This window comes from Ranitomeya imitator, chromosome 1 (assembly GCF_032444005.1).
Source record: "Ranitomeya imitator isolate aRanImi1 chromosome 1, aRanImi1.pri, whole genome shotgun sequence".
NCBI lineage: Eukaryota > Metazoa > Chordata > Amphibia > Anura > Dendrobatidae > Ranitomeya > Ranitomeya imitator.
In genome coordinates this window covers 212,472,812-212,544,900 of record NC_091282.1, presented here as the reverse complement: position 1 = coordinate 212,544,900, position 72,089 = coordinate 212,472,812, and positions in this window count along the sequence as shown.

The following is a 72,089-nucleotide window of genomic DNA, read 5'->3' as shown; positions in this document are numbered from 1 at the left end:
TACAAAAAATATTAATAGGCTTTCTATGGCCCACTGAGTGAGAGATGGCACACACAGGAGTCAGGAGTGGCACACAAGCCCAGAGGCCAATATTTATCTCCCACTGATTGATTTATTGATTTTTTTCAGGTAGAATTTAGAAACCAAATCAACAAAAAAAATAAATAGGCTTTCTATGGCCCACTGAGTGAGAGATGGCACACACAGGAGTCAGGAGTGGCACACAAGCCCAGAGGCCAATATTTATCTCCCACTGATTGATTTATTGATTTTTTCAGGTAGAATTTAGAAACCAAATCAACAAAAAAATAAATAGCCTTTCTATGGCCCACTGAGTGAGAGATGGCACACACAGGAGTCAGGAGTGGCACACGAGCCCAGAGGCCAATATTTATCTCCCACTGATTGATTTATTGATTTTTTCAGGTAGAATTTAGAAACCAAATCAACAAAAAAAATTAATAGGCTTTCTATGGCTCACTGAGTGAGAGATGGCACACACAGGAGTCAGGAGTGGCACACAAGCCCAAAGGCCAATATTTATCTCCCACTGATTGATTTATTGATTTTTTCAGGTAGAATTTAGAAACCAAATCAACAAAAAAAATAAATAGGCTTTCTATGGCCCACTGAGTGAGAGATGGCACACACAGGAGTCAGGAGTGGCACACAAGCCCAGAGGCCAATATTTATCTCCCACTGATTGATTTATTGATTTTTTCAGGTAGAATTTAGAAACCAAATCAACAAAAAAATTAATAGGCTTTCTATGGCCCACTGAGTGAGAGATGGCACACACAGGAGTCAGGAGTGGCACACAAGCCCAGAGGCCAATATTTATCTCCCACTGATTGATTTATTGATTTTTTCAGGTAGAATTTAGAAACCAAATCAACAAAAAAAAAATAGGCTTTCTATGGCCCACTGAGTGAGAGATGGCACACACAGGAGTCAGGAGTGGCACACAAGCCCAGAGGCCAATATTTATCTCCCACTGATTGATTTATTGATTTTTTCAGGTAGAATTTAGAAACCAAATCTACAAAAAAAATTAATAGGCTTTCTATGGCCCACTGAGTGAGAGATGGCACACACAGGAGTCAGGAGTGGCACACAAGCCCAGAGGCCAATATTTATCTCCCACTGATTGATTTATTGATTTTTTCAGGTAGAATTTAGAAATCAAATCAACAAAAAAAATAAATAGGCTTTCTATGGCCCACTGAGTGAGAGATGGCACACACAGGAGTCAGGAGTGGCACACAAGCCCAGAGGCCAATATTTATCTCCCACTGATTGATTTATTGATTTTTTCAGGTAGAATTTAGAAACCAAATCAACAAAAAAAATAAATAGGCTTTCTATGGCCCACTGAGTGAGAGATGGCACACACAGGAGTCAGGAGTGGCACACAAGCCGAGGCCAATATTTATCTCCCACTGATTGATTTATTGATTTTTTCAGGTAGAATTTAGAAACCAAATCAACAAAAAAAAAAAAGGCTTTCTATGGCCCACTATGTGAGAGAGATGGCACACACTTGGATGGCACTCTAGCAGAAATGCCAATCTTAATCTCCCACAACTTATTTTTTGCAGGGAGAATTAAAAAAAATAAATAAATAAAAGGGACTGTCCTACAATTACTATCTCCCTGCAGTAATCTCAGCCAGGTATGGCAGGCAGCAATAAGGAGTGGACTGAGGCACAAATTAAATAAAAAGTGTAGACAAACAAAAAAGATAGCTGTGCAGAAAGGAAGGAACAAGAGGATTTGTGCTTTGAAAAAAGTTTGCACAGCGGCGTACACACAGCAATGCAGCTATCAGGGAGCTTTCTAGGGCAGCCCAATGAGCTACAGCGCTGAGAAAAAAAAAATGTAGCTTCCACTATCCCTGCAAACCGAAGGTGGTGTTGGACAGTGGAAATCGCTACAGCACAAGCGGTTTGGTGGTTAATGGACCCTGCCTAACGCTATCACTGCTTCTGACGAAGCGGCAGCAACCTCTCCCTATGCTCAGATCAGCAGCAGTAAGATGGCGGACGGCGGGAACACCTCTTTATAGCCCCTGTGACGCCGCAGACAGCAAGCCAATCACTGCAATGCCCTTCTCTAAGATGGTGGGGACCAGGACCTATGTCATCACGCTGCCCACTCTCTGCGTTCACCTTCATTGGCTGAGAAATGGCGCTTTTCACGTCATTGAAACGCGACTTTGGCGCGAAAGTCGCGTACCGCATGGCCGACCCCACACAGGGGTCGGGTCGGGTTTCATGAAACCCGACTTTGCCAAAAGTCGGCGACTTTTGAAAATGAACGACCCGTTTCGCTCAACCCTAGTGGCAGCTGCTACTGTATGAGGGCACAAAACAGGATGCAACTACTAAAGCTAGGCTCAAAAGTGGACACTACTAATTTATAGCAGCACAAAAGAGGATTTTACCCATATATAGGAGAACAAAGAGGATATTACTGCTTTTTTGCAATAAAGAAGGATATTACTACAGTACGGGGCATGCAAAGTGATATTAATGCTGTATGGCAGTCACAATAAGGGACATCACTACTGTAAGGAGGCACAAAGTAGGATATTTAAACTGTGTGATGGTGTGGCGCCCCAGGGTCCTAGTCGTCATAGTGGTATTGCTTTCCTCTCGGGGAGAGTGATGCTACGTTTGGAGGCAAGGAAGGATAGCTGCATCCAGGCATCACAAACATGCAACACATTTCACACTCCAGGCCACCAGGGGGAGCTTCTGCTCCTATTTATTAGGTCACTCCCCATATAAATATATAACTGGTAGTCTGTAGGGAAAGTTAGTCAGTTCCTGACAGGAGTCAGTTCCTAACAGAGCTCCAGTCAGGAGTTCTGTTAGAAAGTTCCAGACCAGAGTCTGAGGAGGACCGAAGGTTAACGGAGCTGTGCATGCACTCAGAGCTGCAGCTCCCAGAAAAAGACATTGAAAGGCAGAATTGTATTGCAGCGAGAGTGAAGGAAGTTGAAGCAAAGGAGAGGATACCAGAAGGGGACCAGTCCCGCTCAGGCTGCCTCCTTCTAAGGTGCAAAATCCCGGTAGCCGGAAGACGGAAGGAGTAAGGACCTCTACGCCTTATTTCAGAAACCAACAGGACAGCTAATTGCAGGTTACCTGTCCGCACCTACACCCAGGAGACACGTTGACACCTACACAGCTGGGTTATCTAAGAGACCCAATAAAGAGGCTCAAGTCACCAGTCATATGGGTTTTGTCCTATCCTTTATGGGGGACAGAGAGCGAAATACCACATCTGTGTGTTAGGACTGGCGGAACGCACCAAGACAGATGATATAGATGCGTTCGCAGTCCGGGGTCCACCGTGCAGGTGAAAACCTGCTGCTAGCAATTTGCAGACTATATGGCGGTACACTAAAGTATACACGCGTGGGTTAACCTCACCCAGCGTGAAAGAAGCAATCCTGTTGAGTCACAGGACCGTGGTACCACACCTAAAGCGCGAGCAAGTAGTCAGCGAACTCAACCCCAACTGGGATTGAAGTCCGATTAGACCCTTGCTGGCACAACACTGCAAGTGTGTGTAAGGAAACTGAACAACAATATTAAGGCACAAGAGTGCATGCGGTGCCGCACTGACGAACGCCACTAACCACCCAGGCTTGGGTAAGGAAAGCACAGAGGAAGTGCACAGCGCCGTACTGGCGGTCACAGCAACTGGACGCTGTAATGTGTGATTAGTGCTGTAGGATAAGTCGGGCGCTAGATAGCAACCATACACCTTCCGCGAACAGACATTCAATAGGGAAGGAGTATCCAAAGACGACTTGCACTCACAACAAACATACATATGCAAATGTACACTAGCGCATGGCCATGCGGTCATGCGCAGTTTATATAGTTGCAGCACAGGAAGTGGCCACAGCACCTTTGCCCTTCCAAGACCTGCCAAGAGGACCAATGGAATGTGCTGCAGAGCCTGAGCGCATGACCCTTGATCTCCAACGGGAGATCTTACCCTGGGCATGCTCAGTACGTGCAGACAAGGACTTAATCCCAGAGAAGTCCGCTCGCTGCTGACCAGCACTGACTTTAATGGCAGAGACTGGAGAAGCAGCAGTAACTCTCTGTACAGAGTGAGACTGAGCAAGACGCTGGGACCGACGTCTTTGCTGAGCAGACTCCACTGCGGCTGGACAAGAATGGGAGACCGCAGCAGAGGTCGCTCGAGATTCCCCCTGTGCAGAAGCGGGAACTCGACCCCTAACATTACCCCCCCTCCTTGGGCATCGCTACTTTCGAAGGCAGCAATGAGCTGCGGAGCCCGAATGTGCTCAGCAGGCTCCCAGGATCTATCCTCAGGACCGTAAGTCCACCAAATGAAATTTTTTGCCACGAACCACCTTGTACCCCAAGATAGCGTTCACCTCGTAATCATCCGTAGACGAACCCAACGTCCCAGTAGATGACTCAGAAAACCGGGACATGTAGACGGGCTTAAGGAGGGACACATTAAAGGTGTCGGTGATACCTAGGCGTGGAGGAAGGGCCAGACGCTAAACCACAGGATTAACCTGTTCGAGGACCTTAAAAGGACCTAAGTAGCGAGGTGCAAACTTGGTAGACTCAACTCGCAGCCTGATGTTACGGGCGGAGAGCCACACCAAGTCGCCAGGAGCAAAGGTCGGAGCGGGGCGCCGATGTGTGTCGGCGGAGGACCTCATTCTCTCCTTGGAAGCCTGAATGGCATCCTGAGTGCGATCGCAAATGTCCCGTGCCTCCACAGCCCAGTCTGCCACCCTGGAATCAGCGGAAGACACGGGCATGGGCACAGGTACCCGCGGATGCTGACCATAGTTAAGGAGGAATGGAGTCTGTCCAGTGGAATCAGCGACAGCATTGTTAAGAGCAAACTCCGCCCACGGTAGCAAAGATGCCCAGTCATCCTGCTTAGCAGAAACAAAATGTCGCAGATATGTGACCAAGGTCTGGTTGGCTCTCTCTACCAACCCATTCGTCTCGGGATGATAAGCCGAAGAGAGATTCAACTCGATACTGAGAAGACGACAAAGCTCTCTCCAGAACCGAGACGCAAACTGGGGACCTCGGTCACTGACAATTTTGTCTGGCATACCGTGAAGACGAAAGATGTGTTTGACAAACAACGCTGCCAAGGCCCGTGCAGAAGGTAACTGGGGAAGCGGCACCAAATGCACCATTTTAGAAAAATGGTCGGTGATTACCCAAATAATGGTACAGCCACGAGACTTGGGCAGACCCACAACAAAATCCATCCCGACCATCTCCCAGGGCCTGTCTGCCACCGGCAGAGGGTATAACAAACCAGCTGGCCGTTGTCGGGAAGACTTATTCTTGGCACAAGAGACACATGCCTGAACGTAGTCTCCGACGTCACGAACCATATGTGGTCACCAGTACATTCTCGCCAGTAACTCAGATGTCCTTTTTGCCCCAAAGTGTCCACCCACTCTGGACGAATGAGCCCAAGAGAGAACCTCCGGACGCAAATTGATGGGAACAAAAGTCTTGCCCGGGGGCACAGACTCTAGCGAAACCGGAGCTACAGTTCTCAGATTCTCCGAAGGGACAATGAGCCGAGGCTCGTCCTCCTCCTCCTCAGCTGACACGAAGGAGCGAGAGAGAGCGTCAGCACGAATGTTCTTCTTCCCGGCGAGATAATGTAGGGTAAAGTGGAACCGGGAGAAAAACAAGGACCATCTGGCCTGACGAGAATTCAGCCGCTGGGCTGTTTGTAAATAGACCAAATTCTTGTGATCCGTGAAAACTTGGAATGGGAACCGAGCACCCTCCAAGAGATGTCTCCACTCCGAAAAGGCCAACTTCATTGCCAGCAACTCTCTATCCCCGATGGAGTAATTTCTCTCCGCTGGTGTGAAGGTCTTTGAGAAAAAGAAGCATGGGTGCTTCCGACCCTGAGCATCCTTTTGATAGAGGACTGCTCCAGCACCAACGGATGAGGCATCCACCTCCAAAAGGAATGGCTTACCCACATCGGGACGATGTAAGATGGGAGCGCTAGCAAAATGGGACTTTATAGAAGTGAAGGCCTTGGAGACCCCTTCGGACCACGATTTGGTATTCGCTCCCTTCTTGGTGAGGGATACCAAGGGAGCTACCAAAGTTGAGAAGTGGGGAATGAACTGGCGATAGTAATTTATGAACCCCATAGAGCGCTGCACCGCTTTAAGAGAATGGGGTTCCTGCCAGTCCATCACTGCTTGTAGTTTGGCAGGATCCATAGCCAATCCCTGGGCCGAGATGATATAGCCCAGGAAAGGCAAGGACTCCTGTTCAAACACACACTTCTCCAACTTTGCATATAAGGAATTCGCCCGTAAGAGTTCGAAGACTCTGCCAACATCTCTCCGGTGGGAGTCAATATCTGGAGAGAAGATGAGAATATCGTCCAGATAGACTACGACCGAGGTAGAAAGCATATCCCGGAAGATATCGTTGACAAAGTCCTGAAAAACGGCTGGGGCATTACAGAGCCCGAAAGGCATCACCAGGTACTCATAGTGCCCATCCCTGGTATTGAAAGCCGTTTTCCACTCGTCCCCCTCACGGATGCGAATCAGATTGTAGGCACCCCGCAGATCTAATTTGGTGAATATTTTAGCTCCCCTCAATCTGTCAAAGAGCTCCGATATCAGGGGCAACGGGTATTTGTTCTTAATAGTGATAGCATTGAGACCCCTGTAATCGATGCAAGGACGTAACTCCCCGTTCTTCTTTTGCACGAAGAAGAATCCCGCCCCTGCCGGAGACACTGACTTCCTTATAAACCCTCTTGCCAAATTCTCATGAATGTATTGAGACATAGCCTCCGTCTCAGGGAGAGAGAGGGGATATACCCTTCCCCGAGGAGGTTCGGCTCCAGGCAAGAGGTCGATAGGACAGTCGTAAGGGCGATGGGGCGGTAGAGTCTCAGCAGCCTTTTTAGAGAACACGTCTGCATAACACCAATAATACCTGGGAAGTGATGAAAGATCTGCGGGTACCTCGGTAGTAGAGACCTGTACACACTCACTCACACACCTGCCCAAACAAGACTTACTCCAACCCAATATTCTCCCTGAGGACCACTCAATATGTGGGGAGTGGAAACGGAGCCAGGGTATTCCCAGCAAAATCTCATCCATTCCCTCAGGAAGGACAAGAAGGGAAATAATCTCCTGGTGGGAAGGAGATATGGACAGCGAGAACGGAACTGTCTGGTGTGTGATTTGCAGTGGGAGTGTCGCCCCATTCACAACTCTAACCGTTATTGGTTTGGCGAGCATGACTAGTGGTATAGCATGACGTGTAGCAAAAGCAGAGGACATGAAGTTTCCCTCTGCTCCTGAATCCACACAAAGCTCGACTGTTAGAGTGGAGAAGCCCAACAGGATTGTCCCTTTAAAGGACAGTTTGGAGGAGAATGCTGCTGTGTCTAGTGAACCTCCCCCAATGGTTACTAGACGCGATCGTTTCCCGACCGCCGCGGACATTTATTGGCGTAATGTCCATGTTGTTGACAGTTATTACAAACCACGGGTACTCGAGCGGCTAGAGATTTAGGTCCAGCTCGAGAAACCTCCATGGCCTCATGGGAATCTGACGCCAAGACAGGGGATTCCAGAGGTCTGGCGAAACCTCTGCCTACACTGGGTCCGCTCCAACCTCCGCTCGTGAAATCGGAGGTCGATGCGGGTAGACACAGAAATAAGTTCCTCCAGTGTGGCCGGTATCTCCCTAGTGGCCAAGGCGTCCTTCACATGGTCTGCCAGTCCCCTCCAGAACAGCGGAATAAGAACTTTGTCTGGCCACTCTAACTCTGAAGCTAGAGTCCGGAACTGGATGGCAAACTGGCTGACCACGGACGTACCCTGTGTAATAGACAACAATTGGAGTGTGGTGTCGTGGGTAACCCGAGGCCCTAAAAAGACCTGCTTCAGAGTGTCCAAGAAGAGAGGAGCACTCTGTACCACACGATCATCTCGCTCCCAGAGTGGCGTTGCCCACTCCAACGCCCTGCCCGACAAGAGAGATAGGATAAATTCCACTCTCGCCCGCTCCGTAGGAAAACGTGACGCCAGGAGCTCAAGATGTATAGAGCACTGGCTCACGAATCCGCGACAATGTTTACTGTCGCCAGCAAACTTGTCAGGAAGCAGGAGACGGGATAAAGTAGGAGCAGGGGTGGCAGCGGACAAACTGGCTGCGGCTACACTTGCAGCCTGCACAGCTACAGCAGTGACATCCACAGCTGAGGTTGTACGCTCAAGAGACGCCAACCTTCCCTCCAGCTGCTGGATGTACCGCTGTAAACGCTGGTCGTCCGCCATTTTACTAGCCAGACCCTGGCGCTAGTATTCTGTTAGGACTGGCGGAACGCACCAAGACAGATGATATAGATGCGTTCGCAGTCCGGGGTCCACCGTGCAGGTGAAAACCTGCTGCTAGCAATTTGCAGACTATATGGCGGTACACTAAAGTATACACGCGTGGGTTAACCTCACCCAGCGTGAAAGAAGCAATCCTGTTGAGTCACAGGATCGCGGTACCGCACCTAAAGCGCGAGCAAGTAGTCAGCGAACTCAACCCCAACTGGGATTGAAGTCCGATTAGACCCTTGCTGGCACAACACCGCAACTGGGTGTGTAAGGAAACTGAACAGCAATACACAAGAGTGCATGCGGTGCCGCACTGACGAACGCTACTAACCACCCAGGCTTGGGTAAGGAAAGCACAGAGGAAGTGCACGGCGCCGTACTGGCGGTCACAGCAACTGGACGCTGTAATGTGTGATTAGTGCTGTAGGATAAGTCGGGCGCTAGATAGCAACCATACACCTTCCGCGAACAGACATTCAATAGGGTAGGGGTATCCAAGGATGACTTGCACTCACAACATACACACATTAACAATTGTAAGACAATACTAGCGCATGGCCGTGCGGTCATGCGCAGTTTATATAGCTGCAGCACAGGAAGTGGCCACAGCACCTTTGCCCTTCCAAGACCTGCCAAGAGGACCAATGGAATGTGCTGCAGAGCCTGAGCACATGACCCTTGATCTCCAACGAGAGATCTTACCCTGGGCATGCTCAGTACGTGCAGACAAGGACTTAGTCCCAGAGAAGTCCGCTCGCTGCTGACCAGCACTGACTTTAATGGCAGAGACTGGAGAAGCAGCAGTAACTCTCAGAACAGAGTGAGAATGAGCAAGACGCTGGGACCGACGTCTTTGCTGAGCAGACTCCACTGCGGCTGGACAAGAATGGGAGACTGCAGCGGAGGTGGCTCGAGATTCCCCCTGTGCAGAAGCGGGAACTCGACCCCTAACATGTGAGACCCATATGTGAAGCCAGAGGCAGTAAGGGACTACACCACTGCAGCGCAAAGGAAGGCTACTGATTTCCACCTGGACAAGGGAACTCTGGACTTGCCTGCCCTGTGATCTGGTGCCCTGGACTGTGGACGCTGAAGCCTACAGTAAAGGTGAAGTGACTGCAACCTTGTGTCCTTGTTCTTCTTTGCGCCTCTCACCATACCACCATCTACACACCGGGAAGCCCTGGGGACATGCTTCACCTGTGGGAAGGTATATCATCTAGCTGCCATAACATCACCCCAGCGGACCCCTTAAAGCAGCGTCGGTCACCCTGACCGAATACCATAGGTGGCGTCATGAACATAAACTCTATCCCTTTAAAGACTTTTCCCTTTTACATGGGCGCCCTGTGCCACGGACCGGGTTGCAGCCACCGTGACATCCCCTGTGAAACAGCAGGACCTGGTACCGAGTACCCCTAGCCCACGGGGCGACTCAATGGCACAAAAGAGCATGTTACTAATAAATGGGGAAACAAAGGTTGATGCTACTGCTGTATGGTGTCAAAAAAGGGGATGCTACTAATAAATTTGGGCAAAAAGATACTTCTACTGTTTGGGGGCACAAAAGATGACATTACTACAATATGTGGGCACAAGGAGGACATTACAAATTTATGTGCAATTAAGGCCAGTACAACTACAATGTGGGATGCAAAGAGGGATACTGTTACTGCATGTGGGTCAAAATGAGACCACTACTGTATGTGGATACAAGGTAGTATGCTAATCCTGTTTGAGGGCACACTTTTACTACTATACATGGAAAAATTACTAATATGCAAATAGAGACATCAATATTATAATGTCCTTATTTTGGTGGATAATGTTACTGTTGTAAGTACTAATGTATTTGAATAAAAGGGTTTTGTGCAATAGTGGTGACAATATTTGTTATTTTTTGGCTATAGGACAGTATTATTTAAGAAATAATATAATACCTTTAAAATTATATTGTAGCTACAGTGGGGGTAATCAATGAGTGGAAAAGGCTTCCATGAGAGGTGGTGAGTTCTCCTTCAATGGAAATCTTCAAACAGAGGCTGGACAAATAGACCCAGGAGGTCCCTTCCATCCCTAATATTCTATTATTCTATTTGTTACCAAATATTTTCTTTTGAGGAAGACAACTATATATCTTTATAGAAATTATCAATGCCACTAGGATTCACTTAACTGAGATCATCTGAGCAACATGCAGGTGATAGTGGGGGCAAAGGTCCAAGATCTCCCCAGGAGCCATAGGACTCTACTTACACCCTTAAATTTAGATGTAACACTTTATTTTTTCATATATTTTTTTATAAAAAAAATTATAGATGTATTTGTAGATACAGTTTGCCAATAAATATTTATATTATTGTGTTGCATATAATCTATTAATATTTTCAAAGAATTTAGAAATAATGTATATAATGTGCTATAGCTAAGAAAAAAGTTCTGTACATTCACAGCCAAAGAGACATCAACTAAATAATAGTAAAGCTGCCTCACGTACAGTAGGTACAGAAAGTATTCAGACTCCTTTAAATTATTCACTCTTTGTTTCATTTCAGCCATTTGGTAAATTCCAAAAAGTTCATTTTTTCCCATTAATGTACACTCTGCACCCCATCTTGAAAGAAAAAAAACAGAAATGTAGTAATATTTCCAAAAAAAAAAAAAAAAAAGAAAAGCTGAAATATCACATGGTCATACGTATTCAGACCCTTTGCTCAGTATTGAGTAGAAGCACTTTTTGAGCTAGTACAGCCATGAGTCTTCTTGGGAATGATGCAGCAAGTTTTTCACACCTGGATTTGGGGATCCTCTGCCATTCTTCCTTGCAGATCCTCTCCAGTTCTGTCAGGTTGGATGGTGAACGTTGGTGGACAGCCATTTTCTGGTCTCTCCAGAGATGCTCAATTGAGTTTAGATCAGGGTTCTGGCTGGGCCAGTCAAGAATGGTCAGAGAGTTGTTCTGAAGCCATTCCTTTGTTATTTTAGGCTACGTTCACATTAGCGTTGCGCGCCGGTGCGTCGGTGACGCAACGGCGACGCAACGCGCGACGCACCAAAAACGCGCGCAAAAACGCTGCGTTTTGCGACGCGTGCGTCGTTTTTTGACGAAAATCGGACGCACAAAAAATGCAACTTGTTGCATTTTCGTGCGTCCGACGCTAGCGTCGAAAACGACGCACATGTCAAAAAACGCTAACAAAAAAACGCACGCGTCCCCTATGTTAAACATAGGGGCGCGTCGCCGCTGCGTCGCCGCTGCGTTGCCGACGCAACAGCGACGCACATTAGCGTAACGCTAATGTGAACGTAGCCTTAGCTGTGTGCTTATAGTCTTTGTCTTGTTGAAAGGTGAACCTTCAGCCGAGTCTGAGGTCTAGAGCATTCTGGAAGAGGTTTTCATCCAGGATATCTCAGTACTTGGCCGCATTCATATATTCTTCAATGACAACCAGTCATCCTGTCCCTGCAGCTGAAAAACACCCCCATAGCATGATGCTGCCACCACCATGTTTCACTTTTGGGACTGTATTGGGCAGGTGATGAGCAGTACCTGGTTTTCTCCACACATACCGCTTAAAATTATCTCATCAGACCAGAGAATCTTATTTCTCATAGTATGGAAATCCTTCATGTGTTTATAAGCAAACTCTATGTAGGCTTTCATATGTCTTGCACTGAGCACAGGCTTCCATCAGGCCACTCTGCCATAAAGGCCCATCTGGCGCAGTTCTTCAGTGATAGTTGACTGGAAATTTATCCCATTTCCCTACTGCATCTCTGGAGCTCAGCCACAGTGTTCTTGGCGTTTGTCTTTACCTCTCTCACCAAGGCTCTTCTCCCACAATTGCTCAGTTTGGCTGGACAGCTAGGTCTAGGAAGATTTCTGGTGGTCCCAAACTGCTTCCATTTAAGGATTATGGAGGCCACTGTGCTTTTAGGAACCTTGAGTACTGCAGAAATTCAGCTGTAAACTTGGCCAGATCTGTGCCTTGCCACCATTCTGTCTCTGAGCTCCTTGGCCAGTGCCTTTGACCTCACGATTCTCATTTGATCTGACATGCACTGTGAGGTCTTATATAGACTGGTATGTACCTTTCTAAACCAGGTCCTATGAGTTGAATTAAACAGAGCTGGTCTCCAATGAAGGAGTAGAACCATCTCAAGGAGGATCACAAGGAAATAGACAGCATGTTACTTAAGTATGAGAAGTATGAGCGTCTTAGCAAAGGGTCTGAATTCAAGAACGAAGAATATTTACTGTGTATATATATATATATATATATATATATATATGTATATATATATATATATGTAACCCCCTTCATTTTCCCATTTGCAACAGACCTAAAAAATTACAGATTACCTAAAATGAATGAATTGCCTTCAATTTCCACATTTTTGTTTTTGTTTTTATTTCTCCCTTTCTTCCAAGAGCCATCACTTTTTTTAATTTTTTATTCCACATAGCCATACGAGGGTTTGTTTTTTCTGGGACGAATTGTACTTTTGAATAACCCTGCATTTTATCATGTAATGCTGTAAAAAGCCAAAAAAAGTGCTATTCCATAATTGTTCTTGGGGTTTTTTATTTGCCATGTTTGCTATAAAACTTGTAGTAGGTCGACTCACTCGGCTTCTTAAAGAGGTAGACGCAGGAACTGTTTCTATTTAAAGTCTGTCTGGTCTATTGCAATCCTCATAAACCATATCACCAGAAAACCAGAAAACGTTAATACATCCTTTGTCTGGGAGAAAATAAAACATAAAGTCCATACAATAGTGCTGGTTAGCTTACCTGGCTTAGATTCCAGCTTCCATGTCTTTTAGCAAAGGACAATCAATCCAGGAGACCTGAAATCTCCATACGTCCAGCTTTCCTTAACATCAAGGCACATCTCTAGAGTTTTCACCTCCACACCCACCCACGCTCAAATGTTCTACAAAGCTGGGTGTTTATCCTCTGGACTCCTCCCTCTCTATAGCTGTTCAAACATCCTAGCACTGATTAACCCCTCTCATCACTTAGTGTGCTGGATGATTTTTAGTATGTTTATATTACTGAAGGTAACAACCTCAGAGCTACATATCTCGCCTTTAGTAAAAGTAAAACTGACCTGGCAATATGATTCCCTAGATCAGTATGATTACAGAGATGCCAACCATGTATAGGCATTTTTTTTTTTATTTAAGTGGTGAAAAAAAATTCAGAAATTTGTAAAAAAAAATATTTTGATTGTGTCCCCATTTTATGAGATCGGAAACGTTTTCAATTTTTGGGATATGGGGCTTTTAACTGTATTTTTTAGCTTCACTATGGAACTTGAAACTGTTATAATCCAATTTACTTGTGCTATACAGAGCAGTGCTACAGCAGTACTATGTGTATTACTATGTATAGTAAAAATCATGGTCTCATATGAACACAAGTTACAGGTTGAATAATTCAGAAAGCTCCTGCTGAGAAAGGTGCGGGCTTGACTTGAGAGCTCACATCAAAATCAGGGAACTGAAATATGACATAATTGTTCATCATATGTCATGAAGGGGTCAATGTAAAGCTGCCTAGTTAACCCCTTCCCGACCTTTGACGCATACGCTGCGTCATGAAAGTCGGTGCCATTCCGACCCATGACGCAGCATATGCGTCATGGAAAGATCGCGTCCCTGCAGGCCGGGTGAAAGGGTTAACTCCCATTTCACCCGATCTGCAGGGACAGGGGGAGTGGTAGTTTAGCCCAGGGGGGGTGGCTTCACCCCCTCGTGGCTACGATCGCTCTGATTGGCTGTTGAAAGTGAAACTGCCAATCAGAGCGATTTGTAATATTTCACCTAAAAAACTGGTGAAATATTACAATCCAGCCATGGCCGATGCTGCAATATCATCGGCCATGGCTGGAAACACTTATGTGCACCCACCCCACCCCTCCGATCGCCCCCCCAGCCCCCCGATCTGTGGTCCGCTCCCCTCCGTCCTGTGCTCCGCTCCCCCGTCCTCCTGTCCGCTTCCCCGTGCACCAATCACACCCCCTGTGCTGCAATCAAACCCCCCCGCACTCCGATCCCCCCCCCCGCACACAGCGACCCCCCCCCGTGCTCCGATCCACCCCCCCCGCACAGCGATCCCTCACCCCGTGCTCCAATCCTTCCCCGTGCTCCAATCCTCCCTCCCGTGTTCCGATCCACCCCCCCATGATCCGATCCACCCCCCCGTGCTCCGACGCCCCCCCCGTGCCCTGATCTCCCCCCCCTTATACTTACCTGGCCGCCCGAGGTCCGTCCGTCTTCTTTCCTGGGCGCCGCCATCTTCCAAAATGGCGGGCGCATGTGCAGTGCGCCCGCCGAATCTGCCGGCCGGCAGATTCGTTCCAGAGTGAATTTTGATCACTGAGATATATCCTATCTCAGTGATCAAAATAAAAAAAATAGTAAATGACCCCCCCCCTTTGTCACCCCCATAGATAGGGACAATAAAAAAAATAAAGAATTTTTTTTTTTTTCACTAAGGTTGGGGTAAGAACTAGGGTTAGGGTTAGGGGTAGGGTTAGGGGTAGGGTTAGGGTTAGGGGTAGGGTTAGGGGTAGGGTTAGGGCTAGGGTTAGGGGTAGGGGTAGGGTTAGGGGTAGGGTTAGGGCTAGGGTTAGGGGTAGGGGTAGGGGTAGGGTTAGGGCTAGGGTTAGGGTTTCGGTATGTGCACACGTATTCTGGTCCTATGCGGATTTTTCCGCAGCGGATTTGAAAAATCCACAGTGCTAAACCGCTGCCGATTTATCGTGGATTTACCGCGGTTTTTCTGCGCATTTCACTGCGGTTTTACAACTGCGATTTTCTATTGGAGCAGTTCTAAAACCGCTGCGGAATCCGCAGAAAGAAGTGACATGCTGCGGAATGTAAACCGCTGCGTTTCCGTGCAGTTTTTCCGCAGCATGTGTACAGCGATTTTTGGTTCCCATAGGTTCACATTGAACTGTAAACTCATGGGAAACTGCTGCGGATCCGCAGCGTTTTCCGCAGCGTGTGCACATACCTTTAGAATTAGGCTATGTGCACACGGTGCGGATTGGCCGCTGCGGATCCGCAGCAGTGTTCCATCGGGTTTACAGTACCATGTAAACATATGGAAAACCAAATCCGCTGTGCCCATGGTGCAGAAAATACCGCGCGGGAACGCTGCGTTGTATTTTCCGCAGCATGCCAATTCTTTGTGCGGATTCCGCAGCGTTTTACACCTGTTCCTCAATAGGAATCCACAGGTGAAATCCGCACAAAAAACACTGGAAATCCACGGTAAATCCACAGGTAAAACGCAGTGCCTTTTACCTGCAGATTTTTCAAAAATGATGCTGAAAAATCTCATACGAATCCGCAACGTTGGCACATAGCCTTAGAGTTGGGTTGGAATTAGGGTTGTGGTTAGGGTTAGGGGTGTGTTGGGGTTAGGGGTGTGGTTAGGGGTGTGTTGGGGTTAGGGTTGTGATTAGGGTTACGGCTACAGTTGGGATAAGGGTTAGGGGTGTGTTGGAGGTAGAATTGAGGGGTTTCCACTGTTTAGGCACTTCAGGGGGTCTCCAAACGCAACATGGCGCCACCATTGATTCCAGCCAATCTTGTATTCAAAAATTCAAATGGTGCTCCCTCACTTCCGAACCCCGACGTGTGCCCAAACAGTGGTTTACCCCCACATATGGGGTACCAGCATACTCAGGACAAACTGCGCAACAATTACTGGGGTCCAATTTCTCCTGTTACCCTTGAGAAAATAAAAAATTGCTTGCTAAAACATCATTTTTGAGGAAAGAAAAATGATTTTTTATTTTCACGGCTCTGCGTTGTAAACGTCTGTGAAGCACTTGGGGGTTCAAAGTGCTCACCACATATCTAGATAAGTTCCTTGGGGGGTCTAGTTTCCAAAATGGGGTCACTTGTGGGGGGTTTCTACTGTTTAGGCACACCAGGGGCTCTGCAAACGCAACGTGACGCCCGCAGACCATTCCATCAAAGTCTGCATTTCAAAAGTCACTACTTCCCTTCTGAGCCCCCACGTGTGCCCAAACAGTGGTTTACCCCCACACATGGGGCATCAGCGTACTCAGGAGAAACTGGACAACAACTTTTGTGGTCCAATTTCTCCTGTAACCCTTGGGAAAATAAAAAATTCTGGGCTAAAAAATTATTTTTGAGGAAAGAAAACGTATTTATTATTTTCACTGCTCTGTGTTATGAACTTCTGTGAAGCACTTGGGGGTTCAAAGTGCTCACCTCACATCTAGATAAGTTCCTTTCGGGGTCTAGTTTCCAAAATGGGGTCACTTGTGGGGGGTTTCTACTGTTTAGCCACATCAGGGGCTCTGCAAACGCAACGTGACGCCCGCAGAGCATTCCATCAAAGTCTGCATTTCAAAACGTCACTACTTCACTTCCGAGCCCCAGCATGTGCCTAAACAGTGGTTTACCCCCACATATGGGGTATCAGCGTACTCAGGAGAAACTGGACAACAACTTTTGGGGTCAAATTTCTCCTGTTACCCTTGGGAAAATAAAAAATTGCGGGCTAAAATTCATTTTTGAGAAAATAATTTTTTTTTTTTATTTTCATGGCTCTGCGTTATAAACTTCTGTGAAGCACTTGAGGGTTCAAAGTGCTCACTACACATCTAGATTAGTTCCTTTGGGGGTCTAGTTTCCAAAATGGGGTAATTTGTGGGGGATCTCCAATGTTTAGGCACACAGGGGCTCTCCAAACGCGACATGGTGTCCGCTAATGATTGGAGATAATTTTCCATTTAAAAAGCCAAATGGCGTGCCTTCCCTTCTGAGCCCTGCCGTGCGCCCAAACAGTGGTTTACCCCCACATATGGGGTATCTGCATACTCAGGACAAACTGGACAACAACATTTGTGGTCCAATTTCTCCTATTACCATTGGCAAAATAGGAAATTCCAGGCTAAAAAATCATTTTTGAGAAAAGAAAAATTATTTTTTATTTTCATGGCTCTGCATTATAAACTTCTGTGAAGCACCTGGGGGTTTAAAGTGCTCAGTATGCATCTAGATAAGTTCCTTGGGGGGTCTAGTTTCCAAAATGGGGTCACTTGTGGGGGAGCTCCATTGCATAGGCACACAGGGGCTCTCCAAATGCGACATGGTGTCCGCTAACAATTGGAGCTAATTTTCCATTCAAAAAGTTAAAAGGCGCGCCTTCCCTTCCGAGCCCTGCCGTGTGCCCAAACAGTGGTTTACCCCCACATATGAGGTATCGGCGTACTCGGGAGAAATTGCTCAACAAATTTTAGGATCCATTTTATCCTATTCCCCATGTGAAAATGAAAAAATTGAGGCGAAAATAAATTTTTTGTGAAAAAAAAGTACTTTTTCATTTTTACGGATCAATTTGTGAAGCACCTGAGGGTTTAAAGTGCTCACTAGGCATCTAGATAAGTTCCTTGGGGGGTCCAGTTTCCAAAATGGGGTCACTTGTGGGGGAGCTCCAATGTTTAAGCACACAGGGTCTCTCCAAACGCGACATGGTGTCCGCTATCGATGGAGATAATTTTTCATTCAAAAAGTCAAATGGCGCTCCTTCCCTTCCGAGCCTTACCATGTGCCCAAACAGTGGTTTACCCCCACATGTGAAGTATCGGTGTACTCAGGAGAAATTGCCAAACAAATTTTAGGATCCATTTTATCCTGTTGTCCATGTGAAAATGAAAAAATTGAGGCTAAAAGAATTTTTTTGTGAAAAAAAAGTACTTTTTCATTTTTACGGATCAATTTGTGAAGCACCTGGGGGTTTAAAGGGCTCACTATGCATCTAGATAAGTTCCTTGGGGCGTCTAGTTTCCAAAATGGGGTCACTTGTGGGGGAGCTCCAATTTTTAGGCACACGGGGGCTCTCCAAATGTGACATGGTGTCCGCTAAAGAGTGCAGCCAATTTTTCATTCAAAAAGTCAAATGGCGCTCCTTCCCTTCCAAGCCCTGCCGTGCACCCAAACAGTGGTTTACCCCCACATATGAGGTATCAGCGTACTCAGGACAAATTGGACAACAACGTACGTGGTTCAGTTTCTCCTTTTACCATTGGGAAAATAAAAAAATTGTTGCTGAAAAATCATTTTTGTGACTAAAAAGTTAAATGTTCATTTTTTCCTTCCATGTTGCTTCTGCTGCTGTGAAGCACCTGAAGGGTTAATAAACTTCTTGAATGTGGTTTTGTGCACCTTGAGGGGTGCAGTTTTTAGAATGGTGTCACTTTTGGGTATTTTCAGCCATATAGACCCCTCAAACTGACTTCAAATGTGAGGTGGTCCCTAAAAAAAATGGTTTTGTAAATTTCGTTGTAAAAATGAGAAATCGCTGGTCAAATTTTAACCCTTATAACTTCCTAGCAAAAAAAAATTTTGTTTCCAAAATTGTGCTGATGTAAAGTAGACGTGTGGGAAATGTTATTTATTAACTATTTTGTGTCACATAACTCTCTGGTTTAACAGAATAAAAATTCAAAATGTGAAAATTGCGAAATTTTCAAAATTTTCGCCAAATTTCCGTTTTTATCACAAATAAACACAGAATTTATTGACCTAAATTTACCATTAACATGAAGCCCAATATGTCACGAAAAAACAATCTCAGAACCGCTAGGATCCATTGAAGCGTTCCTGAGTTATTACCTCATGAAGGGACACTGGTCAGAATTGCAAAAAACGGCAAGGTCTTTAAGGTCAAAATAGGCTGGGTCATGAAGGGGTTAAAGATGATGACAAGTTATCCAGAGTTGTAGAATAATAGTCACAGCCAGGAATCTCTTTATCAATGATCTGGTGGAAGGGATTGAAAGTAAAGTGTCAGTTTTTGCTGATGATGACATTTTGTAGCCTCATAGAAACTAAGCAAGGCTGTATAATATTGAAGGGCTATCTAAATAAGATGTCTGCATCAGCAAACTGCTGGCAGATGAAGCTTATTGCTGATAAATGTAGATCAATGCACCGTGAACAATGTAATTGTATTGCTGCATATACAGTGAATGAAAATATACTAGTGATTACAGAACAGATGGACTTGGGTATTCTGTCTACAATTAAGCTACAGCGGTTCTCAATGTCAGGCAGAAGCTTCATAAGCAAAGAGTATTTTAGAGCGCAGAGAAAGAATGATACAAACCTGTGATCTTGGCATAATATTACCCCAGTGTTAATTCTTTTTAGGGCCACATCTTGAGTTTTGGATTCCTCATTTTAAAAAGGATATTAAGTTAGAATTGGTTCAATAGTAACACCATGAAGAGGCATTTGTGTTGGAATATCATACTGTTTTTTTTTTCCCCATGATTATGGCTAGTGGTGGCAAAATATACAATAGTTTGACGCTTTTAATCTTCATTCCATTTACACCAAAAACTCTGCATAATGTTGATTGTGTTGTGGAACTAGCGGTACTGCCCGTTCACCAAAAGTGTCCCATGAGCCATTTTTCAGCATAATGACACCAGGATGCATGTTGCTCATGCTAGGTTGAGCAGCCTGTGTAACCTAAAAATGCTACTATGGCTTGCAGTGTATCTGGACTTGACACCCATCAAGCACTTCTGGGGATTCATTGGTCAGCAATTGTAAATGAAGCTGCCAACAGTGGATCTTTGATGATTTCTGAGCACAGAAACATGCCTCAGTGTCACAGAACATGCCTCAGACAACATTAACAATGGAGTGCCCGCTAGGGCCTAGGGGTTACTCGGTACCAGGTCCAGAAGTCATTAAAGGGTGGTCACGGTGGCGGCGACCCGGTCCATTGCCCTGAGTGTCCAAATTAAAGGAAAGGTCTTTAAAGGGGTTTTTAGAATGAGAAATGATCGTGATGCCACCTGTGGTGTTTGGTCAGGGGTGACCGACGCTGCTTAAATGGGTCCTCTGAGGAGTGATTATTATTTTTATTATTATTTATTTATATAGCACCATTAATTCCATGGTGCTGTACATGAGAAAGGGGTTACATACAGAGTTATAGATATCGTTTACAGTAAACAAATTTACAGTGACAGACTGGTGCAGAGGGGAGAGGACCCTGTCCTTGCGGAGTTACATTCTATCAGTGATGGTACTGCAGCAAGGATTGTATGGCTTCCCAGAGGTGAAGCTGGAACCAAGGGCTCCGACTGTGTTTGGCAAAGATAGTGTGGTGCCAGAAATACTCAGAGACACAAGGTTGCAGTCTCTTTACCTGTTTACTGGTGGTTATGGCCACAGTCCAGGGTACCGGTAATATGTGTTGGTTAGATCCGGTCTGACTGGAAGCAATTATGGATTTCTTTCTCAGGTGAGATTAGAAAGCCTTCCTTCTCATGCTTTGAGGCGAGTCCCTTGCTGCCTATGGCTCCACACAAGGTCCTCTCTTTTCCTATCCTAAGACAGTACTTGCATGGTAGACAACGCAAGCCTTTTTACACGTGTCTCTAAGATGATTCCGGGCTCTGTATGTTGCTGTACCTTCGGGTGTGAGTGCAGACAGACGACCTAGAATCTTCTGCCCTCTGATTGTGCTGTTGGACGTACAGTACCACACAGCCTTGAGCTCCCGGTGCCCAGTCCCTGTGCTTCAGGTTGAAGGGAGCAGAGTCACAGCTCTCCTCCAGCTCCTCAATTCTCCTGTGCTTCTCCACTCCACTCTGGCACTTGTTACAAATGCAACGCTCCTGCTTCTCCACTTTGTTCAGGAGCTGCAGCACCACGTGGCTGCACGGCCCCAGCTCTCTTGCTGTCACTTTTCTCTCCTCCACTGCCTGCTCCAGACTAACTGTCTAACTCCTCCTCCAAGCCAGAATATATATATCTGGGGGAAGCTCCACTGAAACCGGGTTCAGAGCTCCCCCTTCTGGCCTGGAATCAGAACATGTTGCATGTATGTGTACCACCTGGTAAAGGGGTCTTCCTTGCTTCCATTCATGGCATCACCTCCCTAAAAGGAAGGCAACATCACTATAACAACCAGTTTCCTTGGGTGTTACACTCCCACCATTATATCCAGTAATCCCGCACTGGAAAAACAAACTAAAACAATAACAGGTTAGAAAAATGCAGACATTTTTGGAAAAGCATTTGAACAGATTTAACAGGTAGAAAACTTTTTCTTCCCTTTATGGGAGGCTCTTTTTTTTTAAACATTGCAAAACTTATAAATTACAAAAAGTGCAAACATTTTAAGCATATATCAAAAGTGCAAACATTTTAATGACAGGGCGTCCTTGTACACCAATTATAAAGAAGCGGGGGACCCATTCTAAACCCCCAACGTAGGCTTGGGCAGGCTGGAAGGCATAACCATCAATACCTTGTCTTTGGCCACGCCTAATGGTTTTTCTTCTGGTCTTTTTACAAACAGGGTTCTATTCACACTGCCGACACATGGTAAAACCAATAAGGTGCACCTTAAGAGGTGCCAACTATTTAAAGGGGAAAGTTTCAGTTTATTCACTGTTCATTACCATGCTGTCCTTTAAATTTTTAACAAACATTCTTAAACCACATAACTAACTATAAACCACAACTGTCATTTTCTGTTGGTTCTTGTTCTTTATTTTCTCTTCCAGGGCAGGTTTTCAGGTTTGCTACCTCCTGGTTGGGAACAGTGAACTCTGGGTGTTACAACAGGTGACTCAATTGAAAATAGTCCAGCAATTGGAGTTTGTGTAGTCTGGGTTTGCACTTTACTCTCAGTGGCTACAAGTAGGTCAGCTCTCTGTCCTGTACATCTTTTTACATTCAGGGCATAGTATCCCCTTTCACCATTGTGCCGGGTGAATATTACTTTGTCTCCAGGGTAAAGGTCACGGTATGGGTGTCTCTTTAAGAGATGAGACTCAACGTCTCTACGGTTAACAAAGAGCTCTGAATGCTCTCCATGCTCTCTAATGAACCCCCATCCTCTATCCAGGTTAAAGTAGACCACAGTTCCTTGTCTCGTCTGACCTCGATCCGCTGGTCTGCTTTGTGGGACTGGGTTATGGCCAGCATATTGCGCTCCTCCATTGCCTCCAACGTGGCTCTGCGCACCTACTGTTTTGCCTTTAACTTTAAGATCTGTTGCTGACAGTAATTCTCCTTCTCTACCATCTCTACATGATTTGCCTCGGCCTGGGCCTCTTCTGGGAATTCCATCAGGTCTGTCAGTGTATGGCTTCTTCCTGCCTGCATGTCCCTAGGGACAATGGTTCAGGTACCATCGAGTCTGTCAGTACACCCCCCAGGTCTGCCATGCAGTCCCAGGTTACTGATGTTACTACCTGGATGGGTGTTAGGGTTGGTTGGGGTTCTAATGGTCCCACCAGGGTCTCATCAGCTACTGGGGCAGTTTCCATACATGCTTCTCCGGTGCCAGTCTCCTTCTCCGCCTCCGCTGGGGTCAGGATCGCTGGTTGCAGGATCTGTTTCTGCAGTGTCTTCATCAGCATCTCCTTCTCCGGCTCTGCTGGGGCTGCGAGCGCTGGTGGCAAGGTCTGGTGCTGTGTGGTCCTCACTCTTTTCAGCAGGGACTCTTTCCATGCGGTCACCACTGCCAGCTGGGTCCACAGGAGTTGTCAGACAAGCTCCTCCATCTTTGCGCCGAGGAGCTCCGGATCCAAGGTCGTCATATGGCCCAGGGTTTCTTCAGGCCAACCGGGGAGGTCCACTTCTCCTTCCATCTACTTCTGCGGCTACTCATCGTCGCTCGTCATTGCTTCTACTGAGTAGCGTGCAGCCATGCTGCAGCCATGCTTTCCCGTGCCTTCCTCCTTCTCTCTCTTTCGTGGGCAGTCTCTGCTCCACTTTCCCACAGGCCATTTCCAGGGGTGGATCCGTCCTCCTGACGGACATGTTCTTTTTGCATTAAAGTCTCTGCAGTGGGCGGGTCCAGCTTTCGTGCCCATTCCTGAGCTCCACCTGTGACAGCACATCTTCTCCATTCCTCACCCGCCTCGTGGTGTAACAATGGTGGCCATTAAACAATTCAATACAGTCCATGGTGCACAGAACCTGATTTATTGGGTCGGACCATCCTGTTCATGATGCTAAGCTGGAGCGCCCGCCAGGGCCTAGGGGTTACTCGGTACCGGGTCCGGTGGTCATTAAATGGGTGGTCACGGTGGCAGTGACCTGGTCCATGGACCTTAGTGTCCAAATTAAAGGAAAGGTCTTTAAAGGGTTTTTAGAATAAGAAATGATCGTGACTAGTGTTGAGCATTCTGATACTGCAAATATCGGTTATCGGCCGATATTTGCGGTATTGGAATTCCGATTCTGAGTTCCGATACTTTCTCAATATCGGATACCAGAATCAGAAGTTCCCATAATTCAATGAGCCAGTTTGATTTCAGCCAATGAGGAATCCTAAGAAGTGTGGGCACATCCTGTTATGCATGTTAGTCATGTAACTACTGCCATTACTGTGATTGGCTGCTAAAATGATGTCATGATGCACTATCAATGTCGCCGACGCCATTTTGGGTTCACTCTGCTGTGAATTCAGTTAGGGACAGGATGCTGTGTTCTGACTGAGGGCCAGTTCTAGATAGCGATTTGCTTTATTGTGCTTTACCCAGGCTACTTTAGCAACCACTGTGTGAGAACCTTGTTTTTGCCTTGCAGTGCAGTTCACTAGGGTTGAGCAACTTTTATTTTTATAGGGTCGAGTCGGGTTTCAAGAAACCCGACTTTCTCAAAAGAAGGAATCTCTCCTTCAGGCCCTGGGATCCATATTAATGTGTAAAATAAAGAATAAAAATAAAAAATAGGGATATACTCACCCTCGGACGCGCCCTGGTTCTATTCGGCAGCCTTCCTTCCTAAGAATTAGCAAGTGAAGGACCTTCGATGACGTCGCGGCTTGTGATTGGTCGCGTGACCGCTCATGTGACCGCTCAAGCGACCAATCACAAGCTGCGACGTCACCGCAGGTCCTTCACTCGCTCATTCTTAGGAGGGGAGACTGCCGGTTAGAACCAGGGCGTGTCCGAGGGTGAGTATATCAATATTTTTTATTTTTATTCTTTATTTTACACATAAATATGGATCCCGATACCGATTCCCGATATCGCAAAAATATCGGAACTCGGTATCGGAATTCCGATACCCGATAAGAAGATCGCCGACCTCATGGCCAACCCCACACAGGGATCGCGTCGGGTTTCATGAAACCCGACTTTGCCAAAAGTCGGCGACTTCTGAAAATGACCGATCCGTTTCGCTCAACCCTACTGTTCATGGCTGTCTGCAAGGTCTCTGTGTGAGTGCAGTTCACTCTGTAGTCTGTTCTGCAGCCACAGCTGGTTGTAGTCAGCTCAGCGTGCGTCACTGCCTCATACTGTTCCATTGTCCTTTTTTCAATTAGTGCTGCCTGCTGCACATTGTTCCAGATTTATCCTATTAGTGGGTTTCCATCCGTATCCTGCTAGATTGTGGAAAAACACTATATAGGAGTACATAGAGGAGCTTTTTTGGCCTTGCAGCACCATTCACGGCTGTCTGCAAGGTCTCTGTGTGAGTGCAGCTCACTCTGTAGTCTGTTCTGCAGCCACAGCTGGTTGTAGTCAGTCAGCTCAGCATGCGTCGCTGCCTCATACTGGTCCATTGTCCTTTTTTTAGTTAGTGCTGCCTGCTGCTAATTGTTCGAGATTTATCCTATTAGTAGGTTTCTATCCGTATCCTGCTCGATTGTGGAAAAACACTATATAGGAGTACATAGAGGAGCTTTTTTTGGCCTTGCAGCACCGTTAACGGCTGTCTGCAAGGTTTCTGTGTGAGTTCAGCTCACACTGTAGTCTGTTCTGCGAAAAAAACAAAAGTTAATAAAGTTCACCAAACACTCCACTTTACAGATGATGCACTAGTCAGAATGACTATCCCCCTTATCTGCCTGCTTGAAAAAACACTGTAAGCGCTAAGGGCTGAGGTTGTGGAAGAGGTGGAGGATGAGGAGTCACAAATGCCATCTGCTTCTGGACAGTCTGCACAACGTGGATCCTCACAAAGGCCTAGGCAGGGGACACTGTGAGGAGGATGAGGAGGATTCAATGGAGGAAGAAGACATCTGTCCAGAGGAGGGAGCTACACAATGCTCCAGTAGTCAGTATGTAGAGCGAGAGTGAGGTGATGCAGAGCAGGCAGAGATCACCCCTTGAACAGGGGACAGCGTTTCTTGGCCAGTTGGCAGTCTGCAGCACATGGTTGATTTCATGCTGCAGTGCCTGAGAAATGACCATGGCTGATTATAGGGTGTACACCCTCCTAGATCCTCGCTACTGGGACAACTTACAAAGCCTCATAACACCTTTGAACCGGGAGCGTGAAATGTGGGAGTTCCAAGACACACTGGTGCATTCCATCATCTTCTCCAGTCCAACTGAGAGCAGTGCTGCTAGTGCTTTACAAAGCAGCTCAGTGCTTCGAGGCAGTGGAGGAAGCTCTGCACAAAGAGGGAGCAGAAGCAGTGCCTCAGCACAAGGCAAGACCAGTATGGCCCAACTGTGGCAAACTTCTGTGTGCCTGCCACAAATGTCTACACCATCACAGACAGCACCAGTCAGCAGGAGGCAATGTTTCCATCAGATGGTGACAAACTACATGTCTTGCCCTCTCAGTGTACACCCACACGGCTCTTCCCCCTTTAAGTTTTGGGTCTCTAAGCTGGATACATGGCCAGAGCTTAGCCAGTATGCACTGGAGGTGCTGGCTTACATAGTAACATAGTAACATAGTTAGTAAGGCCGAAAAAAGACATTTGTCCATCCAGTTCAGCCTATATTCCATCATAATAAATCCCCAGATCTACGTCCTTCTACAGAACCTAATAATTGTATGATACAATATTGTTCTGCTCCAGGAAGACATCCAGGCCTCTCTTGAACCCCTCGACTGAATTCGCCATCACCACCTCCTCAGGCAAGCAATTCCAGATTCTCACTGCCCTAACAGTAAAGAATCCTCTTCTATGTTGGTGGAAAAACCTTCTCTCCTCCAGACGCAAAGAATGCCCTCTTGTGCCCGTCACCTTCCTTGGTATAAACAGATCCCCAGCGAGATATTTGTATTGTCCCCTTATATACTTATACATGGTTATTAGATCGCCCCTCAGTCGTCTTTTTTCTAGACTAAATAATCCTAATTTCGCTAATCTATCTGGGTATTGTAGTTCTCCCATCCCCTTTATTAATTTTGTTGCCCTCCTTTGTAATCTCTCTAGTTCCATTATATCCTTCCTGAGCACCGGTGCCCAAAACTGGACACAGTACTCCATGTGCGGTCTAACTAGGGATTTGTACAGAGGCAGTATAATGCTCTCATCATGTGTATCCAGACCTCTCTTAATGCACCCCATGATCCTGTTTGCCTTGGCAGCTGCTGCCTGGCACTGGCTGCTCCAGGTAAGTTTATCATTAACTAGGATCCCCAATTCCTTCTCCCTGTCAGATTTACCCAGTGGTTTCCCGTTCAGTGTGTAATGGTGATATTGATTCCTTCTTCCCATGTGTATAACCTTACATTTATCATTGTTAAACCTCATCTGCCACCTTTCAGCCCAAGTTTCCAACTTATCCAGATCCATCTGTAGCAGAATACTATCTTCTCTTGTATTAACTGCTTTACATAGTTTTGTATCATCTGCAAATATCAATATTTTACTGTGTAAACCTTCTACCAGATCATTAATGAATATGTTGAAGAGAACAGGTCCCAATACCGACCCCTGCGGTACCCCACTGGTCACAGCGACCCAGTTAGAGACTATACCATTTATAACCACCCTCTGCTTTCTATCACTAAGCCAGTTACTAACCCATTTACACACATTTTCCCCCAGACCAAGCATTCTCATTTTGTGTACCAACCTCTTGTGCGGCACGGTATCAAACGCTTTGGAAAAATCGAGATATACCACGTCCAATGACTCACCGTGGTCCAGCCTATAGCTTACCTCTTCATAAAAACTGATTAGATTGGTTTGACAGGAGCGATTTCTCATAAACCCATGCTGATATCGAGTTAAACAGTTATTCTCATTGAGATAATCCAGAATAACATCCTTTAGAAACCCTTCAAATATTTTACCAACAATAGAGGTTAGACTTACTGGCCTATAATTTCCAGGTTCACTTTTAGAGCCCTTTTTGAATATTGGCACCACATTTGCTATGCGCCAGTCCTGCGGAACAGACCCCGTTGCTATAGAGTCCCGAAAAATAAAAAGGCTTGATCTGCTGCTAGTGTATTATCGGAACGCATCTTCAGTAGGGTTGAGCGAAACGAATCAGACAAATTCAAAAATCGATGACTTTCGGCAAAGTCGTGTTTCATGAAACCCGACCCGATCCTAGTGTGGGATTGGCCATGAGGTCGGCGATCTGCGCGCAAAAGTCTCATTTCACATGTAAAGCGCCATGGAATAAATGGCGCTATAACAATAAATAATAATAATAATTTCGTATGATGCTTTCAGCGCCATTTTTAAGCCAATGAAGAAGGACGCAGAGTGTGAGCAGCATGATGACAGAGGTCTCGGTCCCCACCATCTTAGAGAATGGCATGACAGTGATTGGCTTGCTTTCTGTGGCATCACAGGGGCTATAAAGGGGCATGCACACCGACCACCATCTTACTTCTGCCGATCTTAGCATAGGGAGAGGTTGCTGCAGCTTCATCAGAAGGGATATAGTTAGGGAGGGAAGATTAACCCCCAAACTGCTTATGCTGTAGCGATTTCCACTGTCCAACACCACCATTTTTTTGCAGGGACAGTGGAGGCTATATTTTTGTGCATCAGCTCTGTAGCTTCTTAGGCTGCCTTATAAGGCTCCCAGATAGCTGCTGTGCAAACCAACTGCTTTTTTAAAATCAAAAATCCTGTTGCTCCTTTCTGCACAGTTATTTTGTTAATTTGTCCACACTTTTGTGTGCAGCAGTCCTTTTTGTTGCTGCCATACTTTTCCTGAGATCAGGAAAGATTTGGGAGATTGAAATTGTACTACATTCCTTGTATTTTTTCATATATCTTCCAGCCACTTTCTGCCACTTACATTGTGTTGTTTTATACACTGGGCCTGAGTTTTGGTTCAGTCTCCCCCCCAAAAAGTGAGATTCAAATTCTCACAAAGTGGATATACTGCAGTCCTGTTAGTTTGTGGTATGTCAGCCAGCCACTTTCTGCCACTTAGATTGCGTTGTTATATACACTGGGCCTGAGTTTTGGTTCAGTCTCCCCCCAAAAAAGTGAGATTCAAATTCTCACAAAGTGGATATACTGCAGTCCTGTTAGTTCGTTGTATATCAGCCAGCCACTTTCTGCCACTTACATTGTGTTGTTTTATGCACAGAGCCTGAGTTTTAGTTTAGTCTCCCCCCAAAAAAGGGAGATTTAAATTCTCAACAAGTTGTTACTTTAGTTAGATTTTCCAAAAAATGAGGAAGTCTGGTGGAAGAGCCCGTGGGCGGTGGTTGCCAGCTGGTACTGATGGTGGTGGTGCATCTGGAGGTAGTGGCAAAAGCGCAATAGCACCTAAGGCTGGAGGTGTTGAGCCAGCATCATCGTCTGGCTACACAAGGCCTCAAAGGCTCCCTTATCTGGTGTTAGGGTTTGAAGGAACGCACCAAATATATTTATAGGACCAGTTGAAGTGCATTGAGCATGAAACGGCCGTCATCCGTGTGCATTCACTACCCTCCATGCGTTCTTTATGTTAATGTCTGAATAAACCTGACGTTTCACTACCGGTGAGTGCGCTCTTTTCTTTTTCTTTTTCTTTTTTTGTGGATATTTATTAGCTGAGATAGGTGCGTTCGCAACCCGGGATCCACCGTGCAGGAAAGAACCTGCTGCTAAGCAAGGCGGCGAAGCAAACTAGTACAAACGATCTCTGCTACTTCACAGAGCCTGTAGTAAAGAGAACGCTGTGCCCTGTTTAGCTCACAGGGGACACAGCTAATGTGTAGAGCCGACAGTGGTCATGCAGTCCAAGCAACACGCAGCTCCTCTCCGGTGGAGCCGGAATTCTAATGGCTTATTTCAGCCGGGTCCCTGACTGCATACACAAAACTCCTCGCCGGAAGTGCCGGCATTCTAGGGGCTTATATCAGCCGGGTCCCTTACCACACACATAACCACACTGGTGCTGAGCTCGTACATATTTGATACTAACCCATGGCCATGCTGTCATGAGAACTTTTATAGCTGTAGCACCTACAGGACCTTCCAAGAAGGACTAATGGAAGGCTACCACAGATCTTGATCAGGTACAGGACCTTCCTAGAGGACCAATGGAAGTTGCTGCAGTACCTGAGCATGTGACCCTTGATCTCCACTGAGAGATCCTACCCTGGGCATGCTCAGTGTGTGCAAAGCAGGACTTATTCCCAGAAAAGCCTGCTCGCCGCAGACCAGTGCAGGGTACAATAGTAGAGCCTGGAGAGGCAGCAGTAACCCTTTGCACAGTATCAGATTCAGTGAGATGCTGGGACTGACGTCTCCGCTGAGCAGGCTCCACTGCGACCGATGCAGAATGGGAGACCACAGCAGACATGGTTCGAGATTCCCCCTGTGCAGCAGCAGGAACTCGACTCCTAACATCTGGGAGTAGGAAAACAGCTTTTAAAGGCAGATGATCTAACCTTCATTAAAATGAACCAATCATGGATTTCATATTATTTTGCCCCACCTTCCCCTGCTGACACGTAGCTTGCCTGAAAAATGTCTTGCTTTTGGCCTCCTCTTACTGACTTCTCCAATTCCTCCATTTGCAGCTGCTGAATGTCCACCATAGGCCATTTTTATACCTCCCTAAATGGGCTGACTCCCCCCACAGGGCCGTGGTCACCACCTGGCGCAACCACCCATGCGAGTGCCGTTTGCCTGGACAGGTGGGTGTGCCCACTCTTGGGCGATGGCACTGGCACAGGGTCCCTCATATTACAATGACATGTCTCTGATGGTGGTGGTGCACAACCAACGTCAGACACACCATCATAATATGAGGGGCCCTGTGCCAGTACTGCCGCCCACAAGAGAGTGTTTCCCCCCAGCTCGAACCACTTGCAATACTTACCTCTCCCTGCTCTACCACTGTGTGGTCTGTGCTGTTAAATCCTTCAATGGCACTGCCAATACAAATTTGTTGAAATGATAGATGATAGTTAAAATATACAGGGGCCCTAGCCTCCATTTAGACCAGTTAATACTTTGCGCCTACTACTACTGTCTGCTACTCAGCAGAGGAGCCCACCCCTATACCTAGCTATGCCACCTGATTAGTCATGTTACCAATTTTAAACTGCATTTAGCCTACTTTATTATTTGGGCCAATATCTGTGTTTCCTCCTCATCCTGCCTATTGCCAAGCCACTGTGTCATAGCTGTTTTTCGTTCTGACCCAAATGTCAGCTGACAGATCACCAGTGAGGGCCAAATTGTGGAGTTATGCCCGTCATTTTACAAGCGCGCTTGGAGACAAAAAGACACCTCACACATATCCTGTGAGCAAGTCACTTTTATCTGAAGTAATACAGCAAGAAGCAATATTTTATACCATTTACAACAACTGTAACTCTCATGTAATTCATGTAGCCCCCACCATCACCCAGGGTCATACTGACCTTTATTCTCTAACGTACCCAGAACATGTTGTGACTGACTATTGGGAACATACATGATAAGAAGTATGGTCTCCTTGAATTGGAGACACTAAGACTACTGCATCAACAGATTCTAGTAATTCTAACAATTAAAGGCAAGAGGCACTTAAAGGCAAACTATTAACCCTTCTATATCAATTTCCCCCTTTTGTAAATGGTATAACCTCTGTCACGGGGTCTGCTGATATCCACAAGGGGACTTCCTACCTGCTTCACCCATCCACCCTCAGTGTGGACACTCACCTCCCCCGTCAACAGTGGCCATACGGGGCCTATAATATACTACAGAAGGTTCAGCCTTAGGGTTTTTTTTCTACACATACATTATTCCATAGCTTAGGTAATACATATATTAGCGCTTTTACGGCTACATAAAAGAATAAGCAAAGCAACAAAATTTGCATACAAGTCTGTAAAACACCAAAAATAATCCATCCCGCTAGGCCGCTAAGCCAATTGGCTGGATTTAAAAAGGAGTCTCTATATTGTATTAGTCTCATTAAGAGTCTTAAGGAACCACGAAAATCTGAGTCCAAGTCTCACTTGTGCATGCAGTGTGGTGTTAATACCTTCCTTGTGTCCTGGGGTAAGGCTAAGTACAGCATAGTCCTTGCAGATACTGGGCTGTGTATGCAGATCCAACAGTCCAGCAGTTTTTGTCCTTCCGCGTCTTTTATAAGAAAAGCAAGATGTTGAATAAGTTTGTTTATCCAGTGTCTCTGTAAGGTGCAAACATCCTACCACAGCCAGCAAGGTGATTAGGACAACAGTCATTCTGCTGGTGAAAAGATCTTTTTGCAGTGACTGGCAAGGATCCAGGTGGGCTTTCCCTGAAGTTTCCCTGAGGTGAATGTGGTCAGCTGGACTTTAAAACGGGCCGTCAAACCGTGGATCTAGGCTCCTTCTCACGTGTCTGTGTATGACCACCAATCACCTGGATTCAGCAGATATACGTCTGCACTGGCATTAGTATCTGGAATGGATGAAAACACATGTTTATGCACCACATTAAGTATTTTCTGCAAGGCCTGGACATGGGCTGTCATAGCACCGTGTTGCTTTTGTAGCACCTGTGGGAAGTACAGACCAGCCTCTGGCAAACTACTAAACAGGACTTCAAAAGGACACAAGCCTGTCTTTCTATTGGGAGTGTGTCTGCCGTGGCCTTTGATTTTCCAGTTTAAGTGTCCCGTTTAGTCTCTCCACTTTCCCACTACTTTGTGGTCTATATGGTGCATGATATGCTTGCTGTACTCCCAGGGCCTGCATGACTTCCCTCATTATTTCTCCCATGAAGTGTGTGTCCCTATCGCTGTCTATGGTTTCTAGGACACCATACCTGCAGATCAGTTTTTTTATCAGTTTGTCTGCAGTCGCTTTAGTATTTGCACATTTTACCAGATAGGCTTCCAGCCAACCAGAGAAGAGATCTACACATACTAGGATATTTTTCACACACTCCTACCTTGGGCAGCTGTATGTAGCCAGTCTGCAGTCTCTGAAACGGGTAGAGAGGCCTGGGTGTCGCTTTCTTAGGGATTTTACTGTTTTACCTGGGTTGTGCTGTGCACAGATGAGGCATGACCGTACGAGCTTTGCGGCTGCGTAACTGAAACCAGGAGCGATCCAGAAGGCATCTTGTGTTGCTTGCGCCATGATTGGGAGCAGGGATCTTGGTATATACGATTTATCCTGATTCTCCCATACTCTTTCTGAGTTCAGCTCAGCTCCCATTCTCCCAGTGTTCCTTCTCTGTTTGGGCAGCTGGAGGGATTTCAGGACATCTAGGCTCAGTGTGGCTGGAATACGCTGACTCCCCACCACCGTCCACTGCTCCCTAGGCCGCCTTGCTGCTACTTTAGCAGCCTCGTCCGTCCTTCTGTTGCCCTTTTCCTCCACAGAGTCACCGTCCGTGTGTGCTTTTTACCTTGACGATGCCAACCTGGACTGATAACGTCAATGCCTCCACTAATTGTTTCACCAGCTCTGCAATTTTAATGGGCTTACCGGCTGATGTAAGAAACGTTCTGCTTCTCCAGATAGGGCAATAATCATGGGATATTCCCCATGCACAATTTGAATCTGTGTAACTGTTAGCGACTTTACCTGCAGCAGCTCTACACGCCTCAGTGAGTGCCTTCAACTCTGCCTCCTGCACCGACATGTGAGGAGCGAGTGGTTCAGCTCGGATAACCTCATGTGAGGATACTACTGCATATCCAATGTAGAGTCGCCCATTCTGGTGGTATCTGGAGCCATCTACAAAAATAAAAAACCTCAAAATATGCATTAGGAACAGGTTTTTTTCTTCCCACGAACATATGTAAAACCCACTGTCTCCTGACTCATCAGTTCCTATGCAGTCATGTTCGTGCGTCATGTCAACGTCATGTCATGTTCTCTTTCCCACCTGCCAATGCTGTCACCAATTCCCCCTTTTCTGAATCCACAGGCAGATGAGAGGCTGGATTCAGAACATTACGTCTTTTGAGGGTGACATATTCAGGAATTAGTATTAGAGCACATTCAAGTCTGATCTGTCTGATCTGTCTATCCATGGAAGGCCCGGGTACAGGTATTTTGGTTGAACTTGTACGAGTATGGCATTAATGTCACGTGGGGAACAAATTGTCAAAAAGAAAAAGTCAGTGTGATCTCACATGTCTTTCAGTAATACAGCAGCTCTTACAGACACATGTAGAAGACCCTCTAATCACGGGGTCTAATTGTGCTAAGTAGTAAGCTATCGGTCTCTGTTTCTTTCCATGTTGCTGTTTCAGTACTGCGTTAGCATGTCCACCCTGCTCTGTGAAAAATAAGAAAAATGGCTGATTATAGTTTGGAATGTCTGACACAATGAGCAGCTTGAGAGAGTGGAAGGAGTCAATTGCTTCTTGAGTGAGATTGTAGGGGTCTGATGGCAAACAGTCATAGAGTGGGTGCATCATTTATGAAGCAGACCTTATCCAAGGCCTACAGTAGGTCACCAAACCTAGAAAAGTGCGTAGATGCTGGTGTGACCTGGGTAAAGGGAGATTTGTATTGCCTGTTTTCTGTCTTCAGTCAGGTGTCTTGTACCTTCAGCAATACAATGTCCTAAAAATATCACCTTTTGTTTGCAATCACGTGAGACTCTGCAACCCTTTTCTGCCAAAAAAAAAAAACACAGCAAGGAAACTGTAGCTTCCGGACATCTGGTCCGGGCATCAGAGCAAGAGGTCATCCACGTACTGTAATAGTACAATCTGTGGATGAGGTGGTTGCCACTGCTCAAGAATCCCTACCATCGCTGTTGAATAGATGGTTGGGGTGTTCTTTCCCCCTTTGTGGGAGGACCGTCCAACAGTATTGTTTACCTTCGTGAGTGAAAGACTAAAGATACTGACAGTCAGAGTCCAGTGGTACAGAGAAGAATGCATTTGTCAAATCAATAACTGTGAAACATTTTGATGTCGCTGGGATTTGTGACCGTACGGTGTGTGTATTAGGGACAGTTGATGTCACACTCACTGTAACATCATTATTAGCTCGTTAGTCATTAACTATTCTGTAAGTGTCAGGGGAACCCTTGGGTCCTTTTTTTTCTTAATGGGATACAAAGGGGTGTTGCAGGGGGAATATCTCTGCACTAGAACACCTGCCTTAACATACTTTTTAATATTCCTGCTCAGGGCCATTGATTTGACTAGACTTAAGGGGTATTGCCTTAACCAAAGAGGAGTGATTACTTCTCTTGATTTATCATGACAGGGGGAATGGGCAGCCGACTGATAACAGATTTTCCCCTTGCCCAAACGGTGTCTGGTACCTGACTCTTTTCCCTGTCCTCAGACATTCTGGTGTCAGGTGTTACTTTCACTACTCTTGCCATATACACCATTTCTGCAATATTATACAAGTGTTTATATAAGTCACACATTAATGTCCAAATATTTATACCCGTATTTGATTGGGTAGAGTACCCTTTAAAAAAAACTAAATTTGATTCACAAAATGTTACCAAAAGAAAATTATATATATGAATATATATCTTATATATAATTGCCTAGAATACTACTTCCTGCAATTTGTGCCAACTTCCGTGGCTTTGTCCAGAGCTAATGTCCGGAGCTAATGTCCGGAGCTAATGTCCGGAGCTAATGTCCGGAGATAAGTGACGTCAACAGTGTCCAGTGTCTGATTGATTGCCGCCTGCTGCGAGCGACCAACCAGAAACGTGCAGTACTGTGACACACTCCGCCCGCCATTTTGGTGTGATTTTTGAATTTTTACCTCACAGCAAGTTTCTACTGCGTGGAGGCGGGCCCAGTGACGTTGCTCTTCAAGCTCCTGCCGAATTTCAAGTATATATGGATTCTAGACTCCCGATTCTTTAGAATCGGGCTGCCATCTAGTATATATATAATTACGAAAGATACTGAGTCATAAAACGGGGGAGCACAATGCCATAGGCCACAGCAAAGCACAAGCTTATTCTAAGAAAGTAGCAGCCCTATATAAATCCATAACTAACAGTTCCAAATACAAAAAGAAGGGATTTGAAAAATGCCAAATATCAATGCCAGTTGCTTGCGATAAGGTATAAGAACTGGAAAAGACAAATAAACAGTGACTATGGTTTGAGCCAATATAATGAATGGCTAAAAAACTATATATCATATTAAGACAACCTAGAAATACACAGTAACTATACCATCTTGTGTAAGGAAACTACTAAAACTGGCAAATGAATGGAATTAAGTGTAACTACAATAGGGCATGATTTACCTGTGGTATAATGTGCACGTGGAAGACCCTGGCGTCCCTCTGCCACAAGTGTTTATATGAAAAGGGGACTTGTGACTGTAATACCCTCAGGAGAGCACTGTATAGTGGCCTAGACAGCACTCAACTCTGCTCCCAGCAAATTCATAGGGGTATTGTCACTAACAATAAGTTTGTAAGCACCTCTTGGCTGTCTCGTGACTCTAGTCTTTTCTTGTTTAGTCATAGGGGCTTCAGTCGCTTGTCCCCCTACCCTCACGTATTCCACAGTCTCGTCAGTAATCATGTCTGGCAGTATCAAGTCTTTGTGTGCTAGTCCCAGCTGCCCCAGTGTCGGTCAAGAATTCTGTCTATTTCCCTTCCAGCATTGGTATGGTGGTCATCAAGGCAGGACCAGGTCCAGAGGGGACAAGAACAGGGCACACATTTGTCGCTGGGTTGTCAGTTTCCTAGTCTGAAGGTGAAGGAGGTGGAAGATTGGTCTGAGTGTCCATTTTCTCGACAATTCTAGCACTTCACTGTTTCTAAAGGCCCCTTCACATTTAGCGACGCTGCAGCGATACCGACAACGATCCGAATCGCTGCAGCGTCGCTGTTTGGTCGCTGGAGAGCTGTCACACAGACCGCTCTCCAGCGACCAACGATGCCGGTAACCAGGGTAAACATCGGGTAACTAAGCGCAGGGCCGCGCTTAGTAACCCGATGTTTACCCCGGTTACCATGCTAAAAGTAAAAAAAAACAAACACTACATACTTACCTACAGCCGTCTGTCCTCCAGCGCTGCGCTCTGCTTCTCTGCTCTCCTCCTGTACTGGCTGTGAGCCGGAAAGCAGAGCGGTGACGTCACCGCTCTGCTTTCCGGCTCACAGCCAGTACAGGAGGAGAGCAGAGCGCAGCGCTGGAGGACAGACGGCTGTAGGTAAGTATGTAGTGTTTGTTTTTTTTACTTTTAGCATGGTAACCGGGGTAAACATCGGGTTACTAAGCGCGGCCCTGCGCTTAGTTACCCGATGTTTACCCTGGTTACCAGTGAAGACATCGCTGGATCGGTGTCACACACGCCGATCCAGCGATGTCTCCAGGGAGTCCAGCGACGAAATAAAGTTCTGGACTTTATTCAGCGACCAACGATCTCCCAGCAGGGGCCTGATCGTTGGTCGCTGTCACACAGAACGATTTCATTAACGATATCGTTGCTACATCACAAACAGCAACGATATCGTTAACAATATCGTTATGTGTGAAGGTACCTTAAGTCCTTAGGTCCCTTACTATGTCTCTACTGTTTTCCTTGTGCTCCAACATACATGACACGTCGTCTTATTGTCCTAGTTTCTTCAACTCCTTTAGCAACCTTTAGGAGGTCTTTGGATCTACATTTCTCCATTCAGGTCTGGCTGTCTGTACTGCGTCTCATAAGCCTTTTGTCATACCGTCAATGAATGTATTTACCAATATTTTAACATCGAGTGGGTTTACTGGATTGTACCCCATGTCTGCCCATTTCAGCTGTAACCGTCCAGAGTACATCTCTACTCTCTCTCCTTTAGTCACATCTGTAAAAGTCTTAATTTGCATCCTAGTGCGTCACCTGCTTTGGTGCTCACCAACTCTCTAGGTCTGCTCAGGTATACGTCCATCATATTGTCTTTGTCTGTAAAATGGGAAAGGTTTGTTCTCAGGGTCAGCCAATTATTTTAGCGTAGCTAGCTAGTCAGAGGGCTTCCAGGGATAATACTCCTGTATCTGTCTTACACTACCTGATGTGGTTGGTTCTCTGGTTATACAAAGGTATGACCGTAGCAGTAGTATGTCGGTCATAGTCGGACTTTTGAGCATCAAAACATTCATAATACACCTTACTTCCGTCCTGCTGCACTCTCTCAGATGCCATTTATTCACATGCTATTTTCCTCATTTGTCTGTGCCTTTTTGAACATCCAAACATCCATCCACTCACTGGCACTTTGCCTGTTTCAATATTGGTCTCACATCTTTCACTGCTTCCTTTTTCCAATCTGTACAGCGGTTTTTGGATCCCATTGGGGGCCCTGACTGCACACAGAATAAGCTGCCCATGGCTTCAACTTATCCGCTCAAACACTCACCTCTAAAAATGCCCTTTTTAGTGTGCCTTGCCTTAAATCAGGGTTGCAACACGTGACAAGTCAGAGTGAGTGTCAAGATTTAGCGGGAGAGGTTACACCACCTATTTCCCGGTAGACCTAAAGGATTCTAGCGAGCAGGTTAACCACCTACCACTCGGTAGATCAGCTGGCTAGCACAGCTCCATGGAACGGCAAGGTTACACCACCAATTTGCCGTAGGCTGACTGTAGCAGGTTACACCACCTATTACATCAGCCGTGCAGTTGGCTACCTCCTCTGTTGATCCTCAATTTGCTATATCAATCACTCAACTTGAAGCAGGAGAATCTTTTACCAATCTTTTCAATCACTTACAAGTGTCCTCTAAAATAGGCACAATTCTTTCACTTTCAAATTCCAACTTGAACTGTACAACATTCCTTTTTTCTTCAATACCTACAGTACTTATTGCTTTAACCACAAATCTCTCAGCGTGTACTAAACCAAAGACAGAGAAGCTTTAGAATGCAGCTATGTGGCCCCCCTTCCTCTGGCCCACAGCACAAAAGGGAGAAATGTCAAGCAAGTCGCGCAGGGGCTCAGCTTACCCCTCCCATCAGCTATTTCGCGCTGATAAGAGCTTGGTGAGTCTTACACACACAGAAACAGAATGCAGCAGTTTTCAGACTTAATCTCTACAAAACATTCATTCTCTCGGAATTAAAAACAGTTTCTCTATACAGGCAGATCACTGTATAACTTGAATAAGCTGATTCTGACCGCGTCCAGCCAAAACACATATAGAAACCTATCCAATGTCAAACCATATATAACACGGGTTTCACTGAATCCCAGATGTAAATTAAATGTACATTAAAAATATCCACAACTCATTCATCCTGGACAATTAACAACAGTTAGATAAGTAATTATACTTATGTGATCACTCATACATACATGCTCATTCAGGGATTGTTGTTTCTTTTCCTTTCACTTTCAGTTGATTTTTACAAGAAGAAAATCCCTTATCTCAATCACTCCACCTAATTCAGCTCAAACTGCGCTGAATAATGTCTTCTGTCACATACAGAGGACCACACCTAACGGAACCCCTAATCAATCAGGGATTTACTTATTTATCCCTTATACTTATTTACTCACCTGTCATCTCATTCAGAGTTCTCATAGACATACAAGGTTCACACAGCCTGCCTATTTTGCACTTTGGAATTAACACAACTCTATATAACAAAAACTGCAGCAGTGTCCACTGACACTCTGAAAGCACTTTAAGGCCAAACAACAAAAACCACGGCCTTATACAAAATACAGCTTCATATAATGTACTGCCAATCAAAAATGACCAAAATAACAACACTGCACAGAGTCTATCCCAGCTCTGTATTACACACTACGCAAATACACAACCAATTAGGATACTGACAAATGATACAGATAACAATTATCATCTTATAACTCTATTATTCAACTCTCATACGGACATAAACAGACAAAACACAAAACTCACTGGTGATGTGGATTCTTTGAACCATGCTCGCAGCCTTTTACCCGGAGGTATGGAGAGATCCAGATGAGAGATTGCAAGTGCAAAACAAATTGTAAGAATAATATTTCTCACCTTGCTGCAGCTGGTGTTTTGCATGTCCTATCTCCCAGAAGCTCCTCCATACGGATTCCGAATAGGCTGGATACACGGCCCCGGTCGGGCGCCAAAACTCTCGTAGCTGTTTGCCATCAGACCCCTACAATCTCACTCAAGAAGCAATTGACTCCTTTTTAGAGTTGAGTGCTGTCTAGGCCACTATACAGTGCTCTCCTGAGGGTATTACAGTCACAAGTCCCCTTTTCATATAAACACTTGTGGCAGAGGGACGCCAGGGTCTTCCACGTGCACATTATACCACAGGTAAATCATGCCCTATTGTAGTTACACTTAATTCCATTCATTTGCCAGTTTTAGTAGTTTCCTTACACAAGATGGTATAGTTACTGTGTATTTCTAGGTTGTCTTCATATGATATATAGTTTTTTAGCCATTCATTATATTGGCTCAAACCATAGTCACTGTTTATTTGTCTTTTCCAGTTCTTATACCTTATCGCAAGCAACTGGCATTGATATTTGGCATTTTTCAAATCCCTTCTTTTTGTATTTGGAACTGTTAGTTATGGATTTATATAGGGCTGCTACTTTCTTAGAATAAGCTTGTGCTTTGCTGTGGCCTATGGCATTGTGCTCCCCCGTTTTATGACTCAGTATCTTTCGTAATTATATATATATATATATATATATATATATATATATTCATATATATAATTTTCTTTTGGTAACATTTTGTGAATCAAATTTAGTTTTTTTTTAAGGGGTACTCTACCCAATCAAATACGGGTATAAATATTTGGACATTAATGTGTGACTTATATAAACACTTGTGTAATATTGCAGAAATGGTGTATATGGCAATAGTGGTGAAAGTAACACCTGACACCAGAATGTCTGAGGACAGGGAAAAGAGTCAGGTACCAGACACCGTTTGGGCAAGGGGAAAATCTGATATGGGTCGGCTGCCCATTCCCCCTGTCATGATAAATCAAGAGAAGTAATCACTCCTCTTTGGTTAAGGCAATACCCCTTAAGTCTAGTCAAATCAATGGCCCTGAGCAGGAATATTAAAGAGTATGTTAAGGCAGGGGTTCTAGTGCAGAGATATTCCCCCTGCAACACCCCTTTGTATCCCATTAAGAAAAAAAAGGACCCAAGGGTTCCCCTGACACTTACAGAATAGTTCATGACTAACGAGCTATTAATGATGTTACAGTGAGTGTGACATCAACTGTCCCTAATACACACACCGTACGGTCACAAATCCCAGCGACATCAAAATGTTTCACAGTTATTGATTTGACAAATGCATTCTTCTCTGTACCACTGGACTCTGACTGTCAGTATCTTTAGTCTTTCACTCACGAAGGTAAACAATACTGTTGGACGGTCCTCCCACAAAGGGGGAAAGAACACCCCAACCATCTATTCAACAGCGATGGTAGGGATTCTTGAGCAGTGGCAACCACCTCATCCACAGATTGTACTATTACAGTACGTGGATGACCTCTTGCTCTACTGCCCGGACCAGATGTCCGGAAGCTACAGTTTCCTTGCTGTGTTTTTTTTTTTTGGCAGAAAAGGGTTGCAGAGTCTCACGTGATTGCAAACAAAAGGTGACATTTTTAGGACATTGTATTGCTGAAGGTACAAGACACCTGACTGAAGACAGAAAACAGGCAATACAAATCTCCCTTTACCCAGGTCACACCAGCATCTACGCACTTTTCTAGGTTTGGTGACCTACTGTAGGCCTTGGATAAGGTCTGCTTCATAAATGATGCACCCACTCTATGACTGTTTGCCATCAGACCCCTACAATCTCACTCAAGAAGCAATTGACTCCTTCCACTCTCTCAAGCTGCTCATTGTGTCAGACATTCCAAACTATGATCAGCCATTTTTCTTATTTTTCACAGAGCAGGGTGGACATGCTAACGCAGTACTGAAACAGCAACATGGAAAGAAACAGAGACCGATAGCTTACTACTTAGCACAATTAGACCCCGTGATTAGAGGGTCTTCTACATGTGTCTGTAAGAGCTGCTGTAATACTGAAAGACATGTGAGATCACACTGACTTTTTCTTTTTGACAATTTGTTCCCCACGTGACATTAATGCCATACTCGTACAAGTTCAACCAAAATACCTGTACCCGGGCCTCCCATGGATAGACAGATCAGACAGATCAGACTTGAATGTGCTCTAATACTAATTCCTGAATATGTCACCCTCAAAAGACGTAATGTTCTGAATCCAGCCACTCATCTGCCTGTGGATTCAGAAAAGGGGGAATTGGTGACAGCATTGGCAGGTGGGAAAGAGAACATGACATGACGTTGACATGACGCACGAACATGACTGCATAGGAACTGATGAGTCAGGAGACAGTGGGTTTTACATATGTTCGTGGGAAGAAAAAAACCTGTTCCTAATGGATATTTTGAGGTTTTTTATTTTTGTAGATGGCTCCAGATACCACCAGAATGGGCGACTCTACATTGGATATGCAGTAGTATCCTCAAATGAGGTAATCCGAGCTGAACCACTCGCTCCTCACATGTCGGTGCAGGAGGCAGAGTTGAAGGCACTCACTGAGGCTTGTAGAGCTGCTGCAGGTAAAGTCGCTAACAGTTACACAGATTCAAATTGTGCATGGGGAATATCCCATGATTATTGCCCTATCTGGAGAAGCAGAACGTTTCTTACATCAGCCGGTAAGCCCATTAAAATTGCAGAGCTGGTGAAACAATTAGTGGAGGCATTGACGTTATCAGTCCAGGTTGGCATCGTCAAGGTAAAAAGCACACACGGACGGTGACTCTGTGGAGGAAAAGGGCAACAGAAGGACGGACGAGGCTGCTAAAGTAGCAGCAAGGCGGCCTAGGGAGCAGTGGACGGTGGCGGGGAGTCAGCGTATTCCAGCCACACTGAGCTTAGATGTCCTGAAATCCCTCCAGCTGCCCAAACAGAGAAGGAACACTGGGAGAATGGGAGCTGAGCTGAACTCAGAAAGAGTATGGGAGAATCAGGATAAATCGTATATACCAAGATCCCTGCTCCCAATCATGGCGCAAGCAACACAAGATGCCTTCTGGATCGCTCCTGGTTTCAGTTACACAGCCGCAAAGCTCGTACAGTCATGCCTCATCTGTGCACAGCACAACCCAGGTAAAACAGTAAAAATCCCTAAGAAAGCGACACCCAGGCCTCTCTACCCGTTTCAGAGACTGCAGACTGGCTACATACAGCTACCCAAGGTAGGAGTGTGTGAAAAATATCCTAGTATGTGTAGATCTCTTCTCTGGTTGGCTGGAAGCCTATCTGGTAAAATGTGCAAATACTAAAGCAACTGCAGACAAACTAATGAAAGAACTGATCTGCAGGTATGGTGTCCTAGAAACCATAGACAGCGATAGGGACACACACTTCACGGGAGAAATAATGAGGGAAGTCATGCAGGCCCTGGGAGTACAGCAAGCATATCATGCACCATATAGACCACAAAGTAGTGGGAAAGTGGAGAGACTAAACGGGACACTTAAACTGGAAAATCAAAGGCCACGGCAGACACACTCCCAATAGAAAGACAGGCTTGTGTCCTTTTGAAAGTTAAAGTTAAGTAAATAAGGCAGCACACTGCAGCGCTAGAACATACAAACTTGAAAAACGAAATTTGAACTGCATTACTGCACTAGGAATATGAAAAATGAGAGCTTTTAGCGCATAAAAATGGCCAATTTTATGTGTACCTGGTAGCCCCTTTACGGCATCTCTCTTATACCAGGTCCTACACTTGCCTTACCTCGCTGAGAATAAACGTCTCCATCTGAATGTGTACATGTGAAACCTATTCCTAGACCAAAATTCTCTCTCTCTGTGGAGGGGTATCGGACCTGCTGTAATTAAAACACCTGTGGCTAGGAGGCGGAGTGCACGATCAGAAGGCTAGAGAATACATTTCAAAAACCTGACCGGCACATCCAAACATAGACTCAGTGTGAACAGGTGCTGAACCTAGAGTCGCCAACTCGTATATAGTTAAGTAAATAAGGCAGCACACTGCAGCGCTAGAACATAGAAACTTGAAAAACGAAATTTGAACTGTATTACTGCACTAGAAATATGAAAAATGAGAGCTTTTAGCGCATAAAAATGGCCAATTTTATGTGTACCTGGTAGCCCCTTTACGGCATCTCTCTTATACCAGGTCCTACACTTGCCTTACCTCGCTGAGAATAAACCTTTAGGCACAAGCGGAGGTTGGCACCCTAGTGGGAGACGATAGTAGCACCCCCGCTTCTCGGTGGCTGTCCCTATTTGCCCTAGATGACCCTAAGTATATAGACGGACATATAACATGCAGACCCAGGCAGACAATAACCAAACCATGACACTCCCTGGGCAGGCACTTTAGTAGTTTGATAATAATATGTCCAAAGGGATAAAAGTAAGTCAAAAAATATATCTCTCTGGGACTAATCAAAAGACTTGCAAGGAATAGTTGATAATGATGACAGGTAACATAGTTAGCAAGGCCGAAAAAATACATTTGTCCATCCAGTTCAGCCTATAATCCATCAGAATAAATCACCAGATCTAAGTCCTTCTAAAGATCCAAATCACTGTAATATACAATATTGTTACACTCCAGGAAGACATCCAGGCCTCTCTTGAACCCTATTGAGTGTTTTACTCAATGATGTTAGAACTAGTGTTGAGCGATACCTTCCGATATCGGAAAGTATCGGTATCGGTTTGGATCGGCCGATATTCAAAAAATATCGGATATCGCCGATACCGATACCCGATCCCAATGCAAGTCAATGGGACCAAAATATCGGAATTAAAATAAACCCTTTCTTTCCTTGTAGGTTCATTCTACCTGAAGGAAAACAACTAAGAATAATGTAGGATGTATGGGGGAGGTGGCGGAGACATTAAAGGCAATGAGGATTAGTCCAATCAAATAGAATAGCATGTTTTTTTTTTTTTTTTTAAAGAAGTTCGGATTGAAAAAGATATTGAGTATGTAAATTTTTTTTATTTTGTCAGATATTGATGTTTCACTATTCCACGCCCTTCCCCTTCTTTTTTTTCTTTTTTTTTTTTTTTTTTTCTTTTCCCACACTTTCATCTTCATCATCATCAGCATCCTTGACATCAACTTCTTCACCTTATTCATCTTCTTCTTCATCTTCTACCTATTTTTTTTTTTATTACATTCTTCATATTCATTTTCTTCAACTATTATTATTCTTCCTATTCTACATATTCTTTTTATTCCACTGTTATTATTCTTCCTATTCTACTTCTTCATCATATTCTCATTTGTGACAGGCATTCCCGTAGTTGTTGTCTATAAAAGTTGGAAGATTACACCTTCCGTTCTGCCAGTCACAAAAGTTACATTTGTCCGCGTTCAGTTTGGCCTGCAGCATCAGGCTTTATCCAGGGGCACCACGAGGAGGAACGGACTCACCCCCATACACTGCTTAGTCTTCTTCTGCATATAATTTAGATAATATCTTTTGCTCTGATATTAAGTCTTATGCTTAATGTTCTTCTGCTCTTTGTTCTGCAGCCTCTTGTTCTTCTGCTTCTCGGTCTTCCATGTTGTCGTCTCCAGGGTCTTCGTCTCCAGTGTCGTCATCTCCGCCGTCGTCGTCTCAGCCGTCGTCGTCTCCGCCGTCGTCGTCGTCGTCGTCATCGGGGTGGTCTTCCGGGTCGTCGTCATCGGGGTGGTCTTCCGGGTTGTCGACGTTAGGGTCTTCAACTTGGAAATGTAGCAGAAGGTACAAGAAGGCTGAGAAAATGCCAAGAACCAGCTGATGGAACTGGAACTCGGATGGCTACCCGAAGGTTCAAGAGCCTATGGAACTACCGAGGACCAGCTGACGTTACTGGAACCCGGTTACTAAGCAGGAGGTACCCGTGCTAAAAAGCACTACCAAGGACCGCCTGACGTTGGCGGAACTCGGATACCCAGAAGGAGGCACCTAAGCCAAAGGCTCTGCCCGGAACCAGATGACGTTACTGGAACCAGGATGGGGAGCAGAAGGTACAAGAGCAAAAGACACTGCCGAGAATCAGCTGACGGTACTGGAACCCGGATGGGTAGCCGAATGTCCAAGAGCCAATGGAACTACCAAGGACCAGCTGACGTTACTGGAACCCGGTTACTAAGCAGGAGGTACCCGTGCCTGAAAGCACTACCAAGGACCACCTGACATTGGTGGAACTTGGATACCCAGAAGGAGGCACCTAAGCCAAAGGCTCTGCCCGGAACCAGCTGACGGTACTGGAACCAGGATGGGGAGCAGAAGGTACAAGAGCAAAAGACACTGCCGAGAACCAGCTGACGGTGCTGGAACCAGGTGGTGGACCCCAAGGCCCACAGGAGAGGAGAGAACAGCTAGGCCGCGAGGCAGCCGCAGTTACCGAACCCCAACAGTCCTACAGGGGGAGCTGGGCCTACTGGCACTACAGAACCAGCCTTGACTACCAGTTCACGCAGCCCACATAGGAAGCTCCTAAACTGGAGGCACCCTGGAGTTGGCTAACTCGACCGCCCCACGACGGGGCAAGCATAGGCGTCTCAGTGAAGTTGACACAACCCGGAAACAGCTGACGGTGCTGAAACCAGGCTTGGCACGAGGGAGTACCTGTGACAAGAACACTGCCGAGAACCAGCTGGCGGTGCTGGAACCCGGATGCGTTGCCCCAGTGTGCAAGAGCCAATGGCACGACCGAGGACCAGCTGACGGTGCTGGAACCCGGTTACTAAGCTGTAGGTGCCCGCGCTTAAAAGCACTACCAAGGACCGCCTGGCGTTGGCGGAACTCGGCTACCCAGGAGGAGGCACCTAAGCCAAAGGCTCGGCCCGGAACCAGCTGACGGTGCTGGAACCAGGTGGTGGACCCCAAGGCCCACAGGAGAGGAGAGAACAGCTAGGCCGCGAGGCAGCCGCAGTTACCGAACCCCAACAGTCCTACAGGGGGAGCTGGGCCTACTGGCACTACAGAACCAGCCTTGACTACCAGTTCACGCAGCCCACATAGGAAGCTCCTAAACTGGAGGCACCCTGGAGTTGGCTAACTCGACCGCCCCACGACGGGGCAAGCATAGGCGTCTCAGTGAAGTTGACACAACCCGGAAACAGCTGACGGTGCTGAAACCAGGCTTGGCACGAGGGAGTACCTGTGACAAGAACACTGCCGAGAACCAGCTGGCGGTGCTGGAACCCGGATGCGTTGCCCCAGTGTGCAAGAGCCAATGGCACGACCGAGGACCAGCTGACGGTGCTGGAACCCGGTTACTAAGCTGTAGGTGCCCGCGCTTAAAAGCACTACCAAGGACCGCCTGGCGTTGGCGGAACTCGGCTACCCAGGAGGAGGCACCTAAGCCAAAGGCTCGGCCCGGAACCAGCTGACGGTGCTGGAACCAGGTGGTGGACCCCAAGGCCCACAGGAGAGGAGAGAACAGCTAGGCCGCGAGGCAGCCGCAGTTACCGAACCCCAACAGTCCTACAGGGGGAGCTGGGCCTACTGGCACTACAGAACCAGCCTTGACTACCAGTTCACGCAGCCCACATAGGAAGCTCCTAAACTGGAGGCACCCTGGAGTTGGCTAACTCGACCGCCCCACGACGGGGCAAGCATAGGCGTCTCAGTGAAGTTGACACAACCCGGAAACAGCTGACGGTGCTGAAACCAGGCTTGGCACGAGGGAGTACCTGTGACAAGAACACTGCCGAGAACCAGCTGGCGGTGCTGGAACCCAGATGCGTTGCCCCAGTGTGCAAGAGCCAATGGCACGACCGAGGACCAGCTGACGGTGCTGGAACCCGGTTACTAAGCTGTAGGTGCCCGCGCTTAAAAGCACTACCAAGGACCGCCTGGCGTTGGCGGAACTCGGCTACCCAGGAGGAGGCACCTAAGCCAAAGGCTCGGCCCGGAACCAGCTGACGGTGCTGGAACCAGGTGGTGGACCCCAAGGCCCACAGGAGAGGAGAGAACAGCTAGGCCGCGAGGCAGCCGCAGTTACCGAACCCCAACAGTCCTACAGGGGGAGCTGGGCCTACTGGCACTACAGAACCAGCCTTGACTACCAGTTCACGCAGCCCACATAGGAAGCTCCTAAACTGGAGGCACCCTGGAGTTGGCTAACTCGACCGCCCCACGACGGGGCAAGCATAGGCGTCTCAGTGAAGTTGACACAACCCGGAAACAGCTGACGGTGCTGAAACCAGGCTTGGCACGAGGGAGTACCTGTGACAAGAACACTGCCGAGAACCAGCTGGCGGTGCTGGAACCCGGATGCGTTGCCCCAGTGTGCAAGAGCCAATGGCACGACCGAGGACCAGCTGACGGTGCTGGAACCCGGTTACTAAGCTGTAGGTGCCCGCGCTTAAAAGCACTACCAAGGACCGCCTGGCGTTGGCGGAACTCGGCTACCCAGGAGGAGGCACCTAAGCCAAAGGCTCGGCCCGGAACCAGCTGACGGTGCTGGAACCAGGTGGTGGACCCCAAGGCCCACAGGAGAGGAGAGAACAGCTAGGCCGCGAGGCAGCCGCAGTTACCGAACCCCAACAGTCCTACAGGGGGAGCTGGGCCTACTGGCACTACAGAACCAGCCTTGACTACCAGTTCACGCAGCCCACATAGGAAGCTCCTAAACTGGAGGCACCCTGGAGTTGGCTAACTCGACCGCCCCACGACGGGGCAAGCATAGGCGTCTCAGTGAAGTTGACACAACCCGGAAACAGCTGACGGTGCTGAAACCAGGCTTGGCACGAGGGAGTACCTGTGACAAGAACACTGCCGAGAACCAGCTGGCGGTGCTGGAACCCAGATGCGTTGCCCCAGTGTGCAAGAGCCAATGGCACGACCGAGGACCAGCTGACGGTGCTGGAACCCGGTTACTAAGCTGTAGGTGCCCGCGCTTAAAAGCACTACCAAGGACCGCCTGGCGTTGGCGGAACTCGGCTACCCAGGAGGAGGCACCTAAGCCAAAGGCTCGGCCCGGAACCAGCTGACGGTGCTGGAACCAGGTGGTGGACCCCAAGGCCCACAGGAGAGGAGAGAACAGCTAGGCCGCGAGGCAGCCGCAGTTACCAAACCCCAACAGTCCTACAGGGGGAGCTGGGCCTACTGGCACTACAGAACCAGCCTTGACTACCAGTTCACGCAGCCCACATAGGAAGCTCCTAAACTGGAGGCACCCTGGAGTTGGCTAACTCGACCGCCCCACGACGGGGCAAGCATAGGCGTCTCAGTGAAGTTGACACAACCCGGAAACAGCTGACGGTGCTGAAACCAGGCTTGGCACGAGGGAGTACCTGTGACAAGAACACTGCCGAGAACCAGCTGGCGGTGCTGGAACCCGGATGCGTTGCCCCAGTGTGCAAGAGCCAATGGCACGACCGAGGACCAGCTGACGGTGCTGGAACCCGGTTACTAAGCTGTAGGTGCCCGCGCTTAAAAGCACTACCAAGGACCGCCTGGCGTTGGCGGAACTCGGCTACCCAGGAGGAGGCACCTAATCCAAAGGCTCGGCCCGGAACCAGCTGACGGTGCTGGAACCAGGTGGTGGACCCCAAGGCCCACAGGAGAGGAGAGAACAGCTAGGCCGCGAGGCAGCCGCAGTTACCGAACCCCAACAGTCCTACAGGGGGAGCTGGGCCTACTGGCACTACAGAACCAGCCTTGACTACCAGTTCACGCAGCCCACATAGGAAGCTCCTAAACTGGAGGCACCCTGGAGTTGGCTAACTCGACCGCCCCACGACGGGGCAAGCATAGGCGTCTCAGTGAAGTTGACACAACCCGGAAACAGCTGACGGTGCTGAAACCAGGCTTGGCACGAGGGAGTACCTGTGACAAGAACACTGCCGAGAACCAGCTGGCGGTGCTGGAACCCGGATGCGTTGCCCCAGTGTGCAAGAGCCAATGGCACGACCGAGGACCAGCTGACGGTGCTGGAACCCGGTTACTAAGCTGTAGGTGCCCGCGCTTAAAAGCACTACCAAGGACCGCCTGGCGTTGGCGGAACTCGGCTACCCAGGAGGAGGCACCTAAGCCAAAGGCTCGGCCCGGAACCAGCTGACGGTGCTGGAACCAGGTGGTGGACCCCAAGGCCCACAGGAGAGGAGAGAACAGCTAGGCCGCGAGGCAGCCGCAGTTACCGAACCCCAACAGTCCTACAGGGGGAGCTGGGCCTACTGGCACTACAGAACCAGCCTTGACTACCAGTTCACGCAGCCCACATAGGAAGCTCCTAAACTGGAGGCACCCTGGAGTTGGCTAACTCGACCGCCCCACGACGGGGCAAGCATAGGCGTCTCAGTGAAGTTGACACAACCCGGAAACAGCTGACGGTGCTGAAACCAGGCTTGGCACGAGGGAGTACCTGTGACAAGAACACTGCCGAGAACCAGCTGGCGGTGCTGGAACCCAGATGCGTTGCCCCAGTGTGCAAGAGCCAATGGCACGACCGAGGACCAGCTGACGGTGCTGGAACCCGGTTACTAAGCTGTAGGTGCCCGCGCTTAAAAGCACTACCAAGGACCGCCTGGCGTTGGCGGAACTCGGCTACCCAGGAGGAGGCACCTAAGCCAAAGGCTCGGCCCGGAACCAGCTGACGGTGCTGGAACCAGGTGGTGGACCCCAAGGCCCACAGGAGAGGAGAGAACAGCTAGGCCGCGAGGCAGCCGCAGTTACCGAACCCCAACAGTCCTACAGGGGGAGCTGGGCCTACTGGCACTACAGAACCAGCCTTGACTACCAGTTCACGCAGCCCACATAGGAAGCTCCTAAACTGGAGGCACCCTGGAGTTGGCTAACTCGACCGCCCCACGACGGGGCAAGCATAGGCGTCTCAGTGAAGTTGACACAACCCGGAAACAGCTGACGGTGCTGAAACCAGGCTTGGCACGAGGGAGTACCTGTGACAAGAACACTGCCGAGAACCAGCTGGCGGTGCTGGAACCCGGATGCGTTGCCTTGCCTATTAAAGATTGTCTTCCTAGAGCCCCAACTAGCGGTGTTGGAGCAAAGGGTAAGCAGGGGGAGATGAGTGTAGGCCGAAGCCTGCACTGGAGGCAGCTTTGTGTCTGCGTTGCGTTTGCAGGACACTTTGCCGGCTACACACTGGGGGAAAAGCTGGCGTTGCTGAACCCCACTAACACAATGGCGTGTGTTTTTATCTGTGCAGCTAGCACTTGCGGGCAAAAACTTGCGATGTTAGAGCCCGTGTTGAAGCAGGAGGAGGAGGAGAGGAGCAGAGTGTAGGCCGAAGCCTAGTTGAACCAATTTCAAAGGAAACCTTTAACCCCCCCCTCAGGTGTTACAAAGTACAAGAGACACACCTTGTGCAGTATTAATGCTGCACAAGTGAAAGGTTGCTCTATTAATTTGTCTACTTGCACACGCTGAATGAAAGACATACACAATTTACCCCATTCTACAGTCAAACTGTAGTGGATGCGTGACTTGGTTTTTTGATGAGACGCAGCACAGGTGTCCAAAATAACGCCTTGGTGCTTGGCGCAGCTTCCTGAGCGTTGTTATTTGCTGTACAGGAGTCTGCGCTCTTGTGTTATCCCTTGGCAATGCCCTGTTAGCGCTGCCCATCTTATGACCTCATTTCATGTTGGCCGGTGCGGTTAACGATGGCCATAAATCCCAGACCCACAGTGTCTTTTCATAAAGCCACACTGCGGTGCTGGGATTCGTGGCCTTGAGCAGTAAATATTTTGGCCGCTCACACACGTCCTTACACCTGCTTCAGACTGGGCGGCCTCTGCTGATCCCTTCTCGCATGCCGCGGCCATGAGGCTGCACAGTCTGAAGAAGGCGGAAGGAGATGAGTTAAGACAGGCGAAGATATGCACTGCTCGTGCCCATCAATCACACCCTCGCAGTCAAAATAATTAAGACAACGAGGAGCATTTTATTCAGGCAGGGCGGACGAACAGGCGCAAGTAGCCAACCAATGATGTCAGAAGACGGGAAGCGCTACCAAGGGGGGTGCTGCGTATCATTAGAAAGGAAAGTCACACCTCAGGGACAGTGGAATGGTCTCAAAGAGACACATTTTGTACGTGTTGAGTTCCACGTGGGCAAGGAGAAAACGTCAGCCACCTTGTACAAATGCAGCAGTACTGCTGTACAAGGTGGCTGTTATACATAGAAACACCTGGGGGGGTGGGGGGCAGGCTCCCTTCAATTTCAGTTCATGTGCCTGCGTGGCGTTTGCAGGTCACGTTGCAAGCTACACAGCAGGGGAACAGCTGGCGTTGCTGAACCCCACTGACACATTGACTGGTGTTTTTCTCTGTGCACATTGCATGTCCGGGCAAAAACTAGCGGTGTTAGAGCCCAGGGTCAGCAGGAGGAGGAGGAGAGGAGCAAAGTGTAGGCCGAAGCCTGCACTGGTGGCAGCTTTTGGTCGGTTGTGCCAGCGTGGCTTGTGCTGGACACGATGCCGGCTACACAGCGGGGGAACAGCTGGCGGTGCTGAACCCCACTAACACATTGGCTGGTGTTTTTCTCTGTGCAGCTAGCATGTCCGGGCAGAAACTGGCGTTGCTTGAGCCCAGGGTCAGCAGGAGGAGGAGAGGAGCAAAGTGTAGGCCGAAGCCTGCACTGGTGGCAGCTTTTGTTCTGTTGTGCCAGCGTGGCTTGTGCTGGACACGTTGCCGACTACACAGCAGGGGAACAGCTGGCGGTGCTGAACCCCACTAACACATTGGCTGGTGTTTTTCTCTGTGCAGCTAGCATTTCCGGGCAAAAACTAGCGGTGTTTGAGCCCAGGGTCAGCAGGAGGAGTAGAGGAGCAGAGTGTAGGCCGAAGCCTAGTTGAACCAATTTCAAAGGTTACCTTTAACCCCCCCCTCAGGTGTTGCAAGGTACAAGAGCCACACCTTGAACAGCATTAATGATGCACAAGTCAAAGGTTGCTCTATTTAATTTTGCTCCTTGCACACGCTGAATTAAACACGTACACTATTTAGCCCATTATACTGTCAAACAGTTGTGGAGGCGTGACTTGTCTTTTTAAGGAGACGCAGCACAGGTGTCAAAATTTGCACCTAGGTACTGGGCGCAGATTCCTGAGCGTTGTTATTTGCTGTACAGGAGTCTGCGCTCTTGTGTTATCCCTTGGCAATACCCTGTTAGTGCAGGCCGTCTCATGACCTCATTTCATGTTGGCCGGTGCGGTTAACGATGGCCATAAATCCCAGACCCACAGTGGCTTTTCCTAAAGTCACACTGCGGTGCTGGGATTCGTGGCCTTGTGCAGTAAATATGTTCGCCGCTCACACATGTCCTTACACCTGCTTCAGACTGGGCGGCCTCAGCTGATCCCTTATCGCATGCCGCGGCCATGAGGCCGCACAGTCAGAAGAAGGCGGAAGGAGGGGAGTGAAAACAGGGGAACATATGCACTGCTCGTGCCCATCAATCACACCCTCGCAGTCAAAATATATGAGACAACGGGGGGCGTTGTGTCGGGCAGGGGGGACGCACAGGCACAGCCAGCCAACCAATGATGTCAGGAGACGGGCAGCGCTAACAATGGGGGTGCTGCGTGACATTAAAAAGGAAAGTCACACCTCAGGGACATTGTAATGGTCTGTAATGAGACACATTTTGTACTTGTTGAGTTCCACGTGTGCAAGGAGAAAAAGTCAGCCACCTTGTACAAATGCAGCAGTACTGCTGTACAAGGTGGCTGTTATACATAGAAACACCTGGGGGGGTGGGGGGCAGGCTCCCTTCAATTTCAGTTCATGTGCCTGTGTGGCGTTTGCAGGTCACGTTGCAAGCTACACAGCAGGGGAACAGCTGGCGTTGCTGAACCCCACTGACACATTGACTGGTGTTTTTCTCTGTGCACATTGCATGTCCGGGCAAAAACTAGCGGTGTTAGAGCCCAGGGTCAGCAGGAGGAGGAGGAGAGGAGCAAAGTGTAGGCCGAAGCCTGCACTGGTGGCAGCTTTTGGTCGGTTGTGCCAGCGTGGCTTGTGCTGGACACGATGCCGGCTACACAGCGGGGGAACAGCTGGCGGTGCTGAACCCCACTAACACATTGGCTGGTGTTTTTCTCTGTGCAGCTAGCATGTCCGGGCAGAAACTGGCGTTGTTTGAGCCCAGGGTCAGCAGGAGGAGGAGAGGAGCAAAGTGTAGGCCGAAGCCTGCACTGGTGGCAGCTTTTGTTCTGTTGTGCCAGCGTGGCTTGTGCTGGACACGTTGCCGACTACACAGCAGGGGAACAGCTGGCGGTGCTGAACCCCACTAACACATTGGCTGGTGTTTTTCTCTGTGCAGCTAGCATTTCCGGGCAAAAACTAGCGGTGTTTGAGCCCAGGGTCAGCAGGAGGAGTAGAGGAGCAGAGTGTAGGCCGAAGCCTAGTTGGACCAATTTCAAAGGTTACCTTTAACCCCCCCCTCAGGTGTTGCAAGGTACAAGAGCCACACCTTGAACAGCATTAATGATGCACAAGTCAAAGGTTGCTCTATTTAATTTTGCTCCTTGCACACGCTGAATTAAACACGTACACTATTTAGCCCATTATACTGTCAAACAGTTGTGGAGGCGTGACTTGTCTTTTTAAGGAGACGCAGCACAGGTGTCAAAATTTGCACCTAGGTACTGGGCGCAGATTCCTGAGCGTTGTTATTTGCTGTACAGGAGTCTGCACTCTTGTGTTATCCCTTGGCAATACCCTGTTAGTGCAGGCCGTCTCATGACCTCATTTCATGTTGGCCGGTGCGGTTAACGATGGCCATAAATCCCAGACCCACAGTGGCTTTTCCTAAAGTCACACTGCGGTGCTGGGATTCGTGGCCTTGTGCAGTAAATATGTTCGCCGCTCACACATGTCCTTACACCTGCTTCAGACTGGGCGGCCTCAGCTGATCCCTTATCGCATGCCGCGGCCATGAGGCCGCACAGTCAGAAGAAGGCGGAAGGAGGGGAGTGAAAACAGGGGAACATATGCACTGCTCGTGCCCATCAATCACACCCTCGCAGTCAAAATATATGAGACAACGGGGGGCGTTGTGTCGGGCAGGGGGGACGCACAGGCACAGCCAGCCAACCAATGATGTCAGGAGACGGGCAGCGCTAACAATGGGGGTGCTGCGTGACATTAAAAAGGAAAGTCACACCTCAGGGACATTGTAATGGTCTGTAATGAGACACATTTTGTACTTGTTGAGTTCCACGTGTGCAAGGAGAAAAAGTCAGCCACCTTGTACAAATGCAGCAGTACTGCTGTACAAGGTGGCTGTTATACATAGAAACACCTGGGGGGGTGGGGGGCAGGCTCCCTTCAATTTCAGTTCATGTGCCTGCGTGGCGTTTGCAGGTCACGTTGCAAGCTACACAGCAGGGGAACAGCTGGCGTTGCTGAACCCCACTGACACATTGACTGGTGTTTTTCTCTGTGCACATTGCATGTCCGGGCAAAAACTAGCGGTGTTAGAGCCCAGGGTCAGCAGGAGGAGGAGGAGAGGAGCAAAGTGTAGGCCGAAGCCTGCACTGGTGGCAGCTTTTGGTCGGTTGTGCCAGCGTGGCTTGTGCTGGACACGATGCCGGCTACACAGCGGGGGAACAGCTGGCGGTGCTGAACCCCACTAACACATTGGCTGGTGTTTTTCTCTGTGCAGCTAGCATGTCCGGGCAGAAACTGGCGTTGTTTGAGCCCAGGGTCAGCAGGAGGAGGAGAGGAGCAAAGTGTAGGCCGAAGCCTGCACTGGTGGCAGCTTTTGTTCTGTTGTGCCAGCGTGGCTTGTGCTGGACACGTTGCCGACTACACAGCAGGGGAACAGCTGGCGGTGCTGAACCCCACTAACACATTGGCTGGTGTTTTTCTCTGTGCAGCTAGCATTTCCGGGCAAAAACTAGCGGTGTTTGAGCCCAGGGTCAGCAGGAGGAGTAGAGGAGCAGAGTGTAGGCCGAAGCCTAGTTGAACCAATTTCAAAGGTTACCTTTAACCCCCCCCTCAGGTGTTGCAAGGTACAAGAGCCACACCTTGAACAGCATTAATGATGCACAAGTCAAAGGTTGCTCTATTTAATTTTGCTCCTTGCACACGCTGAATTAAACACGTACACTATTTAGCCCATTATACTGTCAAACAGTTGTGGAGGCGTGACTTGTCTTTTTAACGAGACGCAGCACAGGTGTCAAAATTTGCACCTAGGTACTGGGCGCAGATTCCTGAGCGTTGTTATTTGCTGTACAGGAGTCTGCGCTATTGTGATCCCTTGGCCATGCGCTGTGAGCGCTTCCTGTCTTCTGACCTCATTTCATGTCGGCCGTTGCGGTTAGCGATGGACATGAATCCCAGACCCACAGTGTGTTTTTAAAAAATCACACTGCGGTGCTGGGATTTGTGCCCTGGTGCACTAAATATGTTTGCCGCTCACACATGTCCTTACACCTGCTTCAGACTGGGCGGCCTCATCTGATCCCTTATCGCCTGCCGCGGCCATGAGGACACCCAGTCTGAAGAAGGCGGAAGGAGATGAGTGAACACAGGCAAACATATGCACTGCACATGCCCATCAATCACACCCTCGCTGTCCAAAAAAATAAGACACCGAGGGCCGTTGTTTCGAGCAGGGGAGATGCACAGGCGCAGCCAGCTAACCAATGATGTCAAAAGACGGGAAGCGCTAACAAGGGTGGTGCTGCGTGTCATTACAAAGGAAAGTCACACCTCAGGGACATTGTAATGGTCTCTAATGAGACACATTTTGTACGTGTTGAGTTCCACGTGGGCAAGGAGAAAAAGTCAGCCACCTCGTACAAATGCAGCAGTACTGCTGTACAAGGTGGCTGATATACATAGAAACACCTGTGGGTGGGGGGCTGGCTCCCTTCAATTTCAATTCATGTGCCTGCGTGGCGTTTGCAGGTCACGTTGCAAGCTACACAGCAGGGGAACAGCTGGCGTTGCTGAACCCCACTGACACATTGACTGGTGTTTTTCTCTGTGCACATTGCATGTCCGGGCAAAAACTAGCGGTGTTAGAGCCCAGGGTCAGCAGGAGGAGGAGGAGAGGAGCAAAGTGTAGGCCGAAGCCTGCACTGGTGGCAGCTTTTGGTCGGTTGTGCCAGCGTGGCTTGTGCTGGACACGATGCCGACTACACAGCAGGGGAACAGCTGGCGGTGCTGAACCCCACTAACACATTGGCTGGTGTTTTTCTCTGTGCAGCTAGCATTTCCGGGCAAAAACTAGCGGTGTTTGAGCCCAGGGTCAGCAGGAGGAGTAGAGGAGCAGAGTGTAGGCCGAAGCCTAGTTGAACCAATTTCAAAGGTTACCTTTAACCCCCCCCTCAGGTGTTGCAAGGTACAAGAGCCACACCTTGAACAGCATTAATGATGCACAAGTCAAAGGTTGCTCTATTTAATTTTGCTCCTTGCACACGCTGAATTAAACACGTACACTATTTAGCCCATTATACTGTCAAACAGTTGTGGAGGCGTGACTTGTCTTTTTAACGAGACGCAGCACAGGTGTCAAAATTTGCACCTAGGTACTGGGCGCAGATTCCTGAGCGTTGTTATTTGCTGTACAGGAGTCTGCGCTATTGTGATCCCTTGGCCATGCGCTGTGAGCGCTTCCTGTCTTCTGACCTCATTTCATGTCGGCCGTTGCGGTTAGCGATGGACATGAATCCCAGACCCACAGTGTGTTTTCAAAAAATCACACTGCGTGGCTGGGATTCGTGTCCTTGTGCAGTAAATAGGTTTGCCGCTTACACATGTCCTTACACCTGCTCCAGACTGGGCGGCCTCAGCTGATCCCTTATCGCCTACCACGGCCAGGAGGCCGCACAGTCTGAAGAAGGCGGAAGGAGATGAGTTAAGACAGGCGAACATATGCACTGCTCGTGCCCATAAACCACACCCTCGCTGACAAAATAAATATGACAACGAGGGGCGTTGTTTCTAGCAGGGCGGATGCACAGGCGCAGCCAGCTAACCATGATGACAAAAGACGGGAAACGCTACCAAGGGGGGTGCTGCGTATCATTACAAAGGAAAGTCACACCTCAGGGACAGTGGAATGGTCTCAATGAGACACATTTTGTACGTGTTGAGTTCCACGTGGGCAAGGAGAAAAAGTCAGCCACCTTGTACAAATGCAGCAGTACTGCTGTACTAGGTGGCTGTTATACATAGAAACACCTGGGGGGGTGGGGCCAGGTTCCCTTTAATTTCAGTTCATGTGCCTGCGTGGCGTTTGCAGGTCACGTTGCCGGCTACACAGCAGGGGAACAGCTGGCGTTGCTGAACCCCACTAACACATTGGCTGGTGTTTTTCTCTGTGCAGCTAGCACTTCCGGGCAAAAACTAGCGGTGTTTGAGCCCAGGGTCAGCAGGAGGAGGAGAGGAGCAGAGTGTAGGCCGAAGCCTGCACTGGTGGCAGCTTTTGTTCTGTTGTGCCAGCGTGGCTTGTGCTGGACACGTTGCCGACTACACAGCAGGGGAACAGCTGGCGGTGCTGAACCCCACTGACACATCACCTAGTCTTTTTTTCTGTGTAGACAACACTTCCAGGTGGCAACTGACAGTGTTGAAACCCAGGGAATCAAAGAGGAGCAGAGTGTAGGCCGAAGCCTGCAGTGGAGCAAGTTGAAAGGGAACCTTTAACCCCCCCCCCCAGGCATTTGTTGCTGAAAGAGCCATCTTGTACAGCAGTAATACTGCACATGGAAAATGGTGGCTCCGAAAATTATGCTCCTTGCAAACGCTGAAGTACACACTCATATAATGTGTCCCCTCACACCGTCAAACCATCCCGGAAGTGGGACTTTCCTTTGTAATGTGACACAGCACAGCCGTCATTCCAACCCCCTTGGTGCCGGGCACCACCTCCTCAACGTTGTTTGGTTCTGTCACGGAGCCCGCACTGTAATGTTATCCCTTGGCCATGCACAGTTAGCGGTGCCCGTCTTCTGACATCATGTAGGTGTCAGGCTGGCAGTGCCTGTGCGTCCAAGCTGCCCGAGATCCAACCTTGCAGTGTCATCTAATGTAGTCCCACTGCGGGCCAGGGATCCATGGGCATGCGCAGTGCATATCATCGCCTCTCACTCACCTCCTTCCTGCTTCTTCAGACTGTGCGGCGTCACGGCCGTGGCATGCTATTAGGGATCAGCTGACGCCGCCTAGTCTGAAGAAGCGTGAAGAAGGGGAGTGAGAGGCTAGTATATGCACTGCGCATGGCCATGGATACCAGGCCCACTGTGGGATCACATTAGACGACACTGCGAGGTGTGATTTCGGGCAGCGTGGACGCACAGGCGCAGCCAGGACGACAACAAATGATGTCAGAGGACGGGCAGCGCAAACTGTGCATGGCCAAGGGATAACATAACAGCGCAGGGTCCATGACGGAATCAAACAACGCTAAGGAGGCAGCGCACGGTGCCAAGGGGGTAGCAATGACGGCTGTGCTGCGTCACATTACAAAGGAAAGTCCCACCTCCGGGACGGTTGGACGGTGTGAGGGGACACATTACATGAGTGTGTAGTTCAGCGTTTGCAAGGAGCATAATTTCAAGAGCGACCTTTCCCTTGTGCAGTATTAGTGCTGCACATGGTGGCTCTTTCAGTAACAAACGCCTAGGGGGGGGGGGGGGGACAGGTCCCCTTACATTTTAGTTGTGCCAGCGTGGCGGTCGCATGACACGTTGCCGGATACACAGCTGGGGATCAGCTGACGTTACTGAACCCCAATAACAGAGGAGCGACTGTTGACTGTGCACACAGCACTTCCAGGCACCAACTGGCGGTGTTAGAGCCCAGGGACAGCAGGAGGAGCAGATTGGAGGTATTGCCGCACACACAGCTGGGGATCAGCTGACGTTACTGAACCCCAATAACAGAGGAGCGACTGTTGACTGTGCACACAGCACTTCCAGGCACCAACTGGCGGTGTTAGAGCCCAGGGACAGCAGGAGGAGCAGAGGAACAGAGTGTAGGCCGAAGCCTGATTGGAGCAAGTTGAAAGGAAACCTTTAACCCCCCCCCCCAAGACGTTTGTAGCTGAAAGAGCCATGTTGTGCAGCACTAAGGATGCAAAAGGAAAAGGTTGCTCTTTTAATTATGCTCCTTGCAAACACCGAAGTAAACACTAAAAATGTGTCCCTTTATACCGTTAAACCGTTCCGGAGGTGCGAATTTCCTTCGTAATGGGACACAGCACAGCTGTCATTCCTATCCCCTTGATGCCGTGCGCTGCCTCCTCAGCGTTGTTTTAAGCTGCCACGGAGCCTGCGCTGTTCTGTTAGCCCTTGGCCATGCCCAATTAGCGCTGCCTGTCTTCTGACATAATTTGGTGTCAGGCTGTCAGTGCCTGTGCGTCCACGCTGCTCCAGATCCCACCTCGCAGTCTCATCTAACGTAATCCCACTGCGGGCCTTGGAACCATGGGCATGCACAGTGCATAACCTCGACTCTCACTCCCCTCCTTCCCTCTTCTTCAGACTGTGCGGTGTCACGGCCGTGGCATGCTAGGGATCAGCTGACGGCGCACAGTCTAAAGAAGGCAGAGGGAAATGAGCGAGAGCCCGAGGGGAAGATATGCACTGCGCATGCCCATGGATCCCAGGCCCGCAGTGTGACTCAATCAGAAGACACTGCGAGGCGGGATCTCGGGCACCGCGGCCGCACAGGCGCAGCCAGCCTGACACCAAATTATGTCAGAAGACAGGCAGCACAAATAGGGCATGCCCAAGGGATAACAGAACAGCGCAGGCTCCGTGACAGCTTAAAACAACGCTGAGGAGGCAGCGCATGGCACCAAGGGGGTAGGAATGACGGCTGTGCTGCGTCACATTACGAAGGAAAGTCCCAGCTCCGGGACGGTATAACGGTATCAGTGAACACATTTTATAAGTGTTAAGTTCTGCGTGTGCAAAGAGCTAAAAAAAAAGAGCTACCTTTTCCTTGTGCAGCATTACTGCTGCACAAGATGGCTCTTTCAGTAACAAACGACGGGGGGGGGGGGGGGGGACAGGTTCCCTTACATTTAGGTTGTTGTGCCAGCGTGGCGGTCGCAGGACACATTGCCGGCTACACAGCTGGGGATCAGCTGACGTTACTGAAACCCAATAACACTGGGTCGTATGTTTTTACTGTGCAGCCTGCACTTCTGAGCCGCAACTGGCGGTGTTGGAGCCCAGGAATAGCAGTTCAGGTGGTAGAAAGATGAACACAGCAGGAGACCTGGATGACACCCAATTACTTAATCAGGCAGAGGAGTGGCAAATTCCTGCGAGATCCAGGCCTGGTTCATTTTCAGGAAAGTAAGCCGGTCAACGTTATCGGAGGATAGTCGCATGCGACGGTCTGTTAGTACACCACCTGCGGCACTAAAGACACGTTCCGATAAGACACTAGCCGCAGGGCAAGCCAGCACCTCCAATGCATACTGGCTTAGCTCTGGCCATGTATCCAGCTTAGAGACCCAAAACTTGAACGGGGAAGAGCCGTCTGGGAGTACAGTAAGAGGGCAAGCCATGTAGTCTGTCACCATCTGACGGAACCGTTGCCTCCTGCTGACTGGAGCCGCCGGTGATGGTGTAGACATTTGGGGCGGGCACACAAAAGTGTGCCAGAGTTGTGCCATACTGGGCTTGCCTTGGGCAGAGGCACTGCTTCTGCTCCCTCTTTGGGCAGAGCCTCCCCCACTGCCTCGACGCACTGAGCTGCTTTGTAAAGCACTAGCAGCACTCCTCTCAGTTGGACAGGAGAAGATGATGGAATTCACCAGTGTGTCGTGGTACTCCCGCAATTTACGCTCCCGGGTCAACGCAGGGATGAGGTTTTGGACGTTGTCCCGGTAGCGAGGATCGAGGAGGGTGAACACCCAATAATCAGGCATGTTGAGAATGTGGTCGATGCGGCGGTCGTTTCTCAGGCACTGCAGCATGAAATCCACCATGTGCTGCAGAGTGCCAACCGGCCCAGAAACGCTGTCCCCTGCTTGAGACATGATCTCTGCCCGCTCGTCATCACCCCACCCTCGCTGTACACACTGACCACTGGACAATTGTGTCGCTCCCTCCTCTGGACGGAGCTCTTCCTCCTCCATTGACTCCTCCTCATCCTCCTCACAAATTGGCCCCTGCGTACCCCTTTGTGAGGAACCACGTGGCGCTGACTCTCCAGAAGCTGATGGAAAAGGTGACTCCTCATCCTCCACCTCTTCCACCACATCATCCCTTAACCCTTGCAAAGTTTGCTGAAGCAGGCAGATAAGGGGGACAGTCATGCTGACTAGTGCATCATCTGCACTTGCCATCCGCGTGGAATAATCAAAAGGACGCAAAACCTGGCAGACGTCCTTCATAGTGGCCCACTCTGTGGTTGTGAAGTCTGATCGGCGCTGACTGCGACTTCTTTGCGCCTGATGCAGCTGGTACTCCATAACTGCTTGCTGCTGCTCACACAACCGCTCCAACATATGTAACGTGGAATTCCACCGGGTAGGTAGGTCACATATGATGCGGTGTTCCGGAAGGCGGAATCGGCGCTGCAGAGCAGCAATTCGGGATCTGGCCAAGCTGGAACGCCGCAAGTGAGCACACTCTAGGCGGACCTTGTGCAGCAGGGCATCAAGATCCGGATAGTCCCTCAGAAAACTCTGCACAACCAAATTGAGCACATGTGCCAGACATGGGATGTGAGTGAGGTTGCCAAGGGCCAAAGCTGCCACCAGATTTCGGCCATTGTCACACACTACCATGCCTGGCTGGAGATTCGCTGGCAGTAACCACACATCGCTCTCCTGCTTTATGGCATTCCAGAGCTCCTGCGCTGTGTGGCTTCGATGCCCCAATGAAACTAGTTTCAAGACGGCCTGCTGACGTTTGGCCACGGCTGTGCTCATGTCGGTCATAGGTAAACGTTCACGGGTCCATGTGGGGGTGGACTGTGACGGATCCTGCAGAGAGGAATCAGAGGAACTGGTGTAAGAGGAGGAGTCGATGCGTACAGACTGGATTCCTGCAATCCTTGGAGTGGGCAGGACACGTCCTGCGCCACTCGCACGATCTGTACCTGGCTCAACAACATTAACCCAATGGGCAGTGAGGGAAACATATCGCCCCTGTCCATGCTGACTGGTCCACGCATCGGTGGTGAGGTGGACCTTGCTACTGACGGCGTTCAGTAGCGCATGTTTTATGTTTGCCTCAACATGCCTGTGCAGGGCAGGGACAGCCTGCCTGCTGAAGTAAAAGCGGCTGGGCACCTTGTACTGTGGGACTGCCAATGCCATCAAGTCACGGAAGCTGTCAGTCTCCACCAGCCTGAACGAGAGCATTTCCAGGGACAACAGTTTGGCAATGCCTGCATTCAGAGCCTGTGCTCGGGGGTGGTTGGCCGAGAATGCCCGCCTTTTCTCCCATGCCTGTACTACCGATGGCTGTAGAGTAGACTGGGAGTGTGAGGATGACTGGGAAGGTGGTGCTGTGGGTGGAATTACACAAGGTCTCTGGGAGGAAGCCAAACCAGCTGTGCGTGAGCTGGAGGAAGAGGCAACACGAGCTGAAGAGGTGGTAGCTGCCGCTGTTGGTTGGCCTACATCTTCAGTGTGTTTCTGTAACTCCACCGCGTGCCTGGTCCGCACATGTTTCCACATATTTGTGGTATTGAGGTTGCTGACATTTTTCCCTCTTTTTACTTTATGATGACACAGCTTGCATTTGACAAAACAAATGTCATCTGCAACTGTGTCAAAAAAGGACCAGGCACTGCAAGTCTTGGGAGCGCCCTTTTTGGCTTTGGAAAGAGACAGGCTCCTAACGGGTGCCAAAGTGGAGGCTACAGGCTCCGCAGTCTTCCCCCTCCCTCTCCCTCTTTGGCCCGTAAGAGGAAGCTCTTCCTCTGAGCTGCTCCCACCACCTTCCTGTTCCTCACGCCACGATGGGTCAAGGACCTCATCATCTCCACTACCCTCTGCCACCAACTGCTCCTCCTGGGTAGTCTCAGCAGCACAGTACGCACGAGAAAGCGGCACCTGAGTTTCATCATCAGATGCGTACTGCGCTGTGGTCACCGGAGGCACTGGCCCACCTGCCTCTTCAGAGTCAGAGAGATAAAGCTTTTGGGCATCACTGCACACTGCCTCTTCTTCCATTTCTCCAATGCTGCTTGGCTGGCCCCCTGTTTCCAAGCCAAGAGATTCAGAGAACAGAAGTAGAGACGGCTCCTGTCCTGGGCTCTCTGACTGCCTGGCCAATTTGGCAGGTGGTGAAGAGACAGATGGCTGCTCTCCAGTGCTCTGTGCCTGAGAGGATGTGGCACTAACTGAAGTCGATGCCGAGGCGTTAGCTGCCATCCACCCGACAACGGCTTCAATTTGGTCTTCACGCAGCAGCGGTGCACGGCGCTCTCCGACAAAGCTGCGCATGAAGGACTGTTCCCTGCTGAAACTGAGTGACGACGAGTCACCGGCGCCCGCAGCAGGCACAGAATCACCACGTCCTCTCCCTGCTCCTCTCCCTGCTCCGCGCCCACGCCCACGTGCCTTACTCCCTGCCCTCTTCATCTTGGTTGACAGATAAAGATAAGCAGAAAAGTACTAAGGCCTTAGTGTGCTTATTCCTGTAATGCTCCTCCTAACAGGTGTAAGAAACTCTAATGTTGTAAATTGTGGACTAAACTTTATTATTTTTCAAATGTGGCCTACACAAGTGTAAGTTGTGTTTGGTGAACTTAACCTTTTTTTTGGTGCAGATCGGGCTACAGAGCTAGTTTAAATCACACAGAGACCGTGCAGACAGCCGTAAACGGCGCTGCAAGGCCAAGAAACCCTCCTCTAGGTTATCCTATATAGTGTTTTTCCACTATTTAGCTGGATACAAGTGGAAAGACACTAATAGGAATTTTTTTTTTCAAATTTTAAACTGGCTGCACTATTTGAAAAAAAGGAAATTGTTTTTCAAGGTATGAGGCAGTAACGCACCCTGAGCTGAATCCAACCGGCTATGGCTGCACACAGACTACAGGGCGAGCTGCGCTCACACAGAGACCGTGCAGACAGCCGTAAACGGCGCTGCAAGGCCCCCAAAAAAACCTCTAGGTTATCCTATGTAGTGTTTTTCCACAATTGAGCTGGAGACTGGTGGAAAGACACTAATAGGATTTTTTTTTTTTTTCAAATTTTAAACAGGCTGCACTATTTGAAAAAAAGGAAAATTTTTCTCAAGGTATGAGCCAGTAACGAACCCTGAGCTGAATCCAACCGGCTATGGCTGCACACAGACTACAGGGCGAGCTGGGCTCACACGGAGACCGTGCAGACAGCCGTAAACGGCGCTGCAAGGCCAAAAAACCCTCCTCTAGGTTATCCTATATAGTGTTTTTCCACTATTTAGCTGGATACGAGTGGAAAGACACTAATAGGAATTTTTTTTTTCAAATTTTAAACAGGCTGCACTATTTGAAAAAAAGGAAAATTTTTCTCAAGGTATGAGCCAGTAACGAACCCTGAGCTGAATCCAACTGGCTATGGCTGCACACAGACTACAGGGCGAGCTGGGCTCACACGGAGACCGTGCAGACAGCCGTAAACGGCGCTGCAAGGCCCAAAAACCCCCCTCTAGGTTATCCTATGTAGTGTTTTTCCACAATAGAGCTGGAGACTGGTGGAAAAACACTAATAGGAAATTTGAGAAAAAATGTGCAGCAGGCTGCACTAAGAGCAAAAAAGAACAACTGTGTGAGGCAGTGTGAACCCCCCCTGAGCTGAATACAACCGGGTATATGGCTGCACACAGACTACAGAGTGAGCTGCACACACACACACACACAGAGACCTTGCAGAACGCTGTTAAAACAGCGCTGCAAGGCAAGAGCAAGGTGAACAGTGAAGAACACACAGCGTTTTGCTAAATTAGCCTTTGGAAAGGAAAATAAAGCAATTAGCTAGCTCAACTGGCCCTCAGTTAGAACACAGCGTCCTGTCCCTAACTGAAATCACAGCAGAGTGAGCGCAAAATGGCGGCAGCGCTTTTTTATAGTGCAGAGTGACATCATTTCAGCAGCCAATCCCAGCCTTGCCAGTACTTACATGCCCACCATGCTAAACAGGATGTGCCCACACTTTCATTCATTCCTCATTGGCTGCTGCGTTCAATTTGAATTCTGGGAACTTCCGATTCCGGTATCCGATACGCGGGAAGTATCGGAATTCAGTATCGGAATTCCGATACCTCAAATATCGGCCGATACCCGATACTTGCGGTATCGGAATGCTCAACACTAGTTAGAACCCTAAAATGTGTGTTAACAGATATTATTGCTATGCATGACTCCTTCTCTGTCTGATTGACAGCCAGGTCCTCACTGCCTAACTGGGGGAGCCGTATGTCAATCGAAATGACCTCTAAGGCTGCATTCCCCACCGGGTTGAATTGCGGTGACCTCGGTGAGATCCCCGCGAGAAAAACTCTGCTAGCATCAACCCCACAAATCTGAACCCCACCTGCCATCGCTGCAGGGCAAGTGGGAATAGCTGGGCAAAGCACAAGAATTGGCACATCTAATATGTGTTCCTTTTCTGCGTGGTTGTGGGCTGCTATTTTAAGGCTAGGGGGCCAATATCTATCGCCCCTTACCAGCCTGAGAACACCAGCCCCCAGCTGTCTGCTTTAGCATGGATTGTTGTCAAAAATGGGGGGGCCCCATGCCGTTTTTTTAAATTATTTATATAATTAAAAAATACGGCGTTGGGACTAGTGATGAGTGAGTGTATTTGTTACTCTTCGCTATTTGCATGGATAGTATGGTATTCGGGTTACTTGTTACATTGCGAGCATTTGTGTACTTGCCTCGCTATATTCAGATGTCCCGCCCTGCAGTTTTGGCGCCTCCTTTGCAGCCACTAAACATGCTGGGTGTCTTAACCAATCACATTAATGCCGCAGACATCTTGGTTGTGGCATTATTGTGATTGACTGGCCGTCCAGTGTCATAGGGTCTATTGGAGCCCTGACGCCGCCTTTTTGCTCACATTGCATCCGAAGCCTGAATTGTACAAGCATAGTGAGAGATCACTTAGCTCCTTTAGGCCTCTTGATAACACAAAAGCCCTTTTCAGGGCTTCCTGCAGTGTATACTAGGTCCCTGTAGAGTAGGGAGAGAGAGATACTCGAGCAGAGACAATATAAAGGAGCCAGTTACTAGCTCCATAATACCACCAAAAAATAGCTCTTTTAGGAGCTGAAGACACACAGCAAAGTCAGAGTACAAGGGATTGCTTGTCATACGTGATTTTGCCGTAGTCATGTTGGTTACTGGCATTACTGTGATTGGCAGGCTGCACCACTTCATCAAGTTTTATCTAAGAACAGACAACACTTTGCTCAGCACACTCTCCTTTGGAAGCAGTTCAAGGAGAGTTGCTCTAGGAAGCAGGGCTTAGATTAGAGCAGACATGTAGGCAGTGTTTAATTGCTATTGCAGTTTTTGCAAACCGCTGCTGCACCATTAGGGCAAAACTCCTTTTAAAGGCTACATACTATCCTTTCTCTAGTAAAAATGCTATTACCTGCATTCAGTGTAGGAATAGCTGGTGGGGGGGAGAGATAGTTTGGGATTAGAGGCATATACGTTTGGTTTATTGCCTTACAGTCCTTCTGTACGTATACTGCTGATGCAGCTGATGCAGCCTAATAACAAATGTGTTTTTCAGGACTACATATTTTATTTTCTCTATTAATACCGGAAAGTTTGCAGGCATATATTATTTATCTCATTTTAAATGTGCAAGGGATGCGTTAAGGGATGTGGAAGTGGATGTGCTGCTGAGTCTGCATGCAGTGGCCGAAGCCGTGGGCCAGGTGAAACTGTGCCTGCTAATTGCATGAGAAATTTTATGAGTGGAATAGGGTATACGGTTCATGGTTTCTTCTTTTTCTTATCCGTTTCTTCTTCCACCAAATCAACGTGGTCATCATGCAGCTCTCGCTCCAAATTTTTAGAGGGCTATCAGGCGGCCCTCACTCATCATTTTTAGAAGGTAATCATGCGGCCCTTGATCTTAACTTTTAGGCCGGCGTCATACTTAACGTATGAAAAAAATCGGTCGGATTTTCTCGGCCGAGAGTCACACAAATGTTCTGCGTATGGTCATTCGTCTGTAATGCGATTGCAATGTTATGATGCTATTTCATCACATCTATGTATCCGTATGACATCCATATGACATGCGTATGGCTTTAAATTTCTCACTGCTTTTCCCCAATGAATTTAATGGCTCATTGGGCTGAAATGAGGAAAATGTGTGTGCATTTCTCGCAAGTCACACTGATGGTCCTTGTGGTGTCTGATTTTTTTCTTGCACCCATAGACTTGCATTGGTGAGACTCGGCCGATATATGGGTAAAATCACAGCATGCTGTGACTTCACTCGCACATAGAATACGCCCCCCAAAAAAAAAGGTGATGTGAGCTGCCCCATAGATTAACACTGGTCCAAGTGCTATGCAATGTTTTCTCGCTTAGCACTCGTCCGTATTCTACGCTAGTGTGACTCCGGCCTTAAACCATAAACAGGCTGCTATCGCTCATAATTTTTAGACCGTCATTATGCGACCCTCACTCTTCAATTTTTCAGTTCTTCAATACAAAAAGTGAAACTCATATATTATATAGAGTCATTGCAAACAGAGTGATATATTTCAAGTGTTTAATATTGATGATTATGGCTTACAGCCAATGAAAACCAAAAGTCATTATCTCAGAAAATTAGAATACTTTATAACACCAGCTTCAAAGAATGATTTTAAAATCCAAAATGTTGGCCTACTGAAATGTATATTCAGTAAATGCACTAAATACTTGGTCAGTAATACTCTGACAACATTGTTCCAGCAGCAACCTGGGATTCAAAAATGCTTCCAGGCATCATCCCCATGATGAAATTGATGGAAACAGCACTGAAATGGAATGACCTATTCCATTTCAGTGCTGTTTCCATCAATTTCAGCTATTTGCCTGCCTCCCAGCCCTCCTGTTTGTGTGTTCCTGAAAAATGCTCGAGTATTCCATTGACTTCCAATATACTCGGTACTCAAGTGGAGCCCTTCTGAGCAGCTCACCTGCTCGATTCTAATACTAAGCACTCGAGCATTTTAGTGCTCTATCATCACCAGTAAGGAGTAGTGTTGAGCGATATCGTCCGATACTTGAAAGTATCGGTATCGGATAGTATCGGCCGATACCCGAAAAATATCGGATATCGCCGATACCGATATCCGATACCAATACAAGTCAATGGGACATCAAGTATCGGAAGGTATTCTCATGGTTCCCAGGGTCTGAAGGAGAGGAAACTCTCCTTCAGGCCCTGGGATCCATAGGGATGTGTAAAATAAAGAATTAAAATAAAAAATATTGATATGGTCACCTCTCCGACGGCCCCTGGACATCACGCTGGTAACCGGCCGGCTTCTTTGTTTAAAATGAGTGCCTTTAGGACCTGCGAATGACGTCGCGGCTTCTGATTGGTCGCGTGCCGCCCATGTGACCGGCACGCGACCAATCAGAAGCCGCGACGTCATTCGCAGGTCCTTAATTCCTAGAATTAGGAGTTTTGTGAATGAGAATGACGTCGCGGCTTCTGATTGGTCGCGTGCCTGTCACATGGGCGGCACGCGACCAATCAGAAGCCGCGACGTCATTCGCAGGTCCTAAAGGCGCTCATTTTAAACAAAGAAGCCGGCCGGTTACCAGCTAGATGTCCAGGGGCCGCCGGAGAGGTGAATATATCAATATTTTTTATTTTAATTCTTTATTTTACACATCCCTATTGATCCGATACCGATACCCGATACCACAAAAGTATCGGATCTCGGTATCGGAATTCCGATACCGCAAGTATCAGCCGATACCCGATACTTGCGGTATCGGAATGCTCAACACTAGTAAGGAGTTAATCTCTCTTACTCATCCCTCTCCTAGTGTATCCTCACCCACCCCCTGCAGACTGTGAGCCCTCGCGGGCAGGGTCCTCCCTCCTTATGTACTCGTGTGCCTTGTTATCTGCTCATGTTTAATGTATTTGTCTATATTTGCCCCGTATTCACATGTAAAGCGCCATGGAATAAATGGCGCTATAAAAATGTATAATAATAATAATAATAAATTGTTTGGGTGAGGTATTTGAATAACCTGTGCACTAACCTCAGCCTGTCATTAAGTGTGCTTAGAGTGTTGTTAACAGCTTGAAGGGTTGGATGCTTGTCTAGACTCTACATTTTGTACATATTGTAATTGCTGAAAGCCAAACTGACACCCAAATACTGCATCTTGAACAATGAGTTTGTTGGTGCATTTCTGGATCAGGCATATATCCTAAACTCTGGAACCTGTCTCTTGAACCTTGGAATCCTGTGGGCTTGCTTTTGCAGGGAAAAGAGGATTGAGGTATAAATCGGTAAACTGTGAATATTGAGTCTGGTCCTATATGCCTGGAATACATGTGTGTAATATCCTTTACCTTTAATCTGCGATTTTATCCAAAGAGAAAATATGAGTGTGGTGAGAATCTTCTGCAGAACACATATAGTCTTGTCTTCTATCTTGTGGTTGTGCCTAAAGCAGCCACCCATACAAAATACACATATGTCATCTGAATGATAGTCCCATACACGGAAACCCATGCTCTACTGAACACTTCTTTATTCTTTACCTCTAGAAAATAAATGGATCATCAATCCGAAATTGGACATGCTGGATCCTTACCACCCCGATATACATCTGTCTACACATTAGATTGTTGGCTGAACTACACATTAGATTGTTGGCTGAGCATGTTGTTATTAGAGGTTCAGTCAAGATTATTCTAATGTGTATGGGGTTCTTAGATCATGTACTCCGCTCCACTATGCAGCCTATTTCCATTATTTCAGATCTGCTCTTCGTACACTGCATATCTGCCTCTATGTTTCTGCCCTATGCTTCTTGAACTTCATATCTTTTTTAATGCATAAACTATACCAATAGTGTGAATTAGGGTTGAGCGAAACGGGTCGAACATTTTCAAAAGTCGCCGACTTTTGACAAAGTCGGGTTCCATGAAACCCGATCCGACCCCTGTGCGGGGTCGGCCATGCAGTACGCGACTTTCGCGCCAAAGTCGCGTTTCAATGACGCGAAAAGCGCCATTTCTCAGCCAATGAAGGTAAACGCAGAGTGTGGGCAGCGTGATGACATAGGTCCTGGTCCCCACCATCTTAGAGAAGGGCATTGCAGTGATTGGCTTGCTGTCCACGGCGTCACAGGGGCTATAAAGGGGCGTTCCCGCCGACCGCCATGTTACTGCTGCTGATCTGAGCTTAGGGAGAGGTTGCTGCCGCTTCGTCAGAAGCAGGGATAGCGTTAGGCAGGGTCCATTAACCACCAAACCGCTTGTGCTGTAGCGATTTGCACTGTCCAACACCACCTTCGGTGTGCAGGGATAGTGGAAGCTACATTTTTTTTTTTTTTTCTCAGCGCTGTAGCTCATTGGGCTGCCCTAGAAGGCTCCCTGATAGCTGCATTGCTGTGTGTACGCCGCTGTGCAAACCAACTGCTTTTTTCAAAGCACAAATCCTCTTGTTCCTTCCTTTCTGCACAGCTATCTTGTTTGTTTGTCCACACTTTTTATTTAATTTGTGCATCAGTCCACTCCTTATTGCTGCCTGCCATACCTGGCTGAGATTACTGCAGGGAGATAGTAATTGAAGGACAGTTCCTTTTTTTTTTTTTTTTTTTGTGGGAGATTAAGATTGGCATTTCTGCTAGAGTGCCATCCCTGTCTGTGTCATCTCTCACTCAGTGGGCCATAGAAAGCCTATTTATTTTTTTGCTTGATTTGGGTTCTAAAATCTACCTGAAAAAATCACTACATCAATCAGTGGGAGAAAAATATTGGCCTCAGGGCTTGTGTGCCACTCCTTATTCCTGTGTGTGCCATCTCTCACTCAGTGGGCCATAGAAAGCCTATTTATTTTTTTGCTTGATTTGGGTTCCAAAATCTACCTGAAAAAATCACAACATCAATCAGTGGGAGAAAAATATTGGCCTCAGGGCTTGTGTGCCACTCCTGACTCCTGTGTGTGCCATCTCTCACTCAGTGGGCCATAGAAAGCCTATTAATTTTTTTGCTTGATTTGGGTTCTAAATTCTACCTGAAAAAAACAATAAATCAATCAGTGGGAGATTAATATTGGCCTTTGGGCTTGTGTGCCAGTCCTAAGCGTGCCATCTCTCTCTCTCAGATAGTGGGCCATAGAAAGCCTATTTATTATTTTTTTTATTGGGTTTATAAATTTTCCCTGGGAAAAAAAAAAAAAAGTGGGAGATTAATATTGGCCTCTGGGCTTGTATGCCAGTCCTGAGCGTGCCATCTCTCTCACAAATAGTGGGCCATAGAAAGCCTATTTATTTTTTTGGTTGATTTGGGTTCTAAATTCTACCTGAAAAAATCAATAAATCAATCAGTGGGAGATTAATATTGGCCTTTGGGCTTGTGTGCC